At 42.0% G+C, this 60,948-nt stretch overlaps 3 protein-coding genes and 1 long non-coding RNA gene across 8 annotated transcripts; 2 read left to right on the forward strand and 2 right to left on the reverse strand.

Annotated features, from left to right (window-relative positions):
• Positions 1 to 24,888: 24,888 nt before the first annotated feature.
• LOC109871736 (uncharacterized) lies at positions 24,889 to 33,556 on the reverse strand. The gene is made up of 6 exons (XR_004205794.1): positions 33,296 to 33,556; positions 29,115 to 29,230; positions 28,351 to 28,961; positions 27,630 to 27,743; positions 27,050 to 27,398; positions 24,889 to 25,188 (listed from the first exon to the last, which is right to left on the reverse strand). It is a non-coding gene; the product is annotated as an uncharacterized LOC109871736 (long non-coding RNA).
• Positions 30,603 to 40,719, forward strand: LOC109871734 (flocculation protein FLO11). Of its 4 annotated transcripts, none has more exons than XM_031806960.1 (5): positions 30,603 to 30,862; positions 38,137 to 38,463; positions 39,629 to 39,943; positions 40,058 to 40,215; positions 40,337 to 40,719. In XM_031806960.1, the coding sequence occupies exons 1-5, from the start codon at positions 30,640 to 30,642 to the stop codon at positions 40,403 to 40,405; spliced, it is 1,092 nt and encodes a 363-aa protein (XP_031662820.1). In that variant the 5' UTR covers positions 30,603 to 30,639; the 3' UTR covers positions 40,406 to 40,719. The 4 variants fall into 4 exon arrangements, with proteins under 4 accessions (XP_031662820.1, XP_031662821.1, XP_020318306.1 ...); XM_031806961.1 differs by having other exon boundaries at positions 40,355 to 40,719; XM_020462717.2 differs by lacking the exon at positions 30,603 to 30,862 and adding an exon at positions 37,237 to 37,576.
• A 1,625-nt stretch (positions 40,720 to 42,344) lies between these two features.
• LOC109871738 (microsomal glutathione S-transferase 3) lies at positions 42,345 to 45,609 on the reverse strand. Of its 2 annotated transcripts, none has more exons than XM_020462722.2 (6): positions 45,478 to 45,609; positions 44,751 to 44,879; positions 44,496 to 44,569; positions 44,299 to 44,356; positions 43,287 to 43,359; positions 42,345 to 43,191 (listed from the first exon to the last, which is right to left on the reverse strand). In XM_020462722.2, exons 2-6 carry the CDS (start codon positions 44,865 to 44,867, stop codon positions 43,022 to 43,024), a joined length of 492 nt encoding a protein of 163 aa, XP_020318311.1. In that variant the 5' UTR covers positions 44,868 to 44,879; positions 45,478 to 45,609; the 3' UTR covers positions 42,345 to 43,021. The 2 variants fall into 2 exon arrangements, with proteins under 2 accessions (XP_020318311.1, XP_020318312.1); XM_020462723.2 differs by having other exon boundaries at positions 44,751 to 44,901; positions 45,478 to 45,578.
• Positions 45,610 to 51,299: 5,690 nt separating this feature from the next.
• Positions 51,300 to 59,773, forward strand: LOC109871737 (leucine-rich repeat-containing protein 52). Its single transcript, XM_031807217.1, has 3 exons — positions 51,300 to 51,725; positions 52,141 to 52,771; positions 59,121 to 59,773. The coding sequence occupies exons 1-3, from the start codon at positions 51,669 to 51,671 to the stop codon at positions 59,465 to 59,467; spliced, it is 1,035 nt and encodes a 344-aa protein (XP_031663077.1). The 5' UTR covers positions 51,300 to 51,668; the 3' UTR covers positions 59,468 to 59,773.
• The last annotated feature ends 1,175 nt before the right edge of the window (positions 59,774 to 60,948 follow it).

A 60,948-nucleotide genomic window follows, 5' to 3' on the forward strand; every position in this document is an offset into this window, starting at 1 on the left:
TATGCTTCTGCTATGGTCTATTATCTATCCGTTTGCCTAGTCACTTTACCCCTACCATAGCTACCTCAATTACCTTGTACCTCGACTCACTACTCCCTGTATATAGTCATGTTGTTTTTAACTCTATGGTTATTCGTTATTCGCTGTCTATTTATTCATAGTGTCACTATTTATATTTTATATATATGTTTTAATCTTTAACTCTGCATTGTTGCAAATGGACCTGTAAGCATTTCAATGTTAGCCTGTTGTTTACCAAGCATGTGAAAAATAACATTTGATTTGAATTCGATTTGTCACTCCAGTCCAAATGGCCCTAATCTAACAACCAGAGGTGACACTGAGACAGTCATGGTATTCGAAAGCTGTAACATGTACCAGTTGTGTCCTGAGAGGATGAAGCTTGACAGGACAGATGTTGATCTGATCTGAGGTTATCACTGGCCTTTTGCGTTCGAATTTGTTCTTTCTTTCTTACATGCATTCACGCTTGATGCACACACGCGTGTACACACGCGCATATTTTTGACTGAGAGAACTAGCAGCAGGGACCTCTGCCTGGATAAAGCATGATTCTCTCATTGGAACACAGCAGCCACCACCCCTCTATAACTCCATTAGGGCTTTAGCTCCACGACACACTGTGCAGTTCCCCTCCACAATGGAACCATTGTCAGAGGGAGAGCGACCATTGTCGCCACGGTTACAGGATTTATTATCCCCCTCCTTCCACTGTGTTGTGACCTTTACCTCTGACCCCCCCCCCCCCCAAATACTGGGGGTCTCTAAGGGCTCAGACACACCAAAAGTGATTGTTGGCCCAGAGTACTTAGCACCTCTGAATGTAATTTACGAACCGAGTGCGCACCGATTTCACATATATTACCCATGAAAAATGTTGGCAGTCAGATGTCTACAGCGGGTGGTCCTTAAAACACAGCGCGTTGAGTGATTGGCAGACGAACGGTAGATCCACATTCGGTGCAATGTGTGCAAGCCTTAACCCTCCCTCTGGTGTTGGAGATGATTCAGGTTGGTGGGGTGGAGGGAGGGACGGATGGATGGAGGGGAGGAGGGGGTGTTGTAGGACTGACTCATTGAAAAGTTCAGTTGGAAGGCATAAGAGAGCTGGTCTAAATAGGCTCTTTTCTCTCAATTTCTCCCCTCTTGGCCTGGCTTGGCTTGCCACTGTGTGGTTATTTATGAGTGTGTGGGAGTGAGAGAGAGGGCTGCAGGGAGAGAGAGGGCCGCAGGTCTTTGTTAGGGGGGCCGGGCTGAGGTGCTGCTGCTGCCATCACTTCTGTCTGATGCACGCACCCACGCACGGACACACACACACAAACCCTACAGACTGGGAAGAGAAGGGAGAGGGAATACTGTTGCGAGGCAGATTTGAAAATGTGGTGTGTGAGACACAATAGCCACCTGCTGTTTGATAGATGGAACTCAGCCGCATACAGTTGCTTCAGAAAGTATTCATACCCTTTGACTTATTCCACATTTTTGTTGTGTTACAGCCTGAAATCAAAATGGATTGAATAGTTTTCATGTTTTAGAAATATCTTATTTACATACGTATTCACACCCCTGAGTCAATACTTTGTAGAAGTACATTTGGCAGCGATTACATCTGTGAATCATTCTCAGTAAGTCTCTAAGAAATTTTCACACTTTGATTGTGGAACATTTGCCCATTCTTTTTTTAAATGATTTACGCTTTTTCAAATTGGTTTTGGATCATTTTATGGTTTAAGTTAAAAGTGGTTTAAGTTAAAAGTGTAACTCGGCCACTCCAGTGAGGATTTGGCCTTGTGTTTTAGGTTATTGTCCTGCTGAAAGGTGAATTCAACTCCCAATGTCTGGTGGATAGCAGACTGAATCAGGTTTTCCTCCATTCCGTTAACTTTTTTATCCTGAAAAACTCCACAGTCCTTAACGATTACAAGCATACCCATAACATGATGCAGCCACTTTCCATATTTAATTATTATTATTTTATAAAAAATAAAAAACATTTTACCCCCTTTTGGTGGTATCCAATTGTTAGTAATTACTATCTACGCTGCGATGCAGTGCCCTAGACCACTTCGCCACCCGGGAGACCAACACTTTCCATATTTTTAAGCTTAACACTTTGTATTCAGGACAAAAATGTAATTGCTTTGCCACATTTTTTGCATTATTACTTCAGTGCCTTGTTGCAAACAGGATGCATGTTTCTGAATATTTTTTAAATTCTGTACAGGCTTCCTTCTTTTCACTCTGTCAATTAGTTTAGTATTTTGGATTAACTACAATGTTTTTGATCCATCCTCAGTCATCTCCTATCACAGCCATTAAACTCTCTAACTGTTTTAAAGTCACCATTGGCCTCATGGTGAAATTTATTTAACTAGTAGTTGTAGTTACTGGGTGCATTGCTACACCATCGACGTGTAATTAATAACTTCACCATGCTCAAAGGGATGTTCAAAGTCTACTTTGGTTATTTTTACACATCTACCAATAGGTGCCCTTTCATTGCAAGGCAAAGAAGAGCAAACCTCCCTGGGTGTATTGATACACCATCCAAAGTAATTAAAGACTTCACCATGCTTAAATGGATATTCAATCTACTAATAGCTGCCCTTTTCGAGGCATTGGAAAACCTCCCTGGTCTTTGTGGTTGAATCTGTGTTTGAAATTCGCTGCTCAATTGAGGGACCTTACAGATAATTGATAATGACTTGTTAAGCTCATTTTTACTCCTGAACTTAACAAGGCTTGCAATAACAAAGTGTATGAATACTCATTCACTCAAGACATTTCAGTTTTTCCTTTTGTATTCATTTGTAAACATTTCTGAAAACATAACTCCACTTTGACATTATGTGGTATTGTATGTAGGCCAGTGACAAAACATCTCAATTTAATCCACTTTAAATTCAGGATGTAACACAACAAAATGTGGAAAAGGTCAAGCTTTGCGAATGCTTTCTGAAGGCACTGTATAACCATATCAGCGCCTACTGACGCGCTCACACACACACACACGAAGGGTGTTCAAAAATCCTTCATCTATTGTGGTAGGGCATTCCATGCTGAAAGTTTCACATTAGTGTCTCGGCAAAAGATAATAGCAATGTTTTCTCTATTAGCGTGATGGTTTAAGATGTAGTGTGCTAGTCTCTCTCTCAACACTGTAGAATATCACTGTTCACCCCATCACATGGCGGTTTATGTCGTGTGACACAGTCACTAACTTCTCTGTCAAAGTAAATTTAAGCCTGAATCCTCTGGCTCAGCCAAACGGTCATGATGTAATAGTTTGAGGACAGAATGAGTTGGTCTGCCTGTTGACTGAGGAGACCTATTCTTGCATGTTTGGGTGGGAGCAGCAGCATATAATTGCAGAGCGGGATAGCGTGAGAGGATGGGGGAGGGAGCTAGTTAGCACGCAACATGAGCCTTGGCCCACAGTGCCGGGCATGGGTGCCAAACTTGTCCACAGTGCTGCTGTGCTGCTGTGTCTGAAGACTCCTACAGCCGCTCACAATTCACTTCCTACCACTTCCCCTTAACTACAAGGGCCTAATGCTTCCAGGTTTGCAGATATGCGAGGTGGGAAAAAAATATGGTGGAAGCTCCAATACGTTACTGTCAGTGGTGTTGTGTTAAAAAATTGTTATACCCTTAAAACACCAAGCTAGGCATAGCTAATTTCTAAGTCCATCACTGTCAATCATGAATGATAATTCTTCACGTTCTACCAGTAAAATGTCCAAACTGCATGCCAATCATTTGATCTCCATCTGTTTCATGGGAATATGCATTTACATCTTGGTGTTAATGGTGTTAACAAACTATAAGCCTTTCTTGTAAGCCTATTTAGTTAGAAACCAAAGCATATATCCTGCCTAGGGGTGCGTTCTGTTGAGTCTTGGCCACATGAAGGGAAAAAATGTAGGCATAGCCGCGAGAAGAAGGGGTGCTGAGCCCCCCCCCACCCTCTCCCACTCCCCAGCCAAACTACTTCACGGCGACCATGCTGAGGAGGTGTTTTTGGTGTAACACATAGACTTACTATACTACAGTATGTTCTGTTATGTAAAATTCTCATGAATGATTGTGATCTTGCGACACAATGATTCCTCTTTCATGTAACTTTACGATTAGAGCACCGTTGTGAGAAGTGATACTCTTCCATTTGTAAGAAGAAGAATAATAAGTGAGATTTCACTAAGGAATTTGAGGGCTCTACGAATTGTAGCGCTGAAAGGACAGCATGGTACCCAAGTGGTCACATCGTTCTGGGTTCCACTGCGCAAAAGGGGGGTCCCTAGAGTTTTCTGAACATCAAGGTAGACACTCTGTGAATTCGGATCCGGATCTCATTGGTGTGATGATAAGGTTGCTCAGTAGAGGTGGTGCATTTCTGTAAGCTAAGCAATCGGACAGTAGGTTGAGTTCAAGTGCGTGGTACATGACCCCCAAGTCCATAACAATCTGTTTGGAGGGCAGCCGTTTAGCAACCCCTGGAGTTTTCTGTCAGTGGCAGTTTTACTTCAGATTTCACCCGCTCAAACTGGTCAAGCCTCCAACCGATGGGCCTCTGCACACGCCTACACTCATTCATCATTCGCGCCACTGCCAGATACAGAAGACAGGGAAGAAACCACAATTTACCTACAGGATGTATAGTCTGCTATAGTCAACATATATAATTAGTTTGTTATTCTATCATGGAATTTTAATGGTAATTCAATTTTCCAGAAATATTTTTACCCCCTCCGTGTCTTTGCATCAATTCGACCATGAAGGCCTGATTCACGCAGTCTTCACTGAAAAGTTGATGTTGAGATGTGTCTGTTGATTGACCCTGTAACTCTGGGTCTTCCTTTCCTGTGGCGGTCCTCATGACATCATAGTGCTTGATGGTTTTTGCGACTGCACTTTGAACGTTTTTGACATTTTTCGCATTGACTGACCTTTATGTCTTAAAGTAATGATGGACTGTTGTTTCTCTTTGCCTATTTCAGCTGTTTCTTGCCATAATATGGACTTGGTCTTTTCCAAAATAGGGCTATCTACTGTATACCACCCCTACCTTGTCACAACACAACTGATTGGCTCAAACGCAATAAGAAGGAAAGAAATTCTACAAATGAACTTTTAACAAGGCACACATTTTAATTACAATGCATTCCAGGTGAGAGAATGTCAAGCTGGTTGAGAGAATGCAAAGCGTGTGCAAAGCTGTCATCAAAGCAAAGGGTGGCTACTTTGAAGAATCTCAAATATAAAATAAATGTTGATTTGTTTAACACTTTATTTGGATACTACATGATTCCATATGTGTTATTTAATAGTTTTGATGTCTGCACTATTATTCTACAATGTTGAAAATAGTAGAAAATTAAGAAAAACCCTTGAATGAGTAGGTGTGAACAAACATTTGACTGGCACTGTACATACAGTTGAAGTCGGAGGTTTACATACACTTAGGTTGGAGTCATTTAAACTCGTTTTTCAACTACTCCACAAATTTCTTGTTAACAAACTAGTTTTTGCAAGTCAGTTAGGACATCTACTTTGTTCATGACACAAGTAATTTTTCCAACAATTGTTTACAGACAGATTATTTCACTTATAATTCACTGAATCACAATTCCAGTGGGTCAGAAGTTTACATACACTAGGTTGACTGTGCCTTTAAACAGCTTGGAAAATTCCAGAAAATGATGTCATGGCTTCAGAAGCTTCTGATTGGTTAATTGACATAATTTGATTCAATTGGAGGTCTCCCTGTGGATGTATTTCAAGGACTACCTTCAAACTCAGTGCCTCTTTGCTTGACATCATGGGAAAATCCAAAGAAATCAGACCTCAGAAAAAATGCTGAACCACATTCATCTGTACAAACAATAGTACGCAAGTATAAACACCATGGGACCACGCTGCCGTCATACCGTTCAGGAAAGAGACGTGTTCTGTCCCCTAGAGATGAACGTACATTGGTGAGAAAAGTGCAAATCAATCCCAGAACAACAACAAAGGACCTTGTGAAGATTCTGGAGGAAACGGGTACAAAAGTATCTATATCCACAGTAAAACGAGTCCTATATCAACATAACCTGAAAGGACTACGGTTTGTAACTGCACATGGGGACAAAGATCGTACTTTTGGAGAAATGTCTGCTGGTCTGATGAAACAAAAATATAACTGTTTGGCCATAATGACCATCGTTATGTTTGGAGGAAAAAGGGGGATGCTTGCAAGCCAAAGAATACCATCCCAACCATGAAGCACGGGGGTGGTAGCATCATGTTGTGGGGGTGCTTTCCTGCAGGAGGGACTGGTGCACTTCACAAAATTGATGGCGTCATAAGGCAGGACAATTATGTGGATATATTGAAGCAACATCTCAAGCCATCAGTCAGGAAGTTAAAGCTTGGTTGCAAATGGGTAGTCCAAATGGACAATGACCCCAAGCATACTTCCAAAGTTGTGGCAAAATGGCTTAAGGACAACAAAGTCTAGGTACTGGAGTTGCTATCACCAAGCCCTGACCTCAATCCCAAAGAAAATGTGTGTGCAGAACTGAAAAGGCGTGTGCGAGCAAGGAGGCCCACAAACCTGACTCAGTTACATCAACTCTGTCAGGAGGAATGGGCCAAAATTCACCCAACTTATTGTGGGAAGCTTGTGGAAGGCTACCTGAAACGTTTGACCCAAGTTAAAACCTCTCTCGGCTAGGGGGCGGTATTTTCACGTCCAAATGAAAAGTGTGCCCAAAGTAAACTGCCTGCTACTCAGGCCCAGAAGCTAGGAAATGCATATTATTAGTAGATTTGGAAGGAAAACACTCTGACATTTCTAAAACTGTTTGAATGATGTCTGTGAGTTTAACAGAACCTATTTGGCAGGTGAAACCCTGAGGACAAACCAATAAGGAATTTCTTTTTTTGAGGTCACTCTCCTTTTCAATTAGTTTTCTATGGGGATCTAGATTTCTAAGGCACTTGCTTGCAGTTCCTATCGCTTCATGTCAACAGTCTTTAGAAATTGGTTGTCACACCCTGACCTTAGTATTCGTTGTTTTCCTTGTTATTTTGGTTAGGTCAGGGTGTGACATGGGTGATGTATGTGTTTTTGTCTTATCTAGGGGTTTTGTATGTTTATGGGGCTGTTTCCTTTCTAGGTATATTGTATGTCTATGGTTGCCTAGATTGGTTCTCAATTAGAGGCAGCTGTCTATCGTTGTCTCTGATTGGGAACCATATTTAGGCAGCCATATTCTGTGGGAACTTTGGGTGATTGTTTCCGTGTCTGTTTCACCACACGGTACTGTTTCGGATATTCACGGTTTGGTTATTGTCAGTGTAGTGTTTATTTGTATAGGTGCGCGACGGGTCTTCGTACACATTTGTTTATATTCATTTTTCTTATTAGTGTTATGGAGCATGTTACTTGGACATTTATTAAAAGACTCAATTTTACACTCCATTTGACTCTCCTGCACCTGACTTCCCTGCCACCTATATACACGTCTCTGACATTGGTTGATGAAATTGGGTGCGTTTGAAAGCTCGCTCCACTTTGTTTTTATCAGTTTATCCCGTCTAAATTTTATTGATTATTTACGTTAAATACCTAAAATTGTATTAGGAAAGTTGCTTGAAATGTTTGGACAAAGATTCCAGGTAACTTAATTATTTTGTAGTCATGTTGTGCGAGTTGGAACCAGTGTTTTTCTGGATCAAACGCGCCAAATAAATGGCCATTTTGGAGATATAACGACGAAATTAATCACAAAAGGACCATTTGTGATGTTTATGGGACATTGGAGTGCCAACAAAAGAAGATCTTCAAAGGTAAGGCGTGAATTATATCATTATTTCTGAGTTTTGTGTCGCATCTGGCGGGATGAAATATGATTGTCTGTGTTTGTTTGATGGGGTGCTATCCTCAGATAATAGCAAAGTTTGCTTTCGCCGTAAAGCCTTTTTTAAATCAGACTCAGCGGCTGGATTAACAAGAAGTTTATCTTTAAGCCTATGTATAACACTTGTATTTTTCATCAATGTTTACGATGAGTATTTCTGTAATTTGATTTGGCTCTCTGCAATTTCACCGGATGTTATTTGAGACAATGCATTACTTAACAACGCGCCAATTTAAACAGTCTTTTTGGACATAAAGAGGGACTTTATTGAACAAAACAAACATTTAGTGTGTAACATGGAGTCCTGGGAGTGCCACCACATGAATATCATCAAATGTTAGTGGAAAGTGTCTATGGTTTTTGTGGCTAGGCGCTGTCCTAACATAATCGTATGGTGTGCACACTGGTTGGATTAACAAGAAGTTTATCTTTAAAATGGTGTATAATACTTGTGTGTTTGAGGATTTTTAATTATGAGATTTCTGTTTGAATTTGGCGCCCTGCAATTTCACTGGCTGTTGTCGAGGTAGAACGCTAGCGTCCCACTAATCCCAGAGGTTGAACAATTTTAAAGGCAATGCTACCAATTACTAATTGAGTGTATGTAAACTTCTGACCCACTGGGAATGTGATGAAAGAAATAAAAGTTGAAATAAATCATTCTCGCTCCTATTATTCTGACATTTCACATTCTTAAAATAAAGTGGTGATCCTAACTGACCTAAAACAGGGAATTGTTATTGGGATTAAATGTCAGGAATTGTGAAAAACTTGAGTTTAAATGTATCTGGCTAAGGTGTATGCAAACCTCTGACTTCAACAATACATACATATAAATACATACATATATTTTATTACTTTCGAACCCTACCACCCCTCCCCTAATTATATTAAACTAGTGAATAACAATGCTTAGGCCTCTTCTTCCAGCTTATACATACTGTAAACATTTTATGGACACAGTCTATTTTACAATAGTTCTATTTTGTTTGTCCCTCCTCAACCTCTTCCATCTATTTACTGATGTCCGTCCGGTTTGATTTCTATTTGCCATATCTTTCAAACTGTGCTCTTTTACCATGGTTCTTAACCCATATACGTATTACGGACACAGTATGTTTTACATTAGTTACCTTGTTATTAGTCCCAACCTTCAGCTCCACTCAACCCCTCCCATCTATCTCTTCCATATCAGCTTTCTATTTGCCCTATATTTTTCTACTGTGATGTTTCATAAAAGTTCTGAACCTTTCTATTCTCAATGTTTCCACAGAATGTAAAATTGAAAATAAACAGTTTTGCTAAAAGTATTATTGCTCGATTTGACTACGACTTTTCAGACATAAGCTCTTTAGAAATGGTGGTCCCGTGGTGCTGTTGGCAGTGGTATGTTTGGCAACAGCAAACCAGATGGTTTTCCAAGCTCTGTGTATTTGGAGAGATCATAAGGGATAAGTCTGCAAACAAGGACTGATGTTTTGCTGGAAAAAAAATAGGACACACACACACACACGTTAATGGCATTTGCTTACATCCTTTATCTTAGGAAGTTGTTAAAACACGTCCTAGGGAGTTAGGGGACTGATGCTGCAGCCTAAACAATAAGAGGATAGATAGTACAGGATCTAGGATTACATGGCTCTCCAGTACAAACAGTAGAGAGACAACACTAGTAAATCATCTTGGGTCTTAGGAGTAATGACTAAACTCATTTTCTGCGTCATACGCTGGGATTAACCTTTCGGGAGGTCGTTGGGTGAGAAATGCATCATGGACATTTCTCCATGATGTCATTAGCCATCAATTGCTATGGACCGTTCTGTAACTCTTTGGACTGGTGACTTCTTGGATGATACAGTCAGAATGTCTCAGACTGCACATACAACCATTTGGAATGTGGGCATTGTACAGTAATCAAACTGTGCAAGAATGGGAGTGCAATGTAGGATACAAGTCAAGCCTCAGCAAAGTTTACCCCATGCAATATGACTGGGTCGGGAAGCATAGGGCAAATCTGATTTGGTGTTGTGTTTTCGTCCAATACCCCCCAAAAAAAATAGTTCAGGGCATTTCAGAAAAATTGAACATCAGAACACAGCGTTCCAGAATATTGTGTTAACAGAACAGACTAAACCTTTTTTCAAGTCAACTAAGTCACTACGTAGAGTGAACACGATATGACCGTGAGTCATGGGGTTTATGGAACCATAAGCTGTTTGATCCCCAGACGGATCTAAAGTCAATGACATTATGGATACAACTCATATAGGACAGCGTGCTCCAATTAATAGTGATGAAATGTGTTTAAAACACCACAGGAGAGGTTCCTGTTCTTCACCTCCACCCTGTTACCTCAACTTTGGAGTGTCACTGTGACCTGGAAGAGCATATTCTATTTTCTAGGTCACATAGTCATAACTTTCTTCTCTGCTGCAATGTTCCTGCCTGTGACAATATAGGCCTGTTGGTGTTCTTGTTCTGTGACTGTTCTTGTTCTGTGACTGTTCTGGTGAGGATGGACCAACAACAGGTAAGCTACTGTGTGTAGGCTATTGGAAGACAATGAGGACAATAGCTTTGTCCTCCAATGTTCTGGAGTCCCTCAGGTGACGGCACGAGAGTCTCACGTCCTCTTCTCCTCCCATTCCTCTACTCCTTATCTTATTGTTCCCCTCTTCTTACCCTCTCTCTTTCTCTCCGCCCACATCCGTGACGATGTGACCTCTGGCATAAAGATGTTAAGTGAATTGATTCAATATCAGCCAAAGATGAGAGCGACAGAGAGAGAGATCAACATTTCCCCCTCTTTAGTATAGTTTATTTTACATGCCTAATCTCCTCCAGTGTCCATTACAACGATCATCATACTCACTACCCACAAGGAAATGCTTGACTGGGTTATTTTGGTCATGTTGCTCGGGCTCGTCTCTGCCGGATAGGGACTTGATCCAGCTCTCTCCTCTCTCTCTCTGGATCTGTCTCTCTTTCTGTCCCTCTCTTTCTTTCTGTCCCCCCCACTCTCTCTTGATTTCAAATCAAACTACACATTACCGTATTATCATAAATCCAAGTAAGTATTACAATAATGTTTCACTACAGTATTATCATGCATGTGTTTTCTGTAGTATGAAGGCCATGTATGTGTCTTATGTCTTAAACCCAATGACACTGCTCATGCAGCTCCTTTTGGGATAACTAAAGTATTTAATTGACTTGAATCATTTGGATAGTACCTCGTTTTTTCAATCCTATATTTTTATTACATAGCCTACATGTATTCCATACAGTATATGCCACAACACTGCGCCAACAAGGAGTGAGTGAGGCAATTTCATGACATTGCACTGAGGTTATCTATAGCCTCTGAGGGGTCAAGGGTCATCTCCACAGGGTGCCAACTGTCTACTAATAGGTGGGCTACGGCGAGAGGGCTGCAAGCTGCCGTAGGACGCTGAGTAAATGTATTTGGGTTTAGTATTATGTCTGGTGAAGAGAGGTGGTAGGGTGAAGACAGGACTTGGTTTAAAAGGTTAAATCTGGGGTCAAATCTGGCTGCCCTGTCAGCTGTCAATCAATCTTACATCATGCCATGACAGGAGGACTGACCTATAGCTTTATATGAGTATAAGCGGAGTGGCTCAAGGGGAGAGATTAGAGATAGATAGTATATAAATGTACAGTGTATCTCCTTGAGAAATAGTCTCTCTACATTGATTCTATACTGCTGATGTCTCTTTTCCAACATCTCGAGAACTGAAAAAAAAAAAGGAGCTATCAGGTTCTGTTTTTGAATGGTGTCAGCAACCGTAGCATTTCACTGGATGTTTATTCAATGGCCAACAAATAACCTGTTCAATTTAACAAGGGTTGGAAAGGCTGTGTGAGTACATCTGACATACTATAAAAACAACAGAGTAACATAAGAGAGGGAACTACACAACCACTAAATCAGGCGAAAGGGAACCCAGAGTCACTGTAATTTGGATGAGCGCTGGTTAACCGCGTGTCTGTTTAGCCTTAGGCTTTGGAGCTGAGGTCATACGCAAGCAAGGCACAGCCTAGGCCACAGTATATGCTGGACTATAACTAAGGGAGGGATTCCTTGCTCGCTTTTCTCTCTCGCTCTCTTTCGCTTATGCATACACACTCACACATGTGCACACACTCACTGGGGCACAAGCACTCACACATTCCTGAAGATTTTTTCCCCCCCCTCTAATAATACCTCTTCCTGGTTCAGAGCTCTATATTCAACAGGGAGGTAGTCACCAGTCACCATCATTCTAGAGAGAGAGTGCCACCAAGTGGTAGGATTTAAATATGCATAAGCACAGCCCTGCAGGTGCCCCAACACAACTTTGTGAAATGGCCCATAAAATATCTATAAAATATCCAGTGGGCATCCCACTTCTGACACCACTGAAGGTTTCGAGGGAGAACTTGGTGTGAAAGGAGACTAATCAGATGGCGGTCATCAAGTTCAGAAAATGTATTTAATGTCTAACTGGCACCTGATACAATTGCTAAGATGGCTAAGAAGCCAAATGGCCCAAAGGCCATCTTAGCAGCTGACTTATACAGTAATGATACAGCAACAAATAATTCAGTCGCTCAATTTATTAAAATAATTGTTTGTCGCTTATTACAAAATATCTTGTTTTCTGTGATTTTGTTTTTTAGGTTGCGGAACGGTTGGACAGTGTTTTTAGCCTTCGATGGGGTGGGGAGAATGTGGTGTTTGTCTGGATAAGTAATTATGAAAAAGCATAATGTTGCCGTTTAATTTTTTTTATTTTTTTTGTCGAGGGTTTGACTTTTTCTTGATCTTCCCTCTGTTTTTGAACCACCCTCACCATGTTACTCCAGTCTGTGTTGAAGTGGCTGGATGTCAAGGGTTCCTCTGCATCTTCCTTCTGGACACTGGAAGCCACCCGACTTCCCTCCAGGAACACTAGCTATGCCTCTCGTGGGCAATTTATTTGATATGGATGCTAAACTCCCTCACATTTATCGACACACGGTAGAGATTTTAATTTGTTGCAAAAATAAGGTGTGCGATATACTGTGAACACAATGATTCGACTTCTCTCTCAGAAATGATTCGGCTTCGACTCTGAGAAAAGGATGTGTGTGTCTGGCTTCAACACAGTGACAGAGGGGCTAGTGGGAGATGATTTTGCGGCAAGATCACCCAGCGCCATCCTCAACAGGCCATACAGAACCAATGGAAAGTCTCTTTTCATTACCGTAACTCTGATAGATCGTCATCGGTCATCCAGTTTGAGCAAACCATTCCAACCAACAATCATGAACACCTGAGCCACTTTAAACTATGTACATACTTGTGTTCATTCATAATTTTCATCATGCTTTCACAATTATGAACATTTTCTCTTTGACCCTTTACTCAGGTAGCCTAGCGGTTAAGAGCGTTGGGCCAGTAACCGAAAGGGTTCTGGTCCGAATCCCCAAGCTGACTAGGTGACAAATCTGTCCATGTCCCCTTGAGCAAGGCACCAAACCCTAATTGCTCATGTAAGTCGATCTGAATAAGAGCGTCTCCTTAATGTACATTTTCAATAGCATAGCTTTCTGTGGAAGAGGTGTTTTGTCCTTCCCACACTCCTGGGATTGGGAAAGAGATCCATTTTGGAAGAGTGTAGGTTCATTCAAGAGGAGGTGAAGCAGTAGAGAGGTATGAAGTCATGGGCCAAAATCAAACTGGTTTGGGCCTGTACTCACAAAGCATCTCAGAGTCGGATCTTGGACCAGGTCCATGTAATCATATTTATTTTGATCTAAAGGCAAAACTGATCCTAGATCAGCCTCTCAGATGCTTTATGAATACGTGATCAGGTTTCTAAGTTACTATTACACTATTATTATGGGGGAAGGAACTACGGGCAAATACTGCAACTCTGTCTCCTTTTCCAGGTGGCCCTTTCTGAACCACAGCTGTTTCTGAACAACGCTGTTGCCAATATCATCTATGCCATGATGTTCAGACAGAGGTAAGGTTTAGATCAGTGGCAGTTCATGCCGTTCAACATTAGGCAGGACGAGCATGGCCTTTATGAGCATGGCCTTATTTCTATTACAGTGTATAGACAGACGGGTTGGCTGACAACGTCGCACGATCAGATCGCTGGCAACAATGACAAGCTGCCATGTGGGGAATCGGAAGGTGGCTTGTTTCAACAAGTTTGATCTTGTTCTTGATACAATGTCTTGTTTTGACTAATTTCATGTCAATGCCAATATGGCAAACATTCGCTAGCTAGCTAACCAACAACTGTAACGATGTATTTGAGAGACAACAAGTGCTTGTTGTGAAAATGTATTTGTTATCAATAAAAGTTTGGAGATTAAAAATAGTTTACATGTTGTCAACAATCTAAGCAAACCCTGTATGTTTTCCCCCATAGTTGCGCACACATTGGTTATGTTGCTAAACAACCAACCCGTCTATTGGATGACTGTCAATCATATTCCATTTACCCAGTTCATTGTAACGTTGATAGGTTTAGGCTACTACATGATACTTGCATTTTCCCTATACCCATCATGAGGTTGCTATAACCTGGCCTACAAATGAAAGTTTATAATGTGGGTCACAGGCCGAGAGACAAATTTGAGTAATCAAGGTGACAGACAGCGAGAAGTTCAATACCGCCTTGCACACTCTTGCTTGCATCTAGCTGATCTGGGGTATACTCAGTCCAAACAGTCCTCATTAGTCCAAACGAGAGTTTTTATTGGACTAATTCAAGTTTCAAGTTTTACAGTGAAATGCCTTTCTTGCAAGCACTTTCCCAACAATGCAGTAATCAATATCAGTAGTAACAGTATTATACTATAAAGTAAAGTAGAACAAAAACACACAACAAATAGAAATAAGAAGAACACGAAAAAAAAAGTAAGTAAGCTACAGTATATACAGGGTCAGTTTCAGGGTAAATACCATATTTACATTGTGCAGGGATACTGGAGTGGTAAGGGTAGATATGTATGGGATACGGTGACTACACACTGGGCACAGACGTTAATTCAACGTCTATTCCACGTTGGTTCAACGTAATTTCATTGTAATGACGTGGAAACAACGAAGATTCAACCAGTGTGTGTGCCCATTGGGTAGGCATCAGGATACATGCATGATAAACAGAGTAGTAGCAGCAGCGCATATGATGATTGTATGTGAGTGTGTGTGTGCATGTGTGTAGTGTCAATATGAATGTGTGCGTGTTGTGTATGAGCAAATTAAGTGTGTTTGTGTGTGCGTCAGTGTGAGTGAGAGTCCTGTGAGCGTGCAAAAAGGTAAATAAAAGAAAAGGGTCAGTGCAGATAGACCGTGTAGCCATTTTGTTAGCTATTTATCCATATTAAGGCTTGGGATAGAAGGAGGCTGTTGGTGTCAGACTTGTTGCTGCGGTACTGCTTGCCAACACGGAAGCAGAGAGGACAGTCTATGGCTTGGGTGGCTGGAGTCTTTAACAATTTTCTGGGCCTTCCTTTCACACCGCCTGAAATAGAGATCCTGGATGGCAGGGAGCTCGACCCCAGGGAGCTTGGCCTCAGGTAGGTCCCTCTGTCATTCCGTTTGGAATAATTTCTTCCCGCATCTACGCGCTCTACTCCTCTCACCTTTTCCCTTCGCTTGTGGACTTCAATGCACAACGCAACAGCTGTCTGACCAGGTGCAAAAACTTATCCAGGCCAAACCTTCATACCATAACCACTAATCGCTACACCGCCTACACAGTTCACAGCATATTAATGTTATAGCCAACAATCTAGAACTAAGTTTGTACACATGGATTGGATTGCGGGTTTACTATCACGCAGTAGTGTACAGCTAGCAGTTACATTGAATTCAGGCGGTTGACGGCATCACATATTTAACACCCCTCATCTTTATATCAGAGTTGTGCCTTTTGTTCTGCCCTCTCATTGGTTAGAATGGTTCCACCTGGTAACTCGACCATCTTGTCAATACAATAGATCATCTTGACCATACCCTTCTGTGATGGTCATAAGGGTGGTGTTTGTTTGGATACATCAGGCAGTCTGGGCGGGGCTACGCACAGGGGGCGGTTGGCATTGACATGAGTGTCTGGTTTCATTAGACTCCTGTTTAATATTTTTGTGATGATTATAATTTGGCTAATCCGATGACTACAAGCTGTGTAGGCCATGTTGGCTCTGAACCTGGGCTGTTAAGGTGACTGTATTACTGCCGGCGGTCATGAGTCATGACAGCAGTCAAATTCCACATGACCGTTTAATCACGGTAGCTTAGCTTCTCCGAGAGCTGTTGCTGCTGATGGTCATTAGTAACCTACCAAACTTGCTAACTGCCTGGTACTCAACACTTTATTGTCCATCTAATCACTCTGACATCAATGCAAATGTCATCGAAAATATATTCAAACACTTCGTGAGAGCCCATGAGGTCATGTTGTGCAACATTTCTACAGGCTATGCAATAGTGAGAAGTTTTTATGGCCTCAGCTTTCTATAGGCTAGGCCTACTATATTTATTTATCAACTTTCCTAATATTAAGCACATTGCTTCTCTTTACAACAAGAGTATAGCCTACCTGGCTGGCATGAAAATGAACCACGGGAAAAATATTTTCATCCAGTGTAGAGCCTAACTGGCATACATAGGCTGCGCTTGAGTTTCACGTTTGGGGAAGATCATTTCCCCCATTAAATGCACCTTTATATGCATAACCGCATCTGTGGTCACTTTCGAAATGGTGTTTTCCCACTAATTGATTGCATTTTGAAACATTTGCACTAATAGCCTACTGCCGTGTATGCATTGTTGCACTTATGTGAAGAAATAGCCTAATATTTTAAGCTAAACATTCTGATCTGTTGAATCAGCCTCATTGCTTTGAAATGTTTTTTTGATGCTAGAGGTTGTATTAATCTTAATCTATCGCTTCCCACAACTGTACCAGACTGTTTGCAATATTTTTTTCTTGCACAGAATAACAAGTTGACCAACAGAATAGGTCAACTTTTGTACAATGGGGGATAGTAGATTGACATAGGCGAGTGTCTTTGCTGTTTGTTAGGCCTACTCATCTTGTTGGCTGACGAAAAGTAAATGCGGACAGTTCTTCCAACATCTTCAATATGCACCTTGAAATTCGTTAAGGACTTGTGCAGTTGCGTCCCTGATGTCTCTGTCTTCACTTGTAGCCTGTAAGAAAAGACCTGAGATACCTGTGAGAAGGAAACGATCGCGTGACGGCCATTGGCTAATACGAATTTAAATATCTGAGAGAGCCATGTGAGTGAGAGGGGCTTCACATGCAGCCGAGAGAAGGGAATCATAATGAATATATATAGCCCAATGGCACAACGGCCACTGGCTGTGAAAGGCATAGATTTTTTTAGGGGGCATTATGGCCACGCAAATTTGGGAAATTTGAGGCATTATCAAGTGCTTGTCAAATGAGAGACTTATGAAGTGTGTGCAGCCTGGCCAAGAAACAAAGCAGACCTCATGCCTTTCATGCTATATTTTTCAACTCATCAATATTGTTGCGTCATGTAGCCTTAGCATGTATAAAAAAATTCTAACATATAGCCCAACGTTTGTATCACAACTAATGTTGCATATATAACTCAAAATGAAGAACATAGGAGGAGTACCTGTTTATTGTGTTAATGCTCAACACAGAATAGAATGTGCACTCCCTCAAATAATTTGGAGAAAATATCCTTTCGATTTTATTCAGCTATGTTCAATTTGTGTTCTTCATAATATATTAAATAATGTCACAGAATTCTAAGCAAATCTTGTCTAAATGATATTGTGTAGCCCACAGCCAAATGGCATAGGTAGATCAGGTAGGGCCTCACTTAAGAACAACTCAGAGTATGCAAAAAAAACTATTTTGTTTCCTCTCCTCTGTACTGGCTGATCAGAATCAACTTCCTGGAGGCTGATGGGAAGTTTGTGCATGAGGAGGCTCTCATTCCCTTTGCTGCATGTACCTACTGTATACAGTAGGGTCTGGTTTTTCAGACATAAATGAAGCCTTTTTGCTGAACTAAAAACCATGCTCAGTGGAGTTTTTTTTGTTTTTGTCCAGCGATATGTCTGACCACAAGGCGCTACAGAGGTTTGAGGTTTTATTTATTTGCACCAAAGAAAATAAGTGAAAAACACAAGGGTACAGATAAAAACGGGTTAAAACAGTGTGCAGGTGAGGTTGGATGCCCATAAGGGCTTATATAAAAACCACACCATAAATATAAGTTTAAAACGTTTGTTCAATCAGTTAAACAAAGCATATTAATTATAATTGCACATGAAATACTCAGCATACAAGAAGTAGTGTGTATGGCCCAGTACATCACTGGGGCTGAGCTCTGTGACATCCAGGACCTCTATACCAGGCGGTGTCAAAGGAAGGCCTTACAAATGGTCACAAACTGTTTTCTCTGCTAGTCCACGGCAAGTGGTATCAATGCACCAAGTCCGGAACCAACAGGACCATGTACAACTTCTACCTCCAAGCCATAAGACTGCTAAGTAGTTAGTCCAGGTAGTTAACTATTTAACTATCTGTAGCTATTTTGACTCATCGCAGCTGCTGCTACTGTTTATTATCGATTTCCCGACCTATATCTACATATCAACCTCAATTACCTTGTACCCCATGCACATCGACTCGGTACTGGTATCCTGTGTATGTATCCAAGATATCATTACTCATTGTGTATTTATTCCTTGTGTTATAATTTTATAACACAAGGAATATCCTTTTATCCTTTTTTCTCTCTGCATTGTTGGCAAGGACCTATAAGTAAGCATTTCACTGTTGGTCTACACCTGTTGTTTATGAAGCATGGGACAAATTACATTTGATTTGACACACAAACACACACACACACACAAACACAAGCTGGCTGTAAACTGATAGATTTGTGAAGAATTGTTGTATTGCTTCTTTTTGCTCTTGTTGCCGTTGTTTTTATTAAACCCTATTTGAAGGGGTTAGTCAGTGATACATGTGTAATATTATATAAAGATAACATGTCAAATGTGCCATGATTTCCTTTTTTTTTATTCCCCTTCCGTCAGATTAAAGGCAGAGGAACTTGATTCTTCTTACATCTCCTACTGTAGTTTTAAAAAAGCATTGGATTGGCGTAAACAATTTCCTTCCACCATATTTCTTGCACCAGTCTAGGTGCTCATCCTTTTAAATCCAAATCACATTGATTTATAATTTGATCCTAACCAAACCTATGTCCTGGACATGGAGATGTCTGGAGTCCTCTAGTGGCCAAAGGCCTGTGTTAGCATGGGCAGCACCTTTGGGGACTTTCACCATTTTGATTTAGTCACCTGGGCGGGACTTCCAACTTCATTGGCTGACCCCTCCCGGTTGGAGTCGTGACAGCCGGATCATCAGGAGTGATCAAACAATGAATTTTACTTGTGAAGAAGAAAATGTACTATTTGAAGATGGAGATGGCCTCAATGGCGCTGCTCATCCTATCACAGACGCCATCATGACACAGATATAGAGATGTTGTGTCTATCCAAGTCTATGGTCCTGGCCCATCACCTTATGTATTACTGGCACCCAGTGGCAAGAAGTGACACCCCCTGCAAAAAACTATAGGCCTACAACACATAAATGGCCCCAAGCCTCCCACAGGTAAGGTACAATCTGTCCCTAACACTAAAACTGAAACTAAATAAAAACTAGTAAATCAAATATGAAAATGTACTGAAACTAAACTGAAGTTCAAATAAACAAATATTGAATCACAAAGTTATAATAACCTTGCTGGGGGCTAGAGAGCATGTGGAATAATTCTGGATGGGTTGTACAACAGCTACTGGAAAGCCCTCAAAACCTTTAGAATGTCCTTGGAGAGCAGACTGGAGCAGATCTGCCTGACATTTGCTAAATCCCTGCAGAACTCCCAGTCTGGAGACTAGGACAGGAAACTCGCAACAGCCACAAACGGAACACTCCCATGATACACACAGGCCGCTATAAGAACTCTCTCATTCCATACTTCACTGAACTAATCTATGCACACACCATATAGCCCAGGGGCCTCTGAAATGCCTTCTAAGAACTCTAAAGATGTATTTTTTTAAAGCTGCCACCCAAACTGTGGTGTTGTAGTACTGTTGTTTTGAATTGCATATTTTAACATGGTATTATATTAGGTGTTTTGCTAGTTTAGGATTTTACTATTTGATAATTATTTATAACTGATGTTGTAAATTGGTGTACAATTCAATCTCTGACTGCGAGAAACCAATAAAGCCTACTACTCCTACTACTACTATCATTATGATGGTTATTTTTTGCAATAGCCTAAAGCTAAACTGTGGCTGCATTCCCATTTTACTTCTCAGGAACGATTTCTCATGAAATCAGTGCCTTGCGAAAGTATTCGGCCCCCTTGAACTTTGCGACCTTTTGCCACATTTCAGGCTTCAAACATAAAGATATAAAACTGTATTTTTTTGTGAAGAATCAACAACAAGTGGGACACAATCATGAAGTGGAACGACATTTATTGGATATTTCAAACTTTTTTGTTTCAAAAACTGAAAAATTGGGTGTGCAAAATGATTCAGACCCTTTACTTTCAGTGCAGCAAACTCTCTCCAGAGGTTCAGTGAGGATCTCTGAATGATCCAATGTTGACCTAAATGACTAATGATGATAAATACAATCCACCTGTGTGTAATCAAGTCTCCGTATAAATGCACCTGCACTGTGATAGTCTCAGAGGTCCATTAAAAGCGCAGAGAGCATCATGAAGAACAAAGAACACACCAGGCAGGTCTGAGATAGTTTAAAGCCGGATTTGGATACAAAAAGATTTCCCAAGCTTTAAACATCCCAAGGAGCACTGTGCAAGCGATTAATATTGAAATGGAAGGAGTATCAGACCACTGCAAATCTACCAAGACCTGGCCGTCCCTCTAAACTTTCAGCTCATACAAGGAGAAGACTGATCAGAGATGCAGCCAAGAGGCCCATGATCACTCTGGATGAACTGCAGAGATCTACAGCTGAGGTGGGAGACTCTGTCCATAGGACAACAATCAGTAGTATATTGCACAAATCTGGCCTTTATGGAAGAGTGGCAAGAAGAAAGCCATTTCTTAAAGATATCCATAAAAAGTGTCGTTTAAAGTTTGCCACAAGCCACCTGGGAGACACACCAAACATGTGGAAGAAGGTGCTCTGGTCAGATGAAACCAAAATTGAACTTTTTGGCAACAATGCAAAACGTTATGTTTGGCGTAAAAGCAACACAGCTCATCACCCTGAACACACCATCCCCACTGTCAAATGTGGTGGCAGCATCATGGTTTGGGCCTGCTTTTCTTCAGCAGGGACAGGGAAGATGGTTAAAATTGATGGGAAGATGGATGGAGCCAAATACAGGACCATTCTGGAAGAAAACCTGATGGAGTCTGCAAAAGACCTGAGACTGGGACGGAGATTTGTCTTCCAACAAGACAATGATCCAAAACATAAAGCAAAATCTACAATGGAATGGTTCAAAAATAAACATATCCAGGTGTTAGAATGGCCAAGTCAAAGTCCAGACCTGAATCCAATCGAGAATCTGTGGAAAGAACTGAAAACTGCTGTTCACAAATGCTCTCCATCCAACCTCCCTGAGCTCAAGCTGTTTTGCAAGGAGGAATGGGAAAAAATGTCAGTCTCTCGATGTGCAAAACTGATAGACACCCCAAGCGACTTACAGCTGTAATCGCAGCAAAAGGTGGCGCTAGAAAGTATTAACTTAAGGGGGCTGAATAATTTTGCACGCCCAATTTTTCAGTTTTTGATTTGTTAAAAAAGTTTGAAATATCCAATAAATGTCGTTCCACTTCATGATTGTGTCCCACTTGTTGTTGATTCTTCACAAAAAAATACAGTTTTATATCTTTATGTTTGAAGCCTGAAATGTGGCAAAAGGTTGCAAAGTTCAAGGGGGCCGAATACTTTCGCAAGGCACTGTACGCCACGTGGCCGTTGAGCAGCGCTTAAACCAGAGTTTCTAATCCGTACTCAGGTTTTAATTAGGTTTTACTCAGGTACTCAGGTTTTATTAAATGCCCACATCAGTAGAAATCACATTTTCAAGCTGAAAGACGATGGCCAGAGCTTAACCATGATGTTGTACAATAATGTAAGTCAAATTTGTGCCAATGATGTGTTTTTTTGCTATATTTCATTTCGGGCTGGGTTTATTTGAATGGTACCACCCACCAGCATGGCAGTGTTTATTAATCAGAAACACCTGCAAAGTTTGAGAGTCGCAAAAAAGCTGAGCAATATAATAGATAATATTTGACTACAGCAAAGAGGATGGATAAATGAAGATAGTTCACTCAGGCCGTTTACCATCGAAAAAAAGAAATCTCAGTTCAGTCTACTTTTTATATAACTAGGCAAGTCGGTTAAGAACAAATTCTTATTTACAATGACGGCCTACACCGGCCAAACCCTGACGACGCTGGGCCAATTGTGCTCCGCCCTATGATACTTCCAATCACAGCCAGTTGTGATACAGCCTGGATTCAAACTAGGGGGTCTGTAGGGATGCCTCTAGCACTGAGATGCATTGCCTTAGACCGCTGTGCCACTCGGGGTGGTATCCCATAGACACCAATGCAATAGCAGCTGGGTCAGGTCTACTTTGTTCATTGACTTTCATTGAACCAAAAAAAATAAAGCGAGTGGGGTGTCTCGCTTTCTCTTCCGTCTCAGGGTTTGACCACTCTCACTGCTTTGATTGGTACAGTTAGAAATCACTAGTGTCTCGACTATAATGAAAAGGCACCTGCGAAAGAAAATTCCACTAACTTGTTTATCTATTTTGTGCTGTTACATCACGTTATTCTTTCTATTTCTACAGCAGATTCGAGGCCACAATTTGTGGAAGATGCCAAAACTTTGGAGATAGCAATAGATGGCAAAGTCAAAGATACTGGTTTTCCCTATATGCTTATGACAAATCCAGCTCCAGATCCAGCCATAGCTTAGGCTAATCTTTTGCATAAGGTGTAGCAACAACAGATAATATTAGTTAGCTAGTTAATGTTAGCATTCTAGCTAGCTACACTGACAGCTGGAAATCACCCACAACATTCCAACCCCCAATTCGTGAATATCTACTAGCAGCCTGCATCATTCTTCGGAGGTGGAACCTAGAGGTCTTCGCAGGTCCAACAGACCCGAAATTCCGAAATCCGACCTGAGGTTTGATGCAATTTTGAAACGTGTATTTATTTATTTTATTATTATTATTATTAAAATTGTATATCATTATTGTAGGCCCATTTAATAATCGAAACCAGTTCTTTAAATAAGCAACAAACAAAAAAACATTTTGTTCAGACATTTTCGTTGGCTAAGTTATGTTCTGTCTTTTTAATTTAGTGCTTCGTATTTCATTTACACGCCAATTTTTTTAAATATGCAACAAGTGTTATTTATTTCAGTTGAGGCATTTTCTTTGGCCATATTAAGTTCCAACTTAATATTGACGCAATATAATAGAACTACCAGTAGGCCTAGGGCTACTCACACTCAAACCATGAAAAGGAAAAACCAAAGAGGGCAATGTGTAAAACTTAATTGAATACTGCAATAAAATAACCTGTTTGTATTTTCCCTATAAACAATGACTTGACTTACTTTTGAAGTTAAGAAACTTTGAAGGTTTGGTGTGGTATGGCTATTAGGCAGTGCGCACTAGCGACAGCTGAACTTGAGTTGAGGAAGAATGTTTTAGGCCTGCCAGAGTCACTCCTTTAATCTAACAACATAATGCTTAAATATTCGGATTGAAAATTCATGAATTAGCCTCCTTCTGTACATCAATATCTGTATAGCAGTAGTGGCCTATCTGACAACTACAAAGAGATGCATGTCGGTGTTAGAGATATGCTGGCAACATGTTCCCATCTTTCTCTCGCTCTTTCTAGGCTGGCCTAAGCTTCTCTTCCTTTACATTTTTTAAAATATCAATATCATACTGTGGATGCTTGGGCCTATAGATGTATGCAATGCCCTGATGCATTTAGCGCTCAAATCTCTGACAACTGAACCGTGAGGTGGACAATTATTGTTTGAGGAAAGTAAAAACCAAGAAAACAATAGGCTATAAACTTTTGAATATGCTGCACATCGAAACACATTATTATTTTTAAAGGAAATGGCAGTTTGGATCATTTAGTCAATATCGCTCTGAACGTGTCTCTCGTATCCAAACCAGCAGGGGTCTGTTTGGTCTGGTTTTCCTTTTTGGAAAAGGTCTGACTGTCCCCGGGCCATTCGGAACGGGTCTCCGTTATAAGAGTGATCATTTATGCATATCGGGTCGGGTGGGAAAGCCATATATCCATTTCGGAAACGGTCCAACTTTTTGGACCCGTGAAGACCTCTAGTGGAACCCAAAGGAAAACTTCTGCTATAGGAGAGGAATTAAGTCAAAATAGGGGCGACATTGGCCACTGGTGGGCGCTTTTAGCACAGCCACAATGTCCGAAGGCCCATCTACTCAACCAATTAGATGAGGGAGTGTGATGCCGGTTTACTGTTTGTGGGAAACTACCATTCAGATGAGGGAGTGTATGGCGACCAGCTTGCAGGGGCAGATGGGACTTATACATTTATTTTATCTATTGATCCATCAATGATTTGGTTACTTATTAGATATAGTTAAACCAACTGTTATAAATGCAAAGTGTTAATTGGATGTCTTATTCAAACTCCGCTTGCAAACGTGTCATGATTTTTGCCCTTTCAAGTTGCTTTTGTATATATTGTGAAAACAGTCAATGTAACTAGTTAGTTAGAGTTGTGCTAGCTCGTAGCTTATTGACTTCATAAATCTTAGTAAAATAACCAGTGGTGTCTAGTGGAGGCCATATGCAACCCAAATCAACTTTATTACTTGTTATTTCAACTCACAGAATGAACACACACGTCAACCATCAAGAATTGAACCTCAGTGATTCTTGAGCTTGGATGCTGCCATTGGACATGACACAACGTGAGCGCAACATGGTCAGTGAAGCAGCTTTCATTGATTTCAGAGGAAGCATTTCCTCAATGGCTGATGGCAATGCCTTCCGCCCGATGGCTATAGTGTAGCAGGGCCGTTAGGTACTTCATTGTTCAGACCGAACAGCACCTCAGAAGTGCTCTGTCAGACAGAGGGGAGACTGGCCTCCAACTGCCTGGTGATGATACACACAAAGGGAGAGAAAGAGGTAAACATACAAGAATCTCAAGGATGAGAACTGACTGCACTGCAGACAGCTATATTGGTCCGCTAACACAGGACTAGTGAATTATACTTAACATTGTAGCACCCTCAGCACCCCTACTTCCTGTGGCTATGATGTACAGTACATACTCCGATGGAAATACAGACGCATTTACATGTATTTATTTGTCATTTTTATTTAACTAGGCAAGTCAGTTAAGAACACCTCTTGGACCTACCCATCCTGGATCCGGGAGAATTGTCATCAACTGACACTAAGTAGCATAAAGCAACGGACAAAAAATCTTACTAGAAAATATTCATATTCATGAAATCACAAGTGGAATATATTCAAACACAGATTAGCCTTTTGTTAATCACCCTGTCATCTCAGATTTTGAAAATATGCTTTACAGCCAAAGCAAGACAAGCATTTGTGTAAATTTATCGGTAGCCTGGCATAGCATTATGCCTAGCTAGCAGCAGGTAATCTGGTCACGAAAATCAGAAAAGCAATCAAATTAAATCATTTACCTTTTGAGCTTCGGATGTTTTCACTCACAAGACTGCCAGTTAGAGATAGCAAATGTTCCTTTTTTCCAGAAAAATTATTTTTGTAGCCAAGTTCTTCACGTTTGGCTGAGAAAACGACCGGAAATTGCGGTCACGACAACGCCGGAAAATATTCCAAATTAGCTCCATAATATCGACAGAAACATGGCAAACGTTGTTTATAATCAATCCTCAAGGTGTTTTTCAAATATCTATTCGATAATATATCCACCGGGACAATTCGTTTTTCAGTAGGACCGATTGGAATAATGGCTACCTCCTGTATTTTACTCGAGAATCACTCTGGGAGCCATCAGGTGACCAGTTGAGCAATGTAGCTGCTGACGGGTATTCTTCAATATAAATGTGTAAAACTACGTCACAATGCTGTAGACACCTTGGGGAATACGGAGAAAAAGTAATCTGGTTGATAGCCCATTCACTGCTCAATAGGGACGCATTGGAACACAGAGCTTTCAAAACATGAGGCACTTCCGGATTGGATTTTTCTCAGGCTTTCGCCTGCAATATCAGTTCTGTTATACTCACAGACAATATTTTTTACAGTTTATGAAACTTTAGAGTTTTCTATCCTAAGCTGTCAATTATATGCATATTCTAGCATCTTGTCCTGATAAAATATCACGTTTACTACGGGAATGTTATTTTTCCGAAAATGAAAATACTGCCCCCTAGTCACAAGGTTTTAAGAACAAATTCTTATTTACAATGACGGCCTACCAAAAGGCAAAAGGCCTCCTACTGGGGTTGGGATTAAAAATAGAAATATAGGACAAAACACACATTGAGTTGATAAGGGAGGTCAGGCACGACAAGAGACAACACTACATAAAGAGAGACCTAAGACAACAACATAGCATGTCAGCAACACATGAAAACACACCATGGTAGCAACACAACATGGCAGCAGCACAACATGGTAGCAGCACAAAACATGGTACAAACATTATTGGGCACAGATAACAGCAAGAAGGTAGAGACAACGATACATCACGCGAAGCAGCCCCAACTGTCAGTAAGCGTGTCCACGATTGAGTCTTTGAATGAAGATGGCGATAAATCGGTCCATTTTCAGTGTTTTTTTGCAGCTCATTCAAATCGCTAGCTGCAGCGAACTGAAAAGACGAGTGACCCAGGGATTTGTGTGCTGTGGGGACCTTTAACAGAATGTGACTGGCAGAACGGGTGTTGTATGTGCAGTATGACAGCTGCAGTAGGTTTTGTAACATTCTCATGCCCATAGTGTCTAAAGTACTTACTTTCACCACTTCTGAGTCTGAGCCACTTACTAAGGATGGTCTCGATCAATGTGAACACCTGCTGTAAGACCAACACCACCTGACAGAGCACAGACAAAGTCAACAAGATGACAATAGTTCTGGGTAGTGAGAGAGGTTCCGAGACAGAGAATGGGAGAAAGTGGGAGAGAGAGAGGGCAAAAGAAAGTGAGGAAGGCCGAGTTGGGAGGAGACTCACAGGGTTGGGGTCTGGCCTGGGCTGGGGTGGTGCCCTGTGACCCCTGGTCCTGCCTGCTGATGTCCAGCGTAGTGAACAGACTGGACAGCATGCCCAGCATGTGGATGATACATAGCTAGTAGTGGGGCTGGGCTACAGAAAGGGCAAAGGAGAGTTGTAGATCAGGACAAAATGAATATAGAGATACAGTGGGAGAAAAGGTTACAGTAAGAGTGGGTGGAAGGATAAAACAGGCAGGGAAGAGACACAGTATGCAACATATTTACATTGCATTTTACTGTATTGTAAGTCTGTGTCCAACACATATTTTATGTGGTTGTATGGAAAAAGGGCACTGTATGAGCACCATTTCCTTGTTCTTACCTCCTGATGTGCCAGTGTGTCTAGTCTCTGGACGTGAGGGTTGATAAGGGAGGTCAGGCTGGTCAGAATCTCCTCTACTGGGAGGACAGAGAAGAGGAAGTGCAGGCCCCGCATCTGCACACACACACATGGACACACAAATGGTCATAAATTCCATCCCTACACAGTAAATAAACAGTCAATCACCAGCAACAGTCTAACTTGATTATTTTCAAGACAAGGAATTTATACTGATCTTGTGGATTTGTTTGACCAGTACGTCCTGTGCAGTGGTGAAATTCCCCACAAAATTTTAGATGCCAGCAAAGACACTACACAACACTAAACAATACTTTAATTGCACTATAACGGCGACAAGCTGTGCCAACAAACTGTTAGGGCCTACATAAAGCTGTCCCAAGAGCAGAGCTTTCTTTTCAGCACCATGGAGTGAATCCTTACCACCGCTTCACCTGGCTATCAACGGAGCCTTGTCTGGCAGCGAAACAGTTCATTCAGCCTCGTTTACTGCCTTTTTAAAAGACAGCTGATATGTTTCTACTGACAATTGAAATGTACAACCTATGGCATAAGGGAATGATGAGTGAATAAGAGGCATTCTGTAATTTTGCAAAATTAAGAGTAACAATTGACCAAATTATTAGGGTGAGGCACATGGGCTAGTAACAGCTTACAACACAACATTCACATAGTATTACTTTCTTAGCTACAGTATACATACTGTATATCTCCACGGCCATGTTGAAGAGCTTTGGGTTGGACAGAGCAGCGAAACAGTCCTTCAGCAACCCTCGCTCTACCCATGCAGGGGAACATCCGGTCCCACACAGCTGGACAGGCAGCACAGGGCCCGCTCCTTCAGCTGGCTGGGGGTCTACTGCCTCTGGAGCAACTGGTGCAGCAGGGGACACAGCTGTCCATTCCCCAGCCAGGACCTCGCTCAGCTGGACACAACAAGCCGTTGGCAGCCGGCAGGAACTCCTCTGGCAGCACAGTAAGGAGCTCCAGCAGGGCCGGGCAGTGGGCGTGGGTGTTCACTTCCCCTTCCGTTCCATCTCCTCCACCTACAACACCAGCCCCACCCTGATCCCCAGCCCCAGCCTTCTCTGGATGGAAGACCCTGACCATGTCAACCACAGCCTTGGGCCAGGCCTGAGGCATGGTGTTGAAGGCCAGGGAGGCCAGGGCCATACACAGCCTGGTCAGCACCATCTTGGACCCTGATGAAAAGTGGGAGATGTGGGTGTGGTGCTGGTCTGTGGTGAGGCCAGCCCAGTGGAGGGAGATCTTGTTGTTGAGGATGCTGACACCAAAGAACTGAATTTCGGGAAGCTGTTTTGACAATGGTGTGATAATGAAGATTACAGGTTTATACAGGATTATGAATGGGGATATGGAGTGCAATACAAGCAGGAAAGGAATTATACTACACAACAGGTTGTGTAGAAAGTACAGGGGAGGTTGTAGGATGGTGCTGGAGCGGACCTTGTCTGGGCTGAGCGGAGGCCAGCAGAGCTGCCAGGCCTGAGGGGAGATCTGGGCCTGAGTCAGCCACTGTTCTTATGCTCAATGTCTGGGTCATAGTACAGCTGGTGGAGGGCCTAGGGAAGAGGACATTTTCAATTAAAATTATTTAATTTTCAATAGGGATGGAAATGTGAAAATGACAATGCCACTGATAAAGAATGTATGCAGGGGTAGCAGCCTATAATGCACACAGGATGGCCAACTGCATCAGTCTGAGTGTTGTTGCTGATGGCAACTAATCCCAATCACATGGTGGTGGTTACAATTAGCACAGTATGTTACTGATATAAGGGTTATCCCACCAAATGGGTACAATTTGGACTTTGCCATTTTTCAATTATTTTTTAAATCCAAAATATTCTAAAAATCTGAACACCCTAAGTAATGAAGGACATATTTAACTTCCAAGAAATCATATTTTCTCAGGCATCAAAGCCCTATTATTATCGACAAGCTTTCTTCTTATATGGACACCATTTGTCTTCAACCCCATTATGGACACTATGTAAGTTGTCTGAATATGATTATAAATTATACTTGTAATAAAATAAACATTTCCCTATTAATCATATGTCCTGGAAATGAATGAAAGAATTGCAAATATAAAATATATATAAAATCACACACTTGCTATACTAAAGCCTGAAATGGATACTTTGTGTGTCAGTGGCCTTATACATTTTTTGCAAAAGTATGGTTTCACTTCAGAATTTGAACAAAAATCTATATTCTCATGATTGCTCTCAACATTTCAGACAGCTCAACAAACATCAAATTCATATTTAATTTCCTTTACAACATTTTATCACAAAATTGGCATGTAACAGTTTTGAGACTAGGGTAACAGAGTTTCAAATATGGCTTCCATATAAATTGGTTTTGTTTACTCTCAAATTCACTCCAAGATTTACTATAAACATTGTATTTCATAGATATAACTATGAAAATGAGGACAATAGGTATATATTTGAATTAAACTGAGTTTAACTAACCCAACTGCAGTAAAAAAAAAAACGAAAACATATCAGAGAATAACATTGAATAGGTCATCAGAACAAGTCATCCAAAGGCACATTTTCACTGCAGGACCATGAAGGGCCATGAATATCATGGTTCCTATTTCATTTCCATTTGCCCATGGCCCGCTTGATTATTTGGAACCAAACGGGATATTCAGCCTGGTTTAATATCTGGTACTGACCTCGAACCAAGTAAGCCGGTGGGTGGGGTCACAAATGGCCGTACTCAATGATTGGTCTCACACAATGATGTCACAGTGTCGCGTATGTTGTTAATACTCATGCATGAGTCACTGACGCTATTTTTATAAGAGAAGGTCAATCTGACCACCAACGGTTCAGCTACACAAAAGGTCAACTCTGTGCTTTTGTGTGTGCGGACATTGAGACACTCAGCGGAAACATGGAGCATGTCTCACAGGTAGGTAGATACTTTGGGTGTGTGTGTGTGTGCCTCTTGCTTCATGCCGTTCATCCTGAAAGTCTGGCCCACACCCCTTTTCAAGATCTTTACGTGGCTGAATGTCACAGACTGTGGGGGTGGAATGGTTTCAAGGACATCAATAAACAGCTACCAGTGGATGTCATCACGAGCAGACCAGAAGAATCTGTTTGATCCAACGCGATCCATCCACTTTACCTGGACATGCGTTTCATCTGTGTTCAGGATGATGCCTGGACATTATAGTAGGTCTTCATCGTATCTCAGCATACACCACTTCCCAAGCACCCCTTCACCACTTCCCACTGGATTTCCTTCACTGGCTGTAGTTGTGGCTTTCATTCACTGGCTGGCTGTGGCCCAGCAGTTGGCACCTTGCTGAAACTGAAATGCTGTGTGTTGAATGACTTGCAGTCGAGTAGCTTCTGTGTTGAGCACATGCAGCTGACATCACGATACCGTATATCAGATGGAATATCCACATAAATCAAGATTTCCATGGCAATTTACTTTAGACTGAGATGTGAAGATCTAAGCAGGAATGTTGATTAACAAGAATAGAATGCTCTCTCCAGTGTCGTCACTCTAATAGGCTTATACACTGGACTACTGTACATATTCTTAAAATGGACAACATTACAGTCAACATATGCATTTGGTTAGATGAATGAAGTAAAAAATGTCTAATTTCAATAATTGGATAACTTGACAAACCAAGTGAGTTAACTCGGCAAATAGCACTGCTGGATGATTTAAAAAGTAACAGTCAATCGATCAATAATATAATAATACTCAACAGCAAAAATGTTTCTTTCATTTACAATATGAAGAATCTATGAGAATAGAAAGGTTCAGAAGTTTTTTGAAACATCACAGCACAGTGTAAAAATATCCAGCAAATAGAAATCAAAACTGGATGGTGTTTAGGTAGCCTGTTTTCTATTGTGTTTCGTGGGTGATTATTTTCTGTTGTCTGTTTGCACCAGCCAGAAAGGTTTTAGGTCGTTGCTCTTTGTTATTTTGGTTATTTCTGTGTTCATTCTAATAAATATGGACATACAGTGGGGCAAAAAAGTATTGAGTCAGCCACGAATTGTGCAAGTTCTCCCACTTAAAAAGATGAGAGGCCTGTAATTTTCATCATAGGTACACTTCAACTATGACAGACAAAATGAGAAGAAAAATCCAGAAGATCACATTGTAGGATTTTTAATGAATTTATTTGCAAATTATGGTGGAAAATAAGTATTTGGTCAATAACAAAAGTTTATCTCAATACTTTGTTATATACCTTTTGTTGGCAATGACAGAGGTCAAACGTTTTCTGTAGGTCTTCACAAGGTTTTCACACACTGTTGCTGGTATTTTGGCCCATCCCTCCATGCAGATCTCCTCTAGAGCAGTGATGTTTTGGGGCTGTTGCTGGGCAACACGGACTTTCAACTACTTCCAAAGATTTTCTATGGGGTTGAGATCTGGAGACTGGGTAGGCCACTCCAGGACCTTGAAATGCTTCTTACGAAGCCACTCCTTCGTTGCCTGGGCGGTGTGTTTGGGATCATTGTCATGCTGAAAGACCCAGCCACATTTCATCTTCAATGCCCTTGCTGATTGAAGGAGGTTTTCACTCAAAATCTCACAATACATGGCCCCATTCATTCTTTCCTTTACACGGATCAATCGTCCTGGTCCCTTTGCAGAAAAACAGCCCCAAAGCATGATGTTTCCACCCCCATGCTTCACAGTAGGTATGGTGTTCTTTGGATGCAACTCAGCATTCTTTGTCCTCCAAACACGACAAGTTGAATTTTTACCAAAAAGTTATATTTTGGTTTCATCTGACCATAAGACATTCTCCCAATCTTCTTCTGGATCATCCAAATGCTCTCTAGCAAACTTCAGACGGGCCTGGACATGTACTGGCTTAAGCAGGGGGACATGTCTGGCACTGCAGGGTCCCTGGCGGTGTAGTGTGTTACTGATGGTAGGCTTTGTTACTTTGGTCCCAGCTCTCTGCAGGTCATTCACTAGGTCCCCCTGTGTGGTTCTGGGATTTTTGCTCACCGTTCTTGTGATCATTATGACCCCAGGGGGTGAGATCTTGCGTGGAGCCCCAGATCGATGGAGATTATCAGTGGTCTTGTATGTCTTCCATTTCCTAATAATTGCTCCCACAGTTGATTTCTTCAAACCAAGCTGCTTACCTATTGCAGATTCAGTCTTCTCAGCCTGGTGCAGGTCTACAATTTTGTTTCTGGTGTCCTTTGACAGCTCTTTGGTCTTGGCCATAGTGGAGTTTGGAGTGTGACTGTTTGAGGTTGTGGACAGGTGTCTTTTATACTGATAACAAGTTCAAACAGGTGCCATTAATACAGGTAACGAGTGGAGGACAGAGGAGCCTCTTAAAGAAGAAGTTACAGGTCTGTGAGAGCCAGACATCTTGCTTGTTTGTAGGTGACCAAATACTTTTTTTCCACCATCATTTGCAAATAAATTCATAAAAAATCCTAAAATGTGATTTTCTGGATTTTTTTTGCTCATTTTGTCTGTCATAGTTGAAATGTACCTATGATGAAAATTACAGGCCTCTCATTTTTTTAAGTGGGAGAACTTGCACAATTGGTGGCTGACTAAATACATTTTTGCCCCACTTTACCACGCTGCACCTTGGTCCTCACCTTCTTCCACCAACAACGGCCGTGACAGGTGAATGGGAGGGGTTGTGTGGAGATGAAGGATGGGCCTAAAAACAAACAAAATATAACTATTGTAAAATAGATTGTGTCCGTAAAATGTATATAGTTTGTATAAGCTGGAAGTAGAAGCCTAAGTGTTGTTTATTAGTTTACTCCAATTAGGGGAGGGATGGTAGGGTTAGAGGGGAAATAATGAAGGAAAATAACTTAAATATACAGAGTATTCGGGAAGTATTCAGACCCCTTGACTTTTTACACATTTTACGTTACAGCCTTATTCTAAAATTAATTAAATTGTATTTTTCCCTCATCAATCTACACACAATACCCCATAATGACAAAGCAAAAACAGTTTTTTTAGACATTTTTGTAAATGTATTAAAAATAAAAAACTATCACATTTACATAAGCATTTCGCTACACTCTCAATAACATCTGCTAACCATGTGTATGTGACCAATAACATCTGATTTGATTAGTCTTCAAACCCTTTACTCAGGACTTTGTTGAAGCACCGTTGGCAGCCATTACAGCCTAGAGTCTTCTTGGGTATGACACTACAAGCTTGGCACACCTGTATTTGGGGAGTTTCTCCCATTCTCTGTAGATCCTCTCAAGCTCTGTCAGGTTGGATGGGGAGCGTCGATGCATAGCTATTTTTAGGTCTCCCCGGAGATGTTCGATCGGGTTCAAGTCCGGGCATTGGCTGGGCCACTCAAGGACATTCAGAGATGCTGCCACCACAATGCTTCACCTCAGGGATGGTGCCAGGTGTCCTCCAGATGTGACACTTGGCATTCAGGCCAAAGAGTTCAATCTTGGTTTCATCAGACCAGAGAATTTTGTTTCTCGTGGTCTGAGTCTTTAGTTGCCTTTTGGCAAACTCCAAGCGGGTTGTCATGTGCCTTTTACTGAGGAGAGGCTTCCGTCTGGCCACTCAACCATAAAGGCCTGATTGGTGGAGTGCTGCAGAGATGGTTGTCCTTCTGGAAGGTTCTCCCATCTCCACAGAAGAACATTGAAGCGTGACCATCGGGTTCTTGGTCACCTCCCTGACAAAGGCCCTTCTCCCCTGATTGCTCAGTTTGGCTGGGCGTCCAGCTCTAGGAAGAGTCTTGGTGGTTCCAAACTTCTTCCCTTTAAGAATGTTGGAGGCCACTGTGTGTTTGGGGACCTTCAATGCTGCAGAATTTTTTTGGGTACCTTTCCCCAGATCTGTGCCTCGACACAATCCTGTCCCGGAGCTCTAAGGACAATTCCTTCGACCTCATAGCTTGGTTTTTGCTCTGACATACACTGTCAGCTGTGGGACCTTATATAGACAGGTGTGTGCCTTTCCAAATCATGTCCAATCAATTTACTTTACCACTGCTGGGCTCCAATCAAGTTGTAAAAACATCTCAAGGATGATCAATGGAAACAGGATAAACCAGAGCTCAATTTCGAGTCTCATAGCAAAGGGTCTGAATACATTTTGTAAATAAGGTATTTTTGTTTTATTTTTGCAAAGGGTCTGAATTACTTATGCAAATAAGGTCTTTAAAAAAAAAAGTTATACATTTGCAAAAATGTCTAAACCTGTTTTCACTTTGTCAGTATGGGGTAATGCGTGTGTAGATTGAGGACTTTAAAAAATATATATATCCCATTTTAGAATAAGGCTGTAATGTAGCAAAATGTGGAATAATTCAAAGAGAATACTTTCTGAATGCACTGTATGTTTACACTGTATGTTTACAACAAAAATATGGGAGATTGGAAATGACACAGACAATCACATTGACGGAAGCCACCATCTATCTGCAATATAAAAGCTGATATACCCCCCCAAATATTAAAAAAAATATATATATAAGTGACTAACTCAACCCTGTCAGTCTCACAACCTTGTTATGATCAAACAAGGAACAGGGTTGAGTGTGACAGGTTTAGTTTTTTGGCTCAATATGTCCACTGCTCCTCATGTGGTGAAGAACAGGACACCACATGGCATGCATACAATGAATACATTGCAGATATAAAAAATAAAAAAAAATAAATAAAAAAAAAATATATATATATATATATATATATATATATATATAGTTTCGATAAGTAACAGTTTTTCAATATTTATTTCATGTAACAGAGATGAGTGGTTGAGCTTGACGACCCCAATCTAACAATACAAATGGATCAAATATAGATATCAAAGAATGTGATAACTTACCTGTCTTTGCACCATGTTGTTCAGAAGAGTTGTATGATATCATTTCCCGTTGATCATGTCACATAACGATGAGTTCACTATTTTGGTTGGTTGGCGTAACGGGGTTGAGGGTAGACTGAGGTATGCAACTCAATGGTGTGCTTTTAATCAATAATCATGAATTTATTTGGAAAGAATACATTCTCAGCAAAAGAGCGCAATATATACATATGTTTACATCAATGGAAAAATGTATGGATTATTTGCACATTTTATTAGTCATATCCGAAGTACAAATTAAGTGTAGGCCATGGAGGACATGACAAAATGCCTGGTGTCAGTTGAAGACATATTTTCTCATATTAAAAATACAATGAATGTAACATTTCTTACACTTCATTACATGGGACATTTCAATTTATATAAAAAATGCTTTTAAAATTTGATTTTGGTGACCCTATATGTAAAATACACTTAAAGGTCAGAGGGACTCAAATCATACTGGTTTCAGGGAATGACCCACAATATTACAACAGCCTCCTTCCTTCTATACCCCATTGAACTAGTTTACTGCATACAAACTGCCCATTGCCTTTGAAATGTTATTCAAACAGGCTATTCTGTATTTGTTAAATGTCAAAATTCCATTGCAATTAGTCTCTGCATTTTTCAACTGTAAACCAAGACTTTAATTTGTGTAATTAGGCTATTTGGTAAATAATATCATTGTCACATAGCATATAACCACAATGTTGCTGAGATATTAAGAAAGCCTGGGAGAGACACAAATATTTGTTCTACAGCTGCACAGACTGAGATGAACAAGTTGCTTTCAGACTGAATGAGAGCTGTGTTTTGGTACTGCATCAAACCACGTCTCTGTTGCGCACCGTATGAGTTGGACAACTTACCCCCTCAACGTTCTCCACGGTTAATTCTTATGACACCGAGTTGGGGCTCTACTGTTGGCTATGTTGTTGCGCCTGCCGCCCACATTCCGCGGGCTTTAAAAAGTCTCCCTCTATCAGTCAATGCTGTTGATGACACAGAGGTGGCCCCTGCCAATAGGCTAGCCTAGTCAAGGTCAAAAGTGAGTTGTCGGGAAAGGTTTTCAGCGTTCATTGTCCTGTTGTGATTGACACATGCTGACCATGGTACTGACCACAAACCAACAGGTCCAGCAGCACATGACAGGATCATGTTGAAACACTGACCTCTGGTAGATTTGGCGAATGTTTTAAATGTATAAGAGGAAATACTGGTCTATCACAGGAGGCTGCTGAGAGGAGGACGGCTCATAATAATAGCCGTAAAGTGGGTGAACCACACGTGTGGAAGTGTCTGCTTTCTATACCATATACTAAGTGTTTCCTTTATTTTGGCAGTTACCTGTTACCAGTCACTAGTTATGTACAGCAAATGTTTCGATACCATTCCACTAATTCCGCTCCAGGCATTACCACAAGCCCATCAACCACAACTAAAGTGCCACCAACCTCCTGTGTCAGGTCTATATAATTTTCTTACAATCATTTAAACATAGTGAATCTTTACAACAGATCTATAACTCTGCCTGTGTAGGGCCTATCAGTATTTCTGATTAAGGAATGCCCAGAAATTAGTGTTTTACCCAGTGCGCACGGAGCGGAGGGCACGCGGTGCAGCAGTGACAGCTGGGGGGGTGGCACGCCCCCTCAACGTGAAGGGGGGGGCATGGCGGTGAGACGGTGACACATTCAGAACACACTGTGGGCTTTGAGTTCCATCGACAGACGTCGTCCTGACGGAGCTGGGCAAAACATTTGAAACTGACATTGCGCGACGCGCTTCACATATCAACCCCACCCCTTCTCTCCAATGCCAGACCCCTGTATGTATTTTTAGCAGTGATGTTCACTGTCAACTAATCTAACGGAAAGAACAGAAAAGAACACGCTCCAGCAAAGAAGAAGATAACTGGCGTTATTGCCGTTGAGCGTTTAGTCATCCACGGAAAGCAGCAAGTGAAATGAATATTGAAAATAATCTACTGCTTTGTGCCTTGGTGATCTTTACCCGTTCATCGGAGACAAAGGGTAGGCCTAGGTGTCAACGGTGTGTGTGATGTGTTTTGAGTAGACAGCCCGCTGAGCAGAGCGATATTTTGTGCTCCACATTCAGTCTACCTTGTCATCGCAGTATGTTCTGATGACAGTAGGACAATCTGTATAATGTAGGTTACATTTAGATGTAGCCTAATGTTACCTATTTTATTTGGCAGTGTTTATTGATTGGTTATACACTAGGACTGCGTGTCAGTGCGGGTTATTATCAGTTTATTATAGTGAAGGAAGTTTCTATTGACACGAATGGGCCAGTAATCAAGCATTATGTGTAGAACACCATGTCTGACCAGAGATCACTCATCCCAAATTGTGTTGACACTAATTACAGAACAACATTCACTTCTGTTCAACAGCTGCATGTGTCACACAGTTACCCTGGAAACACATGCAGTAGGCCTAATGATATGACTTTTCTACTTATTTCCCAGTCATGTTTTTGTAATGTCTATTAGCTACTTCATCTATTCACAACAAAATTAAACACCAGAACATTATATTTCTACACTGACCTCATCATTCTTTTCTTGCAGGTCAGAGCACTTCTTTGGCCCCTGTCACCCCAGGCGCCTTCCAGCATGAGGGCGTGTCCACTGCATCCCCAGTCTTCCTATTGGTCAATGAAGATGAGGAGGAGCCAGAGCCAAGTCCTGCCAAACAGACCTCTCCAGACCAAGTGAATGGAGCCCCAACTGAACCAGCTTTTATTGACGGCGACAGGCTGCTTCAGTCAGAGTCTGTTACAGATGCTGGTGACTGGGATGACAAGGCTCTGACCAATCAGATGACCACGTCTCTGCCTGCACCTGCACACACAGTCAACACCATTACCGTCACCCAAGACAACGCCACTCTCGCAGGTACTGTGACCAAAGGATATTTGACTTCTATCAGAGACATTAAGCCTGCCTATATTCCCCATGGTTACCCAGAGGTAGCTGGTACCAGTGGACTGTGTACAGTCTGAAAATAGAGAGCCGCATTCTACAAAAGCTGCTTGTTTGCAAACACAGAAGCTTGCCTCAGGTTCCAACCCACCGCCAGGCAGCATACCAGGGGTATAGAAAGTAGAGGGGTGTAGAGTGGGATGTGGCAACGTGATGTAGGAACTATCGTTTTACTGGACGGACAAATATAACTCTCTGTCGATGTTGAGCGTGTCTTCTGTGTCTGACACCTCTTCTGCCTGACACTGAAAAAACACACAATGTTACATAACAGGATCCAGATTTCAGTCTCGCTCTCTCCCACTCTCTCTCTCGTGCTCACATACTTGCGTTCTTTGTCTAATTCCTCTCCTTTTGATTTCAAATAATAAGCCGAGCCTCATTTAGTAGAATCAGGAATGATGGTACATGAAAAAAGGCTTGGCATTGCAGAACCTTTCTCTGTATCTTACTTAAAGATCCTGTATGTGTATACTATGTAATACAGTTATTATACATAGTGTACAAAACATTAAGAACAGCTTCCTAATATTGGGTTCTGACCCACCTGCTTTTGCCATCAAAACAGCCTCAATTCGTAGAGGCATGTACTCTACAAGATGTCGAAAGCGTTCCACAGGGATGCCCTTGGCCCTTGTTGACTCCAATGCTTCACACAGTTTTGTAAAGTTGGCTAGATGTCCTTTTGGTGGTAGACCACTCTTGATACACACCGGAAACTGTTGAGCGTGAAAAACCCAGCAGCGTTGCAGTTCTTGACACAAACCGCTGCGCCTGGCACCTACTACCTTTTCCCGTTCAAAGGTACTTAAATCTTTTGTCTTGCCCATTTACCCTCTGAATGGCACACATACACAATCCATATCACAATTGTCTCAAGGCTTACAAATCCTCCTTAACCTGTCTCCTCCCCTTCATCTACACTGATTGACATGGATGTGACATCAATAAGTGATCTTAGCTTTCACCTGTATTTACCTGGTCAGTCTATGTCTTGCAAAGAGCAGGTGTTCTTCATGTTTAGCACACTCAATGTATAATACTGTTGTAATTCTATTTCTCTGGGACTTTCTCTCAGACAGCTCCTCCTCCTCGTCCCCTGTAAAGAGCACCTCCCCTGCAGGACTGCTCTCCACCCTAGGGGACACAACATACCCTGTCCCTGCTGGAGGCCACCTCACCACCTCTACTCCTCCTGTTTTAGACACCACCCCACCTCCATCCCATGTTTTAACACCGATCCAGTCCTCTGTCCAACCCAGCACCCCAGCACTGACCCCTGCTCCAACCCAAACCCTCACCACGGAGCACACCAAGACCTCCGCTCCAGTACATGTCCCTGCCGGCCCGCCTCACCAGGAGGTTCCATCAGAGCTCACCGTTGGAGATGAGGGTAAGGGGATAATTGACCAATTAACCAATCAACTAATTCACTGATTATCCAGATAGCAAATGACGTATCAAATTAGCCAATGAATCAATCAAAGCATTTGACATTTTGTTTCAGACAAAGGGCCACAACTCCACTCTCCTCTGGACCCTTTGCTGGCTAGCCTGGTCTCTATCTTTATCATCACCACAGCCATCGTCTCTGTTGTCCTCTTCCTCAAATTCCGCCAACGGACCGATCACCCTGACTTCCACCGGCTGCAGGATCTACCCATGGTGAGCATCCTCTACTGGACATGTTAGATTCAGGTCTTCTATGGCATGTCATTTGATGTGGGATATATGATTTCGATGAATTTGAAGTGATCTAGTGTTTTTCAACATTAACTCGTCCTAGTCTTGTCTTCCTGTCCAGGATGACTTGATGGAAGGCACACCACTTTCCAGATACACTTACACATACTGATGACGGAACCCTCTCATCATCAACAGTCAACTTTACTTCTAGCCCAGCTACACAGCAGACACCCAATCGGCCACCGTTTTGGATCCTGGCAAAGCTTTTGACTGGATTGGAGGCCCTCGGCCAGCGACCATGTTGTCTCACTATGATTCCCCCTGCTGAGCAGTTTCCAATTTGATTGTATTATGTTAACAATTAGAAGGCATTCAATACCCAATCAGGGGTTGCAGTATTAGGACATCAGAGGTTCCGTTTCGACATTAGGCCAACACCATCATTATTCCCTTTGAAGCTTTCAGACATTTCATCTGCACAGAGCTCTGTTTTGTTCTTTGTAATGTACCCCCCCCCCCCCCCCCCCCCCCTCCTTATACAGGTCATACACAGCACAGACCACTTTATTGTGTTATAGAAACAGTCACAGTGCCCTCTAGGGGATATGAGTGGAAGTGGAGTCCCCAAATGAGTTGGTAATGTATGAAGAAAACACAATGCCACATTTGATGATGTTGCCAAGGACCATGATAGAGGGAAAATAGACAGGGAGTGAAAGATGCTTACTGTAGAGGGACCTTAGGTGATTTAAATGTTCACCAGTCTCCATGTTATGGGACTATTCTAATCCATGAACTGGCCAAAAAAATAAATACATGTATCTTGGCAAGTCAGTTAAGAACAAATTCTTATTTACAATGACGGCCTAGGGTTAACTGCCTTGTTCAGGGGCAGACCGACAGATTTTTACCTTGTCAGAAAGGGGATTAGCTCTATAGCAACCTTTCGGTTACTGGCCCAACGCTCTAACCACTAGGCTACCTGCCACCCCATGAGTGAAGTATTCTTTCAAACCAGAATGCCTAGTGGTTTGTCTTAACAAGGGCTTGAGTTTCTTGAAAAACACCCATCCTTGGTCTTACTTGCATGAGAACTGGTAAAGATTCTGTAATTGTAGCCACAAAAAGGCAGGGTAGCCTAGTGGTTAGAGCATTGGACTAGTAACCAAAAGGTTGCAAGATCGAATCCCAGAGCAAACAAGGTCAAAATCTGTTGTTCTACCCCTGAACAAGGCAGTTAACCCACTGTTCCTAGGCTGTCAATGAAAATAAGAATTTGTTCTTAACTGACTTGCTGAGTAAAATAAAGGCAAAACATTTAACCAATGTACAGAGAGAAGTTCATTTTTTAGGGGGTAGTGAATGAAAGGGGGTCCCCTCCAATAAGGGTGACTTGATTAAAAACCATATCTAGGCCTCCTGAGTAGGGCAGCGGTTTAATGGACTGCATCACAGTGCTAGAGGCATCACTACAGACCTGGGGTTGATCCCAGGCTGGATCACAACCAGATGTAAGTCCCATAGGGCGGTGCACAATTGGCCTAGCGTTGTCTGGGTTTGTCCAGGGCCTGCCGGTAGACTTTGTCATCAGTTGAATGGTGTTTGCTCTGACACGTTGGTGTGTCTGGCTTTTGAGTTAAGCAGGCAGGGTGTTAAGAAGCACAATGGTGCTTTCATGTGAAAGTGATCGGTTAAGGAACTTTGTGAAACACAAATTATGAAAAATGTTAGTATTATCAAAATGTACACTTACATATTTATTAACTATTCAGTTGATAGTTATGTCTCACCAAATGATCCTTTAGATTTGTAAATTGGAAATACCTAAATGCAGAAACAGAGCAATGTATGTCTAAGAACTGAGGTTTTAAATTACATCTAGATTGAAAATGACATGTTTTGTCTTGCACTGCAACAAATCATATTTAGTGTTTAAGTATTTAACTTGTGATTTACCTGTAAGTGCCTAAAGTGATATAGGATGATATACAGTTGCAGAGTTAACTGTAAGAAATATGTTTTAAGGACTTGTTCCTTTGTTTGATAATAAAACTGAAACCCTTTTAGCTGTCTGCTTTCGACTCTTCGACAGATGAGGGATTCAGAAGTTCAGAGAGTTATTGTATTGTTACTTAGTACAGTCCCCAGCCTTAATCCAAACATATTCAACAAATCAAGGACAGAAATTGCCTAATGGCTAAGGTAATAATAGTGTGTTTCTTGTGCCTGCATGTAGACTTAGAGGTGGTGTGTGAACTTTGGACAAGTATGCAGCTCAGAACAATGAGGACAAACACATCCCTCACACACATTATTAACCTCTTGGCAACCTTTTTCTAATACACACACACACACACACACACACATCTCCCACACGCCCATAGATACCAGCATTAAAACACACATTTCACACATGGCCATGGATACCAGTATTAAAGTCATTATGGTCATTATGGTCATTTTATACATTGTTTCATTAAGAATACAGTTTTGGCAAATATATTTATTAAAACATCACGCTCACAAAGAATAGGTTCATCAACGTGGTGAAGCATGTGCCGCCTCTGTCGTTCGTCGCAGAAGGTTCTCTGGGCCTGTCAGTGTTCAGTAGTGGGTCAGGGAGGAGTTGGGGTGGTGTAGGTATGGAATGAGGCACAAACAGCAGTGGTTGTCCGTTTCCACGTTTACTGAACTCTGTCTTTCTACATATTCCATACACATGTATGGATGGCCACAAGAGACATTCTACTACTATTAGATTGGGGTCGGATGGGGTTGCAGTACCTCACTGGGGAATGGTAGCAGGAAGGGGAGCTGAGAACCTCATGCCCGGTCTCATCCCAGACCACACCCAGTCACCACAGCCCAACAGGGTTCTGCCAAAGTTGGCTACGATCAGCATCATGCCCAGCAGAGCAACGTTCCCGAACGCCCCGCGCACCCTTTTCTTAGGATCTGGAAGGATAACATAGAACAAAACCCTTGTAATGGCTGCCATATGGTTTTGGTTTTAATCAACTATTGTATTATAAGCATATCTATTGTCTTACCTCCAGTGGAGTATCCGTATGCGTAGATCTCCCTGCTTATAACCCAAGTCATTCCAAGTCCACTGACTAGGCGCTGTAACACACAAGGCTCCCTGTTAGTATACTACTTAATACCTTTTAAAAAACTCAAGTCGATGTCCGCGCCCCCGAGGAAATCTAGTTAGTATAATAAATAAAAAACTCCATCAAAATGTGTCTGTTTAAGCATGGGCTGTATCTCAATCCACCGCATTCACGAATGGCGGTCTTCCACATCTGTGGTGGAAGGTAGCCGAGCTACAGCGGTGTTTGTTTGTCAGACCATGAAAAATCTGTCTTCTCACAAAAACGTCTGTAGCGCCCCGAGGTTTGGCCGACTGACTAATATGACCAGTCTATGGAAAGAGGAGACTCTCGTGAACACAATGGTGTTCTCCATTTTGCTCTACGCCGCCCACAAGTGTCATGGGACTCATCATAGGACTCATCTTAAGTCGGTACCCACGAGTTTTGGCTACACACTAATGTTTTGCTCCAGGACGCCCTGAAGGTAGCCCGGTATCAGTTAAAATAATTAATGGAAGTATATATGGAAGTAGTTAATTGGCCCCCAAAATAAGTGTTAAAAATATAGGTAAACCTTTTTACATCATTTTCTGATCTTTCTTATCTCTCTCAAATATAGGACAGACACTTTAAAACAAACTTCCTTTTGATTAATTTGTTTGCTTTTACATGTATGAATCTGTATTCAATGTGTTTCTATGGGCTAATAGCAGTAAGGCCAAATTCAATGTTTCATCAAATAACATATTTTATACCTAAATGGGTCCTAAAATTCCAAATCAAATTGCTAAATGATCCTTGGTATGACCATTGTAAAAGTGTTAAGGATTAATGAATGGGAATTCAATTTTGCAGAGACACAGATGAGTGTGCTCCCGAATATACTTTGACTAATCAGCTGTACAGTCTGGCATGCACGGCATGTGAATTTAACATAGAGTAAATTAATAAATGGAAGTTAAATTACAGGACTATGCAGGCCACCGATGGTGAGACAGAAGAGGAAGGCGGGGTAGATCTCCAGGCTGTAAAGAAATAACAACTATTAGTGGACCTAATATCACAGTAAGAAATGTTAACTCTGTGTGTGAAAACATCTTGTGTTCTCTCTGCTGACTCTGTCAGCTACTTACTACATGTACATACTATAGTATTACTACATACGTGTTCTGATGGGCCCGCTGGATGCAATTGAAGATATTTCCGGTATCTGGGTCATCGCTGTACATCTGAGGGTACTGTCCAACAGGGAAGAGAAGATTAGGTCTTCTTAGCAAACACAGAGTAGGCCTACTAGTGATGTTAGGAACACTGGGTCCTTCTTTAAGGCTGTAACTTAAGCCCAAAATGTTTCCTGGTCAGAGGAAGTCACATGGTAAGCCGTATCCATTTTGCTGTCCCAGGTCCCGGGCCACTCACTTTGATCTGGTACTTCTTGCGGGCTTTGCCAACTTTCACGGCGAGGTGGCCGATCATGACTATGCTGGCAACACCAGTGAGAACGACAAACCCATATTCTTTCGACAGCACAACCATCCTGGCACTGATCTGCAAGAGGAAAATGCATAGCCTACTATAGGTGAGTTGGCCTATCCCACTTTCACTCTAGATAAGATACTAGTTGAAAGTTCAATCCAATCAGGTAACAGATTAGTTAGTAGGCCTTATGTTTTAAAGGACATTACATGAAAGCTATTCCACTGCCATGGAGCATTGGCTTCTAAGTAAATATGAAATGTACTTATTCTGTCTATATGTAGGCTAGTTTATGGTGTAACTAGGCTACTAAAAACCCTTTACCCCTTGATTCAACCTGGACGCAGGGGTAAACATACATTCATAAAACAGATTAACCACCCAACTTTTTGCCTTAAATAACTATACCAAACATTACATATCATACTATTGTGTCCCAGATTTACGTTTACTATGTTACCGTAGTATATGAGACCAGCTGCTTGATTCGAAATATCGTCTATGCATGTGTAGTACATAAAAGTTACCAGGGAAAACATAAAATACGCATTTTCAACCGGGTAAATGCAGTTAAACTTGGTGCGCTAAAATCTCCCAAAATAAGGTTAAGCCAATGGAGAACTAGGAGTGCAGCATCTTGAATACTACTTGTAAAATAAATAGTATTTACCTGTAAATGATGATCTGAATAATGTTCGCAAATTGTCTGTATTCTTCCTGTCAGTAATCCTGCCTCGTCTGCTCCTGCATAGATGAGTCACAAATTAACACACAGGAGAGGCGTGGCGCTTTCACGTAGTGGGGTAGAGTTCATGGGCCATACCATAATATAGGTGGGGGAGTGTGAAACTTCCTAATGAGTTTAAACAGGGCTATATTTCACTCACAACCATGGAGATCCAATCAAATTACTAGAGGCTGGCATAAACCCTCAACGTTCCAGAATAGTATGAAAATGACAGCACTGGTGGTCATGGAGAAATCCAAATCAGTCAAAATGTTAGTAGAGGCATAGGTGATGAATTTACTGCTTTTAAGTAAGGAATGTGATATATCAGAAGTTGTCTAATAGAATTTTAACCTACAACATTGTCATATAATTATGAACACAGTTTATACATGTTTTATTCACACGTTCTGTATAAATATGCAGTACCGGTCAAAAGTTTGGACACACCTACTCATTCAAGGGATTTTCTTTATTTTTTACTATTTTCTGTAGAATAATAGTGGACATCAAAACTATGAAATAACACATATGGAATCATAACCAAAAAAGTAGTAACCAAAAAAGTGTTAAACAAATAAAACTACATTTTATATTTGAGATTATTCAAAATAAGCACACTCTTGGCATTCTCTCAACAAGCTTCATGAGGTAGTCACCTGGAATGCATTTAAATTAACAGGTGTACCTTGTTAAAAGTTAATTTGTGGAATTTATTTCCAGTTGTGTTGTGACAAGGTAGGGGTGGTATACAGAAGATAGCCCTATTTGGTAAAAGTCCATTATGGCAAGAACAGATCAAATAAGCAAACACAAATGACAGTCCATTATTACTTTAAAACATGAAGGTCAGTCAGTCTGGAAAATTTCAAGAACTTTTGAAGTTTCTTCAAGTGCAGTCACAAAAACCATCAAGCGCTATGATGAAACTGGCTCTCATGAGGACCGCCACAGTAATGGAAGACCCAGAGTTACCTCTGCTGCAGAAGATACGTTCATTACCAGCCTCAGAAACTGAAGCCCAAATAAATCCTTCACAGTGTTCAAGTAACAGACACATTTAAACATCAACTGTTCAGGGGAGACTGTGTGAATCAGGCCTTCATGGTCGAATTGCTGCAACAACAAAAAAAACATTACTAAAGGACACCAATAAGAAGAAGAGACTTACTGGGGCCAAGAAACACGAGCAATGGATATTAGACCGGTGGAAATGTGTCCTTTGGTCAGTCCAAATTTGAGATATTTGGTTCCAACCACTGTCTTTTTGAGATGCATAGTAGGTGAACAGATGATCTCTGCATGTGTGGTTCCCACTGTGAAGCATGGAGGAGGAGGTGTGATGGTGTGGATGTGCTTTGCTGGGGACACTGTCTGTGATTTATTTAGAATTCAAGGCACACTTAACCAGCATGGCTTCCACAGCATTCTGCAGTGATAAGCCATCCCAGCTGGTTTGCGCTTAGTGGGACTATCATTTATTTTTCATCAGGACAATGATCCAACACCTCCAGGCTGTGTAAGGGCTATGTAAGGGCTACCAAGAAAGAGTGATGGAGTGCTGCTCAGATGACCTGGCCTCCACAATCACCCGACCTCAACCCAATTGAGAAGGTTTGAGATGAGTTGGACCGCATAGTGAAGGAAAAGCAGCCAACAAGTTCTCAGCATATGTGGGAACTCATTCAAGACTGTTGGAAAATCATTCCTCATGAAGCTGGTTGAGAGAATGCAAAGAGTGTGCAAAGCTGTCATCGATTTGTTTAACACTTTCTTGGTTACTACACGATTCTATGTGTGTTATTTCATTTTCTACAATGTAGAAAATAGTACAAATAAAGAAAACCCTTGAATGACTAGGTGTGTCCAAACTTTTGACTGGTACTGATTGACTCCATTGTTTATATGGAATGTTGCCATATTGGCAGTTAATTTGAATAATTATTGGAATCTTTCCACTTAAACTGGCTACGAATCTAGCTAATCATCATAGCCTAAATCAAATCAAATTTATTTATATAGCCCTTCGTACATCAGCTGATATCTCAAAGTGCTGTACAGAAACCCAGCCTAAAACCCCAAACAGCAAGCAATGCAGGTGTAGAAGCACGGTGGCTAGGAAAAACTCCCTAGAAAGGCCAAAACCTAGGAAGAAACCTAGAGAGGAACCAGGCTATGTGGGGTGGCCAGTCCTCTTCTGGCTGTGCCGGGTGGAGATTATAACAGAACATGGCCAAGATGTTCAAATGTTCATAAATGACCAGCATGGTCGTATAATAATAAGGCAGAACAGTTGAAACTGGAGAAGCAGCACGGTCAGATGGACTGGGGACAGCAAGGAGTCATCATGTCAGGTAGTCCTGGGGCATGGTCCTAGGGCTCAGGTCCTCCGAGAGAGAGAAAAAAAGAGAGAATTAGAGAGAGCATATGTGGGGTGGCCAGTCCTCTTCTGGCTGTGCCGGGTGGAGATTATAACAGAACATGGCCAAGATGTTCAAATGTTCATAAATGACCAGCATGTTCGAATAATAAGAAGGCAGAACAGTTGAAACTGGAGCAGCAGCACGGCCAGGTGGACTGGGGACAGCAAGGAGTCATCATGTCAGGTAATCCTGGGGCATGGTCCTAGGGCTCAGGTCCTCCGAGAGAGAGAAAGAAAGAGAGAAGGAGAGAATTAGAGAACGCACACTTAGATTCACACAGGACACCGAATAGGACAGGAGAAGTACTCCAGATATAACAAACTGACCCTAGCCCCCCGACACATAAACTACTGCAGCATAAATACTGGAGGCTGAGACAGGAGGGGTCAGGAGACACTGTGGACCCATCCGAGGACACCCCCGGACAGGGCCAAACAGGAAGGATATAACCCCACCCACTTTGCCAAAGCACAGTCCCCACACCACTAGAGGGATATCTTCAACCACCAACTTACCATCCTGAGACAGGGCCGAGTATAGCCCACAAAGATCTCCGTCATGGCACAACCCAAGGGGGGGCGCCAACCCAGACAGGATGACCACATCAGTGAATCAACCCACTCAGGTGACGCACCCCTTCCAGGGACGGCATGAGAGAGCCCCAGTAAGCCAGTGACTCAGCCCCTGTAATAGGGTTAGAGGCAGAGAATCCCAGTGGAAAGAGGGGAACCGGCCAGGCAGAGACAGCAAGGGCGGTTTGTTGCTCCAGAGCCTTTCCGTTCACCTTCCCACTCCTGGGCCAGACTACACTCAATCATATGACCCACTGAAGAGATGAGTCTTCAGTAAAGACTTAAAGGTTGAGACCGAGTTTGCGTCTCTGACATGGGTAGGCAGACCGTTCCATAAAAATGGAGCTCTGTAGGAGAAAGCCTTGCCTCCAGCTGTTTGCTTAGAAATTCTAGGGACAATTAGGAGGCCTGCGTCTTGTGACCGTAGCGTACGTGTAGGTATGTACGGCAGGACCAAATCAGAGAGATATGTAGGAGCAAGCCCATGTAATGCTTTGTAGGTTAGCAGTAAAACCTTGAAAGCAGCCCTTGCTTTGACAGGAAGCCCTGGGAGAGAGGCTAGCACTGGAGTAATATGATCAAATTTTTTGGTTCTAGTCAGGATTCTAGCAGCCGTATTTAGCACCAACTGAAGTTTATTTCGTGCTTTATCCGGGTAGCCGGAAAGTAGAGCATTGCAGTAGTCTAACCTAGAAGTGACAAAAGAATGGATTAATTTTTCTGCATCATTTTTGGACAGAAAGTTTCTGATTTTTGCAATGTTACGTAGATGGAAAAAAGCTGTCCTTGAAATGGTCTTGATATGTTCTTCAAAAGAGAGATCATAGCCTACTGTGCAGATCATCTTAAAATTCTTTGTTTTACACAATACCTCATCACACCACTGGGTGACCATGGGTGACCAAGTCTCTGACCAAAATGCTGACATGTTATACTGTGATATGACCTTTCATGTCCATTTTAGTATTCTAATTCCTAATTGTATTCTTAATTATTCTCAATATAAAATCTAAACAACTGAATGCATACATTCAATGTGCATTCTATATGTTGATCAAAGGGAATGTAATCCTGTTTTACAAGCGGTAGTGATTTAACAATACTACCACACTAGATGGCACTATATTCTCAGTAAACGTAAACAGCAGCCAAAGTACACTTTCTGAATGGCAGAAGCTTTGAGACTGGTCTTGAAAGGATTGTGACTATCCCCTTATGAGAAGTGTGAATAAATGCACTAATATTTTTGATGCCTCTTTGTTCTTTTTGAAGCAGGGACATACACTACCGTTCAAAAGTTTGGGGTCACTTAGAAATGTCCTTGTTTTTGAAAGAAAATCCAAGTTTATCATTTCAAAAGGCTAATTGATCATTAGAAAACCCTTTTGCAATTATGTTAGCACAACTTTCAACAAAACGATTTTGTTGCTGTATTGCTGTATTTTTATTTTTTTTAAAGTTGTAGATATATGCCAATGAAGTTAGATCTATATATATATATATATTTAAATATACAAGTATGAAAGCCTTAAGATAAATAATCCACTTGTTTAGACAGAAAAAATGTAGATACTTTTTGAGTAAAGTAGCAATATGTGGCATGAGTGTTTTGTGGGAAACTCGCCCCACCTACTAGGACCCTGGGGGCTAGCTACCCCTTTATGGTTATGAATGTTTCTATTTGTCATTTCGTCAATGACTGGCACCGTTAGTGCTAGTTAATGCTTACTTGCTAGCTTGCAACTTCACTAGCAGTAAATGCTAGCCAGCTAGCTAGTTAGCATAAACTGCTAGGAGGGCTAGCTAGCAACCTTATTACCAGATTGTCTGAGATAAAATACATGAAAAAGTTAACGTAACTTAATTGCAGTTGTAAATGTTTCCACTAGTGACTGATAGCTTTACAGTTAATGTTATTTTATAGCCTTTTAGCTATTTTACACAGCATTGTATGTCATATAGCTTGATAGCTAGCTACGTTTTTAAGAAAGAGCTTTTCAATTCGCTTCTCTCAGGTGTGGACTAGATTAGGTGTGAGCAGTGGAGGTGGGCCCCACTTTTACTGGGGATGGTTTTATTTGTGACGTATTTACAAATTAGAATTGTGTAATTGCAGAGCATAAGAGAGTTGCCACATCAATGTTACACTGAATTAATTAGTTAAGTCATTGTTATTAAATGTTATATTCCATTCCAATTAATACTTTTTTTTCTTCCTTTATTTAACTAGGCAAGTCAGTTAAGAACAAATTATTATTTACAATGATGGCCTACCCCAGACGACGTTGGGCCAATTGTGCGCCTCCCAATCACGGCCAGTTGTTAAACAGCCTGGATTCGAACCAGTGTGTCTGTAGGGACACCTTTAGCACGGAGATGCAGTGCCACTCAGGAGCCCAATTATAAACAACTATTGAAAACCTTTTGCTTCTGAATGTCATTTTGAAGACCGCTGGGATTTAAAATCTTGCATTACTCAAATAATATTTAGTGCAATTGTACATAATTGATTGTATAGAAAAGGAACAACAAAGACAATTAATGTGCAGGTGAGTTAAAAAGAGGGACTTTACATCAAATCTCCTCATAGTGCGGATATTAATGGTGACATGTGCAACACCATTTCCCCCCATATTTTATTTAAATAATTAAAACAAGACTAATAGACTTAGCTTTTAAGTATGACTTACTAAAGAATTTCTAAATAAAACAGATGAAATGGATTTGAACCCTATGCCATAATCTTAAACCCTATGCAATTTACTCCAGTTGTTTATGCTTCCTTGAGCTCCTCTCTCTCCCCACACACTCAATGCAACGCGTGAGCAGTGAGCACACCAAATCGCCCACCTTCTCATTCGTGGCTCAGTTTCAGAGAAGGCAGTCACTCCACCACACTTGCAGGAGACCAAAATACCATTATAACACTTGACTACGACGCGCCATTGAACTCTCCTGCATAGTGAGTTCAAATGGCAGTTGTTACGCAAAAAATGATTGATACTGGAGGAAAAATTTTCTAATCGACCAAATCGAATACCAGAGAATTGGAACTGAGTGGAGAGCTCGGGCGTCTTGAGTCCCGCATGCCCACGATAATAAATACGCGCGAAAACCCAAACGTAAGGCGACTCTCGGAATGAACCACAATGCCAACTTGCGAGGACAAGTGGCCAACAACAAACCTCAATATCAGGTAACTATAATTTGATAATTTTATATAGGCCTGGTTAATAGCATTAACATTAACTGATAACTGTCAGAGGACACATGCTATCAATGAAGAATGCGACGGCGTGCCCACTGGGCAAAAACTGGTTGAATCAACGTTGTTTCCATGTCATTTCAACCATAAAATTATATGTGATGACTTTGAATCAACGTGGAAAACTGATTGGATTTGCCAAAAGTTATCAACATAAGGGGATTTCGTATTTTTTTCATCCAACTTTTAACCTTAATCGAATGACATGGTAACTTTTTTGTGGATTTCAATTACCAAACAAATGTCAATCAAAACTAGACGTTGAACTGACGTCTGTCCCCAGTGGGTGGTTTGTTCAAACGGAATTGATGAAGCCCTTGGCGGTGTCATGCGTCTTGCCCCGCAGCCCAGCGCGCAATCCTTGCGGCTCATCATTTTGCTGATCCTGGTCATGGGGGTGGCCCCGTCCCCGGCTCTGACGGCGGGATGCCCGGCACGCTGCGTGTGCGATGACCAGCTGGTGGTCCAGTGCGCCGGGCAGCACCTCACCACCTTCCCCACCGAAATGCCGCTCTCCACGAGGCAGCTCATCATCTCCAACAACCGCATCATTGAGCTACCGCCACTTCAGCTTAACTACCTGTCGGACTTGGTGTATTTGGACTGTAGCAACAATTCACTGACGGAGATTTCGGAGTCCACATTCGGTAACCTGCGGAAACTTGCTTACCTGGATTTGTCCTTCAACACCTTGGCGCGGATAGAGGACAGGACGTTCGGGCCGCTGTCCAGCCTCGTGATGCTGAGGATGACGGACAACCCCGGCCTGTGGGACATTCACCCAGACAGTTTCGCGGAGAACTCGGCGCTGCAGGTGCTGGACGTTAGTAGAAACAACCTGACGGTGCTCAACATCAGCTCTCTCATCGGGCTGCCCACCCTACGCTCTGTCGGCCTCAGCGGGAACCCCTGGAGCTGTGACTGCGACAATGAAGACCTCTGTCTTTGGATCCACATTGAGGGATTCAAGTTTCAAGGTAAAACTGTATGCACTTTCAGAGAGAAATACACATCCAGAGAGAATATGTAACTATGACATTTGATCTATTCTTTGTGGTTACGTATTTGACCAACACTGACATTGTGCATGTTCATTTATACAGTAATACTTTTTCAACTTGTCCTTTCCTAGGATTTGAGCTCAGAACCTCTTAGTTCACAGCAAGCCAATCTTCCTGCTACACCCCCATGTCTGTGTCCATTATCAGTTAATCTGACTATTCTCTCATCATTGATTTGATTTACTTTTTTACTTGTTTTAGGGTGTTCATACTCCTGAAATGCTCACTGAAAGCACTTCACTTTCACAACCACATGCTGTGTTTTAAGCTATGAGCTCAGTCCCTTTGATCATCACTATCAGCCGTCTGGATCTCACCTGTTTTGAGAGGTACCATCTGTCCTGGTCTCAAGCAGTTTAGAAATAAGCTGCTGATTTATGGGAAAATCCCAGGTTCTTCAGTGGGTTCTTCTTCAGGACTCTAAGCCTCATCTTGTTTGGTGCACAAAGTGCATTCTGGATCTCCTCAATATGTGTTTCATTATGAGTTAATGAATGAGGTCTGCTACACCTCAACATTAAGACATTTAAGACAGTTAATAAAGCTAAGGGTCATGTATAAAAATGCCCAGTTGCACGTTATTTTGGCTATCATGGCTAAAAAAAATAGATCTCAGTGAGTTTGAAAGAGTGGTCTCAAATGAGCATAGGGGGTTTTAAAGTGTGTGTGTGTCTCAGTCACCAGATCTCAACCAAATTTTACACTTGTGGGAGATTCTGGAGCGATGCCTGAGACACCATCAACAAAACACCAAATGATGGAATTTCTCGGGGAAGAAAGGTGTCTCATCCCTCCAGTAGAGTTTGCAGACACTTGTAGAATCTATGCCAATGCACATGGAAGCTGTTCTGGCTCGTGGTGGACCAACCCCCTAATGAGACACTTTATGTTGGTGTTTCCTTTATTTTGGCAGTTACCTGTATTCCTTTACTGCATACATTTGATGCGCGGTTGCCTGCATCATGGGGCCTAGGATACGTTTTGAAACAGCAATTGTAGACAATCAAATAACACGCAATTAAGGCCTAATCCCAAAACCCACAGTGTCTAGACGTGAAATGACCAGTGAATCTCCACCTGGATCCACCTGCACATGCCCCACCAACCGGAAACACTTCAATCAACAAACTACACTGAGTATACAAAACATGAACACCTCCTCTTTCCATGACACAGACTGACCAGATGAATCCAGGAGAAAGCTACGATCCCTTATTGATTGATATCACTTGTTCAATCCACTTCAATCAGTGTAGATGAAGGGGATGTATACAGGTTAAAGAAGGATTTTTAAGCCTCGAGACAATTGACACGTGGATTGTGTATGTGTGCCATTCAGCGGATGAATGGTTAAGACAAAAAAAATGTAAGTGCCTTTGAACGGGGTATGGTAGTAGGTGCCAGGCGCACCGGTTTGTTGCAAGAACTGCAACGCTGCTGGGGTTTTCCACACTCAACAGTTTCCTGTGTGTATCAAGAAGGGTCCACCACCCAAATGACATCCAGCCAACTTGACACGACTGTGGAAAGCATTGGAGTCAACACGGGCCAGCATCCCTGTGGAACGCTTTCGACACCTTGTAGAGTCCATGCCCCGTCCAGTTGAGGCTGTTCTGAGGGCAAAAGGGGGGCGGGATGTCTTAATGTTTGGTATACTCCGTGTATATGCCTATATGTAACGAACGTGCCTCATGGAACCACACTCATGTGATCAGTAACCTTGCCTTAGACTTGAACACTTCAGTTAGTGCCTTAGGCCTTTAGCTCAGTGGACTAACAGTCTTGTTGTGCGCGATAGACTTGGGTTCAAATCCAGTCGGTTACACTATGCAACAACATTTGTTTTGAATAAGAATTTATTCTTTTTCTGTTGTATTCTTGCATCTTGACAAACTAATATACTGTACATCAGATTTTGGCTTTGTTCAGTTTGGAGTGGTATTCCCTGCTTTTTTGGGATGTAGCAACACTTAAAAGGGTAGCTACAGTTGAAGTCGGAAGTTTATATACACCTTAGCCAAATACATTTAAATGCAGTTTTTCACAACTCTTGACATTTAGTCCTAGTAAAAATGCTCTGTCTTAGGTCAGTTAAGATCACCACTTTATTTTAAGAATGTGAAATGTCAGAATAATAGTAGAGAGAATTTTTTATTTGAGCTTTTATTTCTTTCATCACATGCCCAGTGGGTCAGAAGTTTACATACACTCAATAGTATTTGGTAGCATTGCCTTTAAATGGTTTAACTTGGGTCAAACCTTTCGGGTAGCCCTCCACAAGCTTCCCAAAATAAGTTGGGTGAATTTTGGCCCATTCCTCCTGACAGAGCTGGTGTAACTGAGTCAGGTTTGTAGGCCTCCTTGCTTGCACATGCTTTTTCAGTTCTGCCCACACATTTTCTATAGGATTGAGGTCAGGGCTTGGTGATGGCCACTCCAATACCTAGACTTTGTTGTCCTTAAGCCATTTTGCAACAACTTTGGAAGTATGCTTGGGGTCATTGTCCATTTGGAAGACCCATTTGCGACCAAGCTTTAACTTCCTGACTGATGTCTTTAGATGTTGCTTCAATATATCCACATAATTTCCTTTCTCATGATGCCATCTATTTTGTGAAGTGCACCAGTCAGCACCAGTCAGTCTCCTTCCAGAGCGTTATGACAGCTGCGTGGTCCCATGGTGTTTATACTTGCGTACTATTGTTTGTACAGATGAACGTGGTACCTTCAAGCATTTGGAAATTGCTCCCAAGTATGACCCAGACTTGTGGAGGTCTTGGCAGATTTTTTTTCTCCACCTTGATGTCAAGCAAAGAGGCACTGAGTTTGAAAGTAGGCCTTGAAATACATCCACAGGTACACCTCCAATTGACTCAAATGATGTCAATTAGCCTATCAGAAACTTCTAAAGCCATGAAATAATTTTCTGGAATTTATCAAGCTGTTTAAAGGCACAGTAAACTTAGGGTATGTAAACTTCTGACCCATTGGAATTGTGATACAGTGAAAAATGTAAGTGAAATAATCTGTCTGTAAACAATTGTTGGAAAAATTACTTGTGTCATGCACAAAGTAGATGTCCTAACCGACTTCCCAAAACTATAGTTTCTTAACAAGAAATTTGTGGAGTGGTTGAAAAAAAAGAGTTTTAATGACTCCAACCTAAGTGTATGTAAACTTCCGACTTCAACTGTATTTATAGTGCATCTCGCTGAGCAAGAGCCTGTCACACCATGATACACTTACTAACAGGCATCCCCCATCAAATGCGCACACAGACCAGCTCGTCTTCCTCTCCTCTGCAGCTCAGGCAGAATCCTAAACTAGTCCTGTAAGAGCTCTTCTACTTGCTGCTTATTTCCTTTGTCTGCTTTCATTTGGAGCGGAGTCCCTTCCAGTCACAGCTCCCAGAAAGGGAGAACACACACACACACACACACATGCACACAGGGGACGGGGGGGGGACTGTATAAAGCAGAAGGACAGAAGGTGTATAGAGATGCCGTGTTTTTGATCGTCACCATCAGCCGTCTGGATCTCACCTGTTCTGAGAGGCACCGCCTGTCGTTCTCTCAGCAGCTTAGAAATAATGCATTGATGGAAGGAAGGAGGGAAGAAAAACTCACAGAAGCAACTAACAGATTCTCCACTGCTGTCTCGCCTCCCGAAGATTAGCATACTGCCTGTAGTTAGTAGTTATATACGGAGAGACGCTAGGAATAGCGTTGTGTGCGGACGGGACGGGGAGAGGAAGCCTCTCCTTTGATGTCGGCCACAAAGGGGGGTGAGAGTGTGGCCCGGGGGCTTCCATGCCTTGGGGAGAGAATGAACTCTAGCTAAGTAGAGGAAGTGGAAGGAGTACTTCATGTTCACTGGGAAGAGGAGGGTAGCGTGTTGTATTATTGAAAGGAGTGCTACTGTAGTGGTGTCAGGAGGTCTGAGGCTAGCTAGGTCAGAGGACAGTTCCAAGTGTAGTGCTGTGTGTGTCACACATCTGTGCTGCTATATTTGTTTCTAAACTCCCAGGGCATCTGAAGACCAAATGGAATGTCTTTGGAGGCAACAGGAAATCTCGGCCTGTCTCTGTTGTTATCCCTTATCCCCAACTCCATTGGTAGTTATGTACCCCCTTATTTACTGGGTCATGCATCTGCCCTGCCTTTAATTAAACAATCAAAGACAGAGAGCAAAGGTTCAGTTGTGGTGTAGGCTAAGGCAAATCAAGAATATATGGTGTGGATTTCCAAAATGGAACACTTAAGTATTCATTTGATGTAAATTGGATATATTATGGCCCTTCCCTTGTGCTATTCTGTTTCAGTACATATCATTGTCTGTAGCTCCATTCAGATTTGTACTTAAGGATTTGAAATGCCTCTAAAGTGAAACTAGCACAACATACTGTATGTCTCCAGTCCATACTGTACATGCACAATGTATGGACAAAGCCTGCCTGCACAGGTTCTGTTGGGCAAAATAAGCCCGAACAAAGTCTGCTGGCATGAAACACAGAATACAGAACAGAGCAGAGCCAGCCAGTCAGCGAGCCAGCCAGTCAGCCAGCCAGCCAGCCAGGCAGAAAATGCTAAAGTCGTTTGATCTCATCCTGAGAGAGATCCCCCCCCCCCCAACACAAAAAGCTGCGAACACAAAAGCAAATTAAAGCGTGTCCTTTGAAATGCTCCGACACTATGAGTATTGCAAGCACATTCCAGGCTTTTGTCTTCTTCCCGAAATATTACCCCTAACAAACGGGGACTTTTAGATGATACCCAGGCAGCCACACACACAGTATTAGCATCATTAGATCGATAGCATCTGTTATTAGACCAACGTACTAAATCAAACTATTTGCATCCCAAAACACATTTCCTCTTCCCCCCCCGTACAATAGGTGTCACCTGTCAGTCAGGTGTTTGAAGCTACAGATCAGCAGTTCCCTGTTCTGACATTCAAAACAAACATCCCCTTTTTCTATTGAGATTCACGAATTGTGAGTGAGTGAGGGGCTTAGTCATGATCCAACTAGGAGCCTGTTGGTGCCAGGCAGCTTAGAAGATGAAAAGCCATGCTAACTACCGTACCAGTCAGACACAAAAGACAGAGAATATACCCAGTGAAATCCAGAGGGGCTGAAATGCACTTGAATTATTCAAATGCCTTGAACTTGGTGTGATGTAATATCGATGTGACAACACACCAATAGCGGGCTGTCACTCCTGTTCGGTTATTTTCTGACAAGGGAAACAAATCAAAGTTTATTGGTCGCGCACACAGCTTTGCAGATGCTGTCGCAGGGGCATCGAAATGCTCATGCTTCTATGTCCAACAGTGGAGCAATATCTAGCAATAGAAAATGATTTAGCAGGTACTGTTTTCTTACATGGTAGTTTTTATTATAGCTGCAAATGGAAAGATATTTCAGTAGGGAGTGTGTGTGTGTTATCCATCTCTCATGAATGTTATGTAAAACTATATAATGTAATGTGTGTGAATTATTCAACAGGCCAGAGATCTCGATTTGATGAATTATAATATTGATATCACCTTCCCTGGGTGGGTAACCTACGCTCTCCCCAACACTGGCAACACTTCAAAGAACATGTTCATCATTATTATGTGTACGCAGTGTGCTGACTAATGCGTCTGACTTAGAGTATTTCCCACATCAGCTTTTATAGAGAAAAACCAACTACTACTGTTGTCTTAACCTTGGCAGGCCTAGTCTAAAAAGTTGTGCTCAAGTTAGGGTTAGGGAATTGATCATAATAATGGTGTCAGTTAGTTGTTCTTGTTTTGGTAATACTGTATGGGCTCAGTACTAATTGCTATGACCCGTACTCTTTCCTGGTCATGTGACCTGACCAGGAAAAACAGTCTGCACTAGTGTAGCCTATGACTAGGACCCAGAGTTTTTACTGGTCAGGTGACATGCCGGAGAAAACCTCTAATCATTACAGCTAGTGATAGGCTTTTACTGCTGTGTCACCAATGCAAGTTCCAGTATGACTTTTTTAAATTGACCTTTATTTAACTAGGCAAGTCAGTTAAGAACAAATTCTTATTTTCAATGACTGCCTAGGAACAGTGGGTTAACTGCCTGTTCAGGGGCAGAACGACAGATTTGTACCTTGTCAGCTTGGGGGTTTGAACTAGCAACCTTCCGGTTACTAGTCCAACACTCTAACCACTAGGCTACCCTGCCGCCCCTTACTTACGTAAGTAATGTCATTAACCCCCACCTGTGCTGTGTTCGCTCTTCCAGACGAGGGCCAGACGGTGTGCGGTGGTCCTCCTGACCTGCGGGGGCAGCGTTTGGGTGAGCTGGGGCTGCAGCTGCGGTCGCGGTGCCACCAGGGCCTGGGATCGTGGGACTACCTGTTCTTCATCGCCATCGGCTTCGTCATCTTCGCGGCGGGCACGGTGTCGGCGTGGGCCATCGGGGTGGTCATGGTGCTGTACGAACGCTACGTCAAGAAGAAGAGCGAGCAGATGGACCCCGAGGACGAGGTGGAGCAGGGCGCAGGACCTGGCACGGGGAGCGGGGGTGGTCACGATGCAAATCCACATGGCAATGGAGGTTTGAAAAACACTGGTCACATAGTGGTTTGACTCCTCCCTGTAGCCCACCCCCCTTCCGGCTGTGCCTCGGGAACCCACAGAACTACAAAACCTGTGATGTCATAGGATGGCAGAGATTAAGAAGAAACTTCAAAGTAGAGCACACTGGGATTTCTATTGACTCCCTTGTAAAAGACAAACGAGAGACAACACAGAGATGTGCCTGACTTTCATTGAGATTGAGAGTTGAATGGTCATAGTCATATACACTGAATGTACAAAACATTAGGAACACCTTCCTGATATTGAGTTGCACCCCCTTTGGCCCTCAGAACAGCCTCCGTTCGTCGGGACATAGACTCTACAAGGTGTCGAAAGCGTTCCACAGGGACGCTGGCCCATGTTGACTCCAATGCTTTCCACAGTTGTGTCAAGTTGGCTGGATGTCCTTCGGGTGGTTGACCATTATTGATACACACGGGACACTGTTGAGCGTGATTAACCCAGCAGCGTTGCAGTTCTTGACACAAACCGCTGCGCCTGGCACCTACTACCATACCCCGTTCAAAGGCACTTAATGTGTATGTGTGCCATGTGTATGTGTGCCATTCAAGCTCTGAATGGCACACATACACAATCCGTCACAATGGTTCACGTCTTAAAGATCCTTCTTTAACCTGTCTCCTCCCCTTCATCTACACTGATCGAAGTGGATTTAACAAGTGACATCAATAAGGGATCATAGCTTTCACCTGGATTCACCTGGTCAGTCTGTGTCATGGAAAGAGCAGGTGTTCCTAATGGTTTTATTATATAGGCCTAATCATAATCATATTGCAGGACATCTCTCCTTTTCTGACATGACTGGTTTATGTCATGACTGGTTGATGTCCTGACTGGTTTATGACCGCAACACAACAAATACCATTTATCAGGAGTGTGACATCACAGCCTATTTCATCTCAGAGCCTTTGCCAAGGCAGGAGATAGAAACAGAATCATGTATTGATTTAACAAAATGTTGAACAACAATTTGTCTTCTGCATAAAAGTGTGGGCTGTAGCATTTGCTTTTAAATTGCTCGAATAGACATTCAATCTTACAGAATGTGCGGCGGCCAGTGTTTGGTACTCGCTATAGGCGCATGCAATGTTAGTTTGAAAAAGTCACTGCAAAAGAGGAATACATTCTGCCCACACCTCTCTAGAAATGTGATTACATTTCCGTTGCGCTTAGATTTAGGAACTATTGTGGCTCAGTTCCAACATCTCCAAATCATACAGCAAAGGCATTTGTGTTATCATAAAAGGTGAATGGAGGGCGTTTTCCAGACAGGGTTGTAACGCTCGTTCACGAGAACACAAAAATACAGTGTTGTATGCTTTTGATTTATTTAGTGAGACATTAACTCACGACTGATAAATGAGGCCCCTGTTCCTCTCTGGTCCTGTGTGAGAGTGTGTGTGTGTGTTGGGATTTTGACCCTTTACTATTACCCAAGTAGAGCCCTGTCTGCTGATGGACTTGGCTTT

Source organism: Oncorhynchus kisutch, linkage group LG27, assembly GCF_002021735.2.
Source record: "Oncorhynchus kisutch isolate 150728-3 linkage group LG27, Okis_V2, whole genome shotgun sequence".
Lineage (NCBI taxonomy): Eukaryota > Metazoa > Chordata > Actinopteri > Salmoniformes > Salmonidae > Oncorhynchus > Oncorhynchus kisutch.

Coding starts and splice junctions, on each gene's coding strand:
- LOC109871734 (XM_031806960.1), top strand. CDS start 30,640: ATGCCGTTCATCCTGAAAGTCTGGCCCACACCCCTTTTCAAGATCTTT. Junction 38,464..39,628: donor AGACAACGCCACTCTCGCAG/GTACTGTGACCA, acceptor ACTTTCTCTCAG/ACAGCTCCTCCTCCTCGTCC. Junction 39,944..40,057: donor GCTCACCGTTGGAGATGAGG/GTAAGGGGATAA, acceptor ATTTTGTTTCAG/ACAAAGGGCCACAACTCCAC.
- LOC109871738 (XM_020462722.2), bottom strand. CDS start 44,867: ATGGTTGTGCTGTCGAAAGAATATGGGTTTGTCGTTCTCACTGGTGTT. Junction 44,570..44,750: donor GCAAGAAGTACCAGATCAAA/GTGAGTGGCCCG, acceptor CCTGTTGGACAG/TACCCTCAGATGTACAGCGA. Junction 44,357..44,495: donor CAGCGGGCCCATCAGAACAC/GTATGTAGTAAT, acceptor ATTTCTTTACAG/CCTGGAGATCTACCCCGCCT.
- LOC109871737 (XM_031807217.1), top strand. CDS start 51,669: ATGAACCACAATGCCAACTTGCGAGGACAAGTGGCCAACAACAAACCT. Junction 51,726..52,140: donor ACAACAAACCTCAATATCAG/GTAACTATAATT, acceptor CTTGCCCCGCAG/CCCAGCGCGCAATCCTTGCG. Junction 52,772..59,120: donor TGAGGGATTCAAGTTTCAAG/GTAAAACTGTAT, acceptor TCGCTCTTCCAG/ACGAGGGCCAGACGGTGTGC.